The 72,089-nt window shown below is 35.6% G+C and overlaps 5 protein-coding genes and 1 long non-coding RNA gene across 6 annotated transcripts in view; 4 read left to right on the top strand and 2 right to left on the bottom strand.

Moving 5' to 3' along the window:
- The window catches only part of LOC109193328 (putative expansin-B2), a 2,198-nt gene extending 2,098 nt beyond the window's left edge, over positions 1-100 (top strand). The window contains exon 4 of the mRNA XM_019344189.1: positions 1-100. This exon is cut by the window's left edge and continues 465 nt beyond it. The gene's annotated coding sequence lies outside the window, so the exon portion shown is untranslated.
- Positions 101-23,470: 23,370 nt separating this feature from the next.
- Positions 23,471-25,313, top strand: LOC109193325 (expansin-B15-like). The gene is made up of 4 exons (XM_019344185.1): positions 23,471-23,708; positions 23,957-24,069; positions 24,230-24,420; positions 24,935-25,313. Exons 1-4 carry the CDS (start codon positions 23,558-23,560, stop codon positions 25,266-25,268), a joined length of 789 nt encoding a protein of 262 aa, XP_019199730.1. The 5' UTR covers positions 23,471-23,557; the 3' UTR covers positions 25,269-25,313.
- A 6,395-nt stretch (positions 25,314-31,708) lies between these two features.
- LOC109193307 lies at positions 31,709-34,122 on the top strand. Its single transcript, XM_019344170.1, has 2 exons — positions 31,709-31,946; positions 33,852-34,122. The coding sequence occupies exons 1-2, from the start codon at positions 31,843-31,845 to the stop codon at positions 34,120-34,122; spliced, it is 375 nt and encodes a 124-aa protein (XP_019199715.1). The 5' UTR covers positions 31,709-31,842.
- A 90-nt stretch (positions 34,123-34,212) lies between these two features.
- LOC109193341 lies at positions 34,213-36,204 on the bottom strand. Its single transcript, XR_002056266.1, has 3 exons — positions 36,110-36,204; positions 35,754-35,972; positions 34,213-34,345 (listed from the first exon to the last, which is right to left on the bottom strand). It is a non-coding gene; the product is annotated as an uncharacterized LOC109193341 (long non-coding RNA).
- Positions 36,205-36,354: 150 nt separating this feature from the next.
- On the bottom strand, positions 36,355-40,320 carry LOC109193340 (pentatricopeptide repeat-containing protein At5g42310, mitochondrial-like). Its single transcript, XM_019344206.1, has 5 exons — positions 40,022-40,320; positions 37,765-39,287; positions 37,070-37,222; positions 36,922-36,993; positions 36,355-36,632 (listed from the first exon to the last, which is right to left on the bottom strand). The coding sequence occupies exons 2-5, from the start codon at positions 38,983-38,985 to the stop codon at positions 36,525-36,527; spliced, it is 1,554 nt and encodes a 517-aa protein (XP_019199751.1). The 5' UTR covers positions 38,986-39,287; positions 40,022-40,320; the 3' UTR covers positions 36,355-36,524.
- Positions 40,321-54,907: 14,587 nt separating this feature from the next.
- On the top strand, positions 54,908-56,884 carry LOC109193348 (60S ribosomal protein L13-1-like). The gene is made up of 5 exons (XM_019344218.1): positions 54,908-55,015; positions 55,641-55,757; positions 55,838-55,971; positions 56,252-56,410; positions 56,492-56,884. Exons 2-5 carry the CDS (start codon positions 55,652-55,654, stop codon positions 56,711-56,713), a joined length of 621 nt encoding a protein of 206 aa, XP_019199763.1. The 5' UTR covers positions 54,908-55,015; positions 55,641-55,651; the 3' UTR covers positions 56,714-56,884.
- The last annotated feature ends 15,205 nt before the right edge of the window (positions 56,885-72,089 follow it).

The following is a 72,089-nucleotide window of genomic DNA, read 5'->3' as shown; positions in this document are numbered from 1 at the left end:
CACACTACATATGTGGTGTCGATTCTGAGGCTGACTATAGATTAAACGACATCATTTGTAACCAAGTTGTTATAGGATGTAAAATGAATAAATTATATTTGTTATCACCGTGTGAACGTGTTCATGAAAGGTTTTCATTTACTAGCTAAACAAAAAAGTGTGTCGTGATTTTTTCATTCTTTAATTTTCTTCTAACTAATATAGAGAATAGTACGTAAATGCATGTAGCTAAAGTATTAGTTCTAAACATACACTGATCACTTTTCCATGCAAACTAATGGGGCATATTGCATGAATTCATTGCCATATTTAATTTCCAAACAATTAAATTTTAATATTTTATAAATAGATACCATATGTGACAGGGTCAATAGTACTTTAAAAAAAAATTAATGCTTTTATATGACTACTACTACAACGAGGTTTCTGAACTTATGTACAATTTAATATGAAGTTGATAGATTTAAATATTTAATTAACCCGAGGATCCGAATTAATAAACCCGATAGATAAATAGAATAGCAAATAGACAAGGTAACGGGAAAAATATATGTCACAGGGACAATATTGTGTTAATAACGAGTTGGTAAGTGAATTACAACAAGTGTAATATCATTAGAGGCAATAGATTAAGACGAAGATTGTAAATATGGTAAGAGAAAACAAGTGATGTCCTAAAGGGACAAAATGGATGTCTTTTATACCAAGGAGACCCGTAAACCCCCCCCCCCCCCCCCCTAAAGAGGAGGGTACGATTACAACCGTCTTTGACCGCAGGCACCCGGGTGGGTCGGCTGGAGCTCCAGTCGAGAGGTCGGCCAGAGGGGGTCGGCTTATGGGCACGGCTCGACCACGGGGTCGGCCCAGGAGGTCACCCACGGAGTTGACCTAGGAGGTCACCCGCGTCTCATAATCTTCCGACCTGCGCCTAATCGTTTGTTATGCACTTGAACCCGATCAATGTTGAATGAAGAATTTTGTTTTCCTTGCTTTGGTTTATGCTTTGCTAACAACTGCATTAAAATTTTTGTTCGACCGAACGGGGGTGACATGACCAAAGTCGACCCCCCCCCCCCCATCCGCTATATATGCACCTGCTAGAACAATTGCCTTGGACAAGGAGAGTCAGCACGAGGCCGAGGCCGAGGCAGAGAGGTCGACAGGACACCTCGGACGAGGGGTCGGCACAAGGGTTCGTCTCACTACCGAGTCCGAGGTTGGTCTCGGCCGAGATCTTGGCTAGGCCGCTCCTCCGCTTGGTGACTTCGCTCATTGACATCAAGCTCGGGGATTGAGATTTACTTGGGGGTCAGACCCCCGCACCATGGACTAGCTTTGGCTTTTTAACAGTATTAGTGTGTTTTTTTATAGGTGTAGTTATATGGCCAAGGGTACTCTCGGTCCAAAAACTCTTCCGTCGGGTGGCGAAATAGGTTGGACCTCTTGCCCCCTTAGGGTAGTAGCGTAAACCGTTAAGCTCTTCCGTCGAGTGGCAAGCGTGGTCGGACCTTGTGCCCCCTTAGGGCAATTGCCCTCCGACCCGAGTCATTCGACCTCGGGCCGCTAAACTCTTTCGTCGGGTGGCGAGCAAGGTCGGTCCTCGTGCCCCCTTAGGGTAGTAGCCCTTCGACCTGAGTAATTCAACTTCAGGTTGTTAAGCTCTTCCATCGGGTGGCGAGCGAGGTCGAACCCCGTTCCCCCTTAGAGTAGCAGCTTAAGCCATTAAGCTCTTCTGTCGGGTGGCGAGGGAGGTCGGACCTCGTGCCTCCTTGGGGTAGTAGCCCTCTGACGTCAGTCATTCGACCTCAGTCCGTTAAGCTCTTCCGTTGGGTGGAGAGCGAGGTCGAATCCCGTGCCCCCTTAGGGTAGTATCTTAAACCGTTAAACTCTTCTATCAGGTGGCGAGCGAGGTCGGACCTCATGCCCCTTAAGGTACTAGCCATCCAACCCGCGTCCTTTAACAAAGAGTCGTTAGGCTCTTCCGTCGAGGTTGGTACATGGAGGGTCGGGCATGTACCCCCCCCCCCCCCCCACCTTGAAAGAAGTGAAAATGAGTCGTTCATGGCAAAATTTTTTACAAAGATTATTGAAACAAAGGGGACAAACCACCTCCTAACAAGTAAATCACTGAAAACACTTCAACAAGTGCTCGGAATTCCACACTCTAGCTTCCTGGGCGGAAAACGGGTGTCACTACGTAGGGGCCCTCCCACTTCTTGGCGAGCTTATCCCCGGCTTGGGGTTGGCTTGCCTCCCATCTCCGAAGTACATAGTCACCTACATGAAAGTAACGGGGGCGGACCTGTATATTGTGGTATGCTTTAGCTTGCCATTGGTAGTTCTCGGCTCGGATCATAGCGGCTTCTCTTTTCTCGTCTACCAAGTGGAGGTCTACCCGGTGGTGCTCGTCATTAAGGTTCGGGTTGTACTCCAGGGCTCCGCGAAAGGGTATGACTACCTCCGCGTAGGCATGACTACAGTACGGTTCGAACTGTGCAATGTTGAACCAGAACCGGAACTGAACCGTTCGTACAGTTTCGGTTCTGGTTCCTAACCGGAACCATATTGGTTTCGGTTAAAGTTCGAGATGAAAAGGAACCGGAACCGGCAGTTCCAGTTCCAAACTAGAAAAAATTAAAAATTATAGCTTTATTTTTTATTTATTTTTAAAATAAATCCGGTTAGAGCCGGCGGTTCCAACCGGAACTGGAACCTTATAGTAAGGTTCCGGTTTCGGTTTGTCTATTTGCGAAACCAGAACCGGAACCGCGGTCACCCCTACCTCCGCGAGGGCGCGGGCCTCGAAACCATAGGACAATGAGAAGGGGCTCTTGCTCGTAGCTCGTCGGGGGTGGTTGATAGGAATATTTTTCGTAAGTTTTGATGAGCCAAATGTACTTTAGATCCCCTTAGTTTTTAGGTCTTTTAGTACAAGCATCATAAATCAGAATATCGAGTCAAAGGAAATCTACCATATGAAGAACAAAATTAATTTGGGAAATTAATTTTGGTCCTACGAGTATTCATCCGAGAAAGAAGCATAAAGGAATGGCGTTGCAAGAAATGATCGGATGAGCCTAACGGTGAAATGGTAAAAGTCCTTACTTAAAATGATCATACCTGAGATCAATTCCCCCCTAAGGACTTATTTTTTACAAGTCAAGAATTCGGACAAGCACAATGTTCTTAAAGGAGCATGATGCGAACAAGCACAATGTCTCAAAGGAGCACAATGTGTACAAGCAAGATGTGCCAAAGAAGCACAATGTCTCAAAAGAGCATGAACAAGCACGACGTGTCCAAAGGAGCACAATGTGACCAAATCAGAGAAGCACAATGTTTAAGTCAAACAAGCAAGAAGTGCCCAAGTCAAATGAGCACAAAGTGGCAAAAAAAAAAAGCAAGATGATCTGAAAATGGATAAATTCAAAGGAATTTATTTTGAATCAGCCCACATGCCATAAGAATCCAAAATTGCCTACAGATATTGATCAAAACGGAAAAAATATTTATGAAGACATGAATATAAAAACTTATCCTAGAAATAAATTCTATCAGAATGATTTATTTCAAAGATTCGTTGGAAACTCAAATTGACAACAAAAATAATATTTTAAAGAAACAACTTGAAAATCAAGTGGAGATAAAATATTATTTGGTCAGGCAAGTTGACAATCAAATCAAAATTGAAGATCTACTATTGTCAACAATATCAGGCTATGAAGATTCAAATTTCAAATATCAAATTATCCCACTCCAACGGATATATTTGATTGCCTATAAAAAGCCATGAAGACTTGAAGACAAAGAAGATAGAGGTGAATACAAAAGATACGAACAAGTGAATACACACGAGATAAGAAGTGCAAGTGCTCAAATATTCTTTGAAGACTTAATCTGAATAGTCTCAAAACTAGTTGGAGAGAGATACAATTTGTTAGGAATAAAGTGTAATGGTTTTGATATGCCAAATATGTATTTGTAGATCCCCCAATTTTATTTCATAGAGTCTTAGACCATGATCGGGAAATTATTTAAATTGGAAAAGAGAAAAACAGAGGAAGATGCATGAAAATAGAAGAAGAAGATATCAAGCCTAAAATCAAGAATTTGTCTGGAGAAAATGACAAATTGAAGAAGAAGATGAATGATACAATATTCACGTCAATGCTACTCAAAGAAGATATCCTAGAAGAATTTTCGTGAAGAAAATTAAGATTGGAAGATTGCATGAATTTGACTTGAAGATCAAGCATCTATGGAAAGAAAGGAGTACATCAAAGATGATTGGAGATTTAATCAATAGTTGTACGGATGAAGTGGATGAAGCTTGATATGTTATGCGAAATGGCTCAAGTTTGAATCTCACCATTAACAATTTTACAAGGTAAAAGTTGAGAAGCCAAATCTAATTAAATCTGATGGAGTTGGGGGCTAGTTTGGCTTTGGGAGCCAATGACAAGTGGAAATTGAAAATTGAAATTGGGAGCTAGTTTCAAGATGGTTCAATTGAAATTGGGAGCTAGTTTCAAGATGGGAACCAAGAAGTTGTAGTATGGGATGCAAATTCAAATTGGGGACCGATTGAAATTGGGAGGAATCAGCCAATGTAGATTCAAATTGGGGACCGATTCAATAATTCAAATTGGAAATTGGGAGGAGCCAATTTCGAAGTCAAATTCAATAATTCAAATTGGAAATTGGGAGGAATCAATTCAAGATAATTCAAATTGGAAATTGGGAGGAATCAATTCAAGATGGGAGCCAATGTAGAATTGAAATTGGGAGCCAATTGAAGTTGTAGTATGGGATGCAAATTCAAATTGGGGACCGATTCAAAGAATTTGAGTCAAATTCAATAATTCAAATTGAGAAGCAAGTCAAAGTCAATTGGGAGAAATTGGGAGGAATCAATTCAAGATGGGAGCCAATGTAGAATTGAAATTGGGAGCCAATTGAAGTTGTAGTATGGGATGCAAATTCAAATTGGGGACCGATTCAAAGAGGAGCCAATGTAGAATTGAAATTGGGAGCCAATTGAAGTTGTAGTATGGGATGCAAATTCAAATTGGGGACCGATTCAAAGAAGACATGGAGATCAAATTGAATTGAGACGAAATTCAATACCATAGTTGTAGTATGGGATGCAAATTCAAATTGGGGACCGATTCAAAGAAGACATGGAGATCAAATTGAATTGAGACGAAATTCAATACAGGAGAAATCTGGGAGCCAATTTCGAAGTCAAATTCAATAATTCAAATTGGAAATTGGGAGGAATCAATTCAAGATGGGAGCCAATGTAGAATTGAAATTGGGAGCCAATTGAAGTTGTAGTATGGGATGCAAATTCAAATTGGGGACCGATTCAAAGAATTCGAGTCAAAATCAATAATTCAAATTGAGAAGCAAGTCAAAGTCAATTGGGAGAAATTGGGAGGAATCAATTCAAGATGGGAGCCAATGTAGAATTGAAATTGGGAGCCAATTGAAGTTGTAGTATGGGATGCAAATTCAAATTGGGGACCGATTCAAAGAAGACATGGAGATCAAATTGAATTGAGACGAAATTCAATACCAGGAGTTGTAGTATGGGATGCAAATTCAAATTGGGGACCGATTCAAAGAAGACATGGAGATCAAATTGAATTGAGACGAAATGTATGGGATGCAAATTCAAATTGGGGACCGATTCAAAGAAGACATGGAGATCAAATTGAATTGAGACGAAATTCAATACCAGGAGTTGTAGTATGGGATGCAAATTCAAATTGGGGACCGATTCAAAGAAGACATGGAGATCAAATTGAATTGAGACGAAATTCAATACAAGGAGAAGTCTGGGAGCGAAATTCAAAATGGAGAAATTCAAATTGGGTGCCAATTACAAGCCAATTGAAATTGGGTGTCAATTGCAAAGGAGAAATTCAAATTGGGTGGAAGTTCAAAACCAATTTGAAGTCTGAGAACATCCAGACGTGAGAATGAAGAAGAAGAAGAACTTATAGTAAAAATATTCTCACAAGAAAAAATACTAGTCTAACTAGTATGGGATTAAATTAATGAATATTTTTAAATCCCAAAGATACAAGGACCACTTCAGAGCTGATCAGAGAAGTCATTCTACACCAAAACAGAGACCCAGATATTCCCACTCAACGTTAAACCAGAGGAATATCATATGAAGTTTGGGAGTTCATTTACATGGAGATGAAGATCCATCAAACGGCTAGCTTATCCTTTCTGACATCTTTGCAGAAGATAAGATAAGATCTCTGACAAAAAGATACAAGATTTCAAAAATGAGAGCGTCTCTTTCCAACGGACAGATTCTCATTACCAGCTATAAAATGATGAAGATATGAAGACTTGAAGACAACGAACTCACGAACAAGAGAGCAGAAAATACAAACCCATCAAGGGGAACGAATAGAGCAATTAAGCTTAAAAGAGCATAGAGCAAAAATCTCATTTGGTACAGAGCATACCAAAAATCTTCAAGCGAGAAGTGAGAAAAGAAAAAGAACTATGAGAGTTTCAAGAGAAATATTCTGAGAGTTCTTAAACAGAGCAAAACAGAGCAAAAATATCAAGTGCTTTACTTGATACATTCAAAGAGAGAAAACACTCAGAGCTATCAAGAGAAATCATTCCAGAGTGTTTATCTTCATCAAAGAGACCTGCGCATCATTGAAGATCATCTACAGAGTCTCAGAAGTTGGAAGCAAGATAACACTTGTTTTGGAGCAAAACAAGAGAAGGGAGGAAAGTAGCACGGAGCTGTGAAATCCTGGATTGTCACACGGAGCTGTGAGATCCGAAGCAGCAGTGTCGGAGGCACTGGGCGTGATTAATGCGGGCTTTGTGATCAAAGCACTAGATCACGTGATACGTTTCTACCGGAGTGTGGAAGACGGGGGAAAGTAACGCAGAGTCGTGAAATCCTGGGATAGTAGCGCGGCGACGTGAAACCCGAAGCAGCAGTGTGGTGTCACTGGGCGTGATTAGTGTGGGCTTTGTGATCAAAGCACTAGATCACGGAAATTCATTATATCTTGGAACCAAGGAGTGGTAGATATAGTGAATTGCTCTTGGAGATAAGAGCAAGTGGAGTAGGAGGATTACACCACCTCGCGAACCACTATAATTGTCTTGTGTTCTTTACTGCTTTCTTTACTTACTGCTCTTTACATATTCGCTCTACACGAGATATACTGCTCACACAATCTCACACACACTTTATGTTTATTTATTTCCGCTGTGCACCGTACTCTAACAATCTAGTTAAGAGTTTTGGTTTATCTCTGGCTTAGCAATTGTTGTGCTGTGGGAAAAAGTTTGAAAGTCTATTCACCCCCCCCCCCCCCGACTTTCAACTTACCTCTTTTGGGACCAACAATTGGTATCAGAGCCTGTAGCCTATTTGAGTCAGTTTATACCAACCTTTGGTATTAAAACACGTTGCCCAACTGGGTTAACTGTTTTTGACTGCTTGGCTGATCCATTCTACAAAGTGTGTGAATTGGATTAATCTTTCATATCTCTCGTGATGATGATGAAGAAAGATTTAGCTCAAAATCTATTATTCTCACTTGATAAATTTGATGATTGGAAAGTTCGTATGCAGGTACACTTATCGGCTTTACACGGTGAAATGTGGGAAGTTATTTCCACTGGCCCTATAGAAATATTAAAATTCAATACGGCATTTGTTATATCCCCGGATGCTCCACAGTACGTACAAAAGCCAAAACCGGAATGGACATCGAACGATAAAACGCGGAATAATCTTGACAATATTGCCAAGGATATTCTATTCAAAGTCGTAGATGATACAATATTTCCAAAGATCCGAAAGTGTGCCACTGCCAAAGAAATATGGGAAACTCTCATCAAGATTGGCGAAGGAGATGAACAAGAAAAAGACAATAAGCTCACAATCGCCATGAAGAAGTTTGAAGATTTCAAAATGCTCTCAAATGAAAGTGTTGCAGACATGGAAGCTCGAATGATCAAAGTTCTTGGAGAGATTAGTGATCTTGGCAAAAATATTAGCCAAAAAGAAATTAATCTCAAAATCCTTCGAGGCTTACCATCTGCATGGGATATGAAGGTTACGGCTATGCGCAATCACCGAGATCTAAAAATGTTGTCAACAGACAAATTATTTAGTGATTTAAAAGCATATGAGTTCGAGATGAAGGCCAAAGATGATGATGTTCATGAAGCTCGAAATTCTGCTCTAATGGCCGAACAACCGTCAACCTCCAGGTCAGTAGAAAATAATGTTGATTTTATGACTGACGAACAGTTTGCTCTTTTTGTTAAAAAATTTAGAAGGTTTATGCGAAAATGAGACAACAAAAATTCTGCTCGTGGAAAATTCGTCTCTCGCATAACACAAGAAGAAAAAGTCGAAGAAAATAAGGATTTGTGCTACAATTGCCGCAAACCCGGACATTTTAAAATAAATTGTCCGTATCCGATCGTTAGCAAGTATCAAGGCAAAAATGTTGAATCTACGCCGAACAAATCCGAAAGCAAAAGGTTCAAGCCGACAAAAGAAAAACTCTCGTTAGTAACGAACCAAATGAAAATGATGATTCGGAGGATTCATCATCAAGCGATGAAAGTTCATGTTCGGATGATGATACGGCGCTAATATGCAAGTCAATTGAGTTGAGTACAAGTGAAGATTGTCTTATGGCTCTTGAAGCGGAGGAAGAAGAGGTAACATCTAATTCTTTCAATTCTGTTAATTCTTCTTTTTCTCGTGAATCTATTGACAATCTAATGCGAGAATGTCAAGAGATTATGCTCACTCATCCTCAACTCAAGCAGCGCAATAATATTCTAATTCTTGAAAAAAGAAGAAATGAATAAAAAATTGCAAGATGCTTTAGTTGAAATGAGTAAATTGAAGAATGAAAATATTCATCTTCAAGAAGAGTGTAAAGCAAGAGAGGTTAGAGAACATAATCTTAGAGCTACTATTGTTACGTTCACTAATTCGTCTAAAATTATAGATAAAATGGTGAGCATGCAAAAGCCATCAGGAGACAGAACCGGAATCGGTTATGACTCCACATATTCTCAAACCCCTCAAAATCTGACTAATTCTACTACTACTTTAAATAATAAAGTTCAAGTGGTAAAATTTGATAAAAGTCAGAATAGCACGATGAAACAAGGACTTGGCTATCAAACAAAAGAAAAATTGAATGTTGAAAGGCCGAAACAATTCGATTACACGGCAAAGCAACAAAAATTCATCAAGCAAAGATATGCCAAAGAGTCAAGTGCAAAAAGATTTCATAGAAAAGAGGGAAGCTTTTCTAGAAATAAAGTTGGGAGATTTTATCCCACTCAAAAGGATTGGTTGTGTAATAGATGTAATGCTTTTTATAGACCAAAGCAACCATTCTCTTCCCAGGTGCCAAAATATAAAAATAATTTTCAAAACCCGGCGCCAAAAATGTTTTCAAAAGTGAGTTATGATTATCGTGTCTCTAATGGTTAAAAATCGCCTCATCTTAATTCAATAAGATCTAGGTGGGTTTGGTTACCTAAAATCACTAACAGTAAAGGACCCAAGCAAGTATGGGTACCTAAAGTTAATTAATCTTTTTTGCAGGATGTTTGGTACATCGATAGTGGTTGCTCACGCCACATGACTAGAAATAAATCATATCTAGTGAATTTCAAAGAAATCGATGGACCAAAAGTTATATTCGGAGGAAATCATAATTATGGAACTACAAAAGGAGTTGGCACGATCAAGAAAAATGGATTAAAGATTGAAGATGTTTCTTTCGTTGAAGGCTTAAAATTTAATTTGTTGAGCACTAGTCAATTTTGTGATAAAGGCTATCTTGTAGAATTTTCTAAAGATAATTGCCTAATCAAAAATGAGCTCACAAATGAGATTGTTCTCTCTGGAAAAATACGAAAGAATATGTATGTTGTTGATTAGAGCACAAGCAAAGATTCAGTGTGCTTAATGGCCAGAAATTCAAATGAAGCTAATTGGGAATGACACAGAAAGCTCAACCACTTAAACTTCAAGACTATCAATCAGCTTGCAAAGAAGAATTTAGTTGAAGGCTTGCCAGATATTATCTTCAAGAAGGACCAAGTGTGTGATGCATGTCAACGCGGAAAGCAAATCAAATCATCATTCAAATCAAAGACACACGAGTCAACGTCAAGACCGCTAAGCTTGCTACATATGGACTTATTTGGACCGGTTGATCCAATAAGTGTAAGTGGTAAGAAATATACTCTCGTTGTTGTTGATGATTTTTCTAGGTACACTTGGACCGTGTTCCTTAAGAAGAAAAATGAAGTTGAGCAAGTTCTACCAAAGCTGTTGAAGCAACTACAAAATGAGAAAGAATTGCAAATATCAAAAATACGAACGGATCGCGGAACCAAGTTCGTGAATGTAGTTATACAAGCTTTTTGTAATTCACATGAAATTTCTCATCAACTATCTGCCGCAAGAACACCGCAACAAAACGGTGTTGCCGAAAGAAGAAACCGGACGCTCAAAGAAGCCGCACGAGTGATGATTAGTGCTGCCGGTCTCCCGAAACTCTATTGGGCGGAAGCTATCAACACTGCTTGTTACACGCAAAATCGAAGCATGATCTATAAGCAGTACAAGAAGACGCCATACGAGCTATATAAAGGGAGAAAACCAAATATTGGTTATTTTCATATTTTTGGATGCAAATGTTTTATTCATATTAATGATAAATTGCATCTAAAAGCTTTTGATGAGCGTGCAGATGAAGGAATTTTTCTAGGATATTCGACTACTAGCAAGGCATTCAGAGTTTTGAATAAAAGATCAATGGTGGTTGAAGAATCCATACAAGTGGTATTTGATGAAAAATCACAGATCAAAAATGATGCACTGGACGAAGAAATTGCACAAAATGGTAACAAGTGTCATATTGATTTTTGTGATACTAATGATATGTGTGAAGATGATATTTTGCAGGGAATGGATGAGTTGGAAACTAATTCTCTAGAAAATCCCATCCCTCATCTAGAAGAAGTTGGAAATTCTTTAAATAATAATTTTGGGAGTGATGCCGCACGTGATAATGAGGATGCAGTACGGGTTCCAGTTTGTGATCAAGTTGCATGTGAAGTTGGTAATCAATTAAATGAGGAAATTCGAACCAACACTGCCAGTACACAACAAATGGATCCACCCAGTACCATGCACCCATTTCAACCAGATTTAAGATTGCTCAAAAATCACCCCCCAGAATTAATTATTGGGAATATACATGAAGGCGTGAAAACAAGATCATCTACCATGGAAGCATTGTTCACGTGTTATCTATCTCAAATTGAACCAAAAGAAGTTGGCGAAGCTCTAAATGATCCAGACTGGATAAATACTATGCAAGAGGAGCTCGATCAATTCAAAAGAAATGATGTTTGGGAACTTGTTCCAAGACCGGCGAACCACAATGTTGTAGGAACCAAATGGGTCTTCCAAAATAAAGCAAACGAAGAAGGCGTGATTGTTAGGAATAAAGCAAGGCTCGTTGCAAAAGGATACTCTCAAGAAGAAGGAATTGATTTTGATGAAACTTTTGCACCGGTGGCTCGACTTGAAGCAATCAGAATTTTCCTAGCCTACGCCGCACACAAAGATTTCATCGTTTATCAAATGGACGTGAAAAGCGCATTCTTGAATGGTCTACTCGAAGAAGTTTATGTCGAACAACCCCCAGGTTTTGAGGTAAAAGGCGAAGGTGATAAAGTCTACAAACTTAAAAAGGCATTGTATGGGTTGAAACAAGTTCCTAGAGCTTGGTATGATACTTTGTCAATGTTCTTGATAAGCTGTGGATTCACCAAAGGCCTTGTTGACAAAACTCTATTTAGAATTCAAGATGGTGAACATATTTTATTAGTGCAAATATATGTTGATGATATTATTTTTGGAAGCACTAACAATTCTTTGTGTGAGAAATTTTTGAAGCTTATGCAGAACAAATTCGAAATGAGCATGATGGGTGAATTGAATTACTTCTTGGGCTTACAAGTCAAACAACTGAAAGAAGGAGTATTCATCAATCAAGCAAAGTACACCCGCGACTTGATAAAGAAGTTTGGCCTTGATGGAAAATCATCGATCAAAATTCCAATGAGCACATCAATAAGGCTAGACAAAGATGAAGATGGAAAGGATGTCGATCAAACAAAATATAGAGAATGATTAGTTCTCTTCTATATCTTACTGCAAGCAGGCCGGACATTTCTTATGCTGTGGGAGTGTGTGCAAGATTCCAAGCAAATCCAAAAGAAAGCCACCTCACCGCAACAAAGAAGATCATACGATATTTGAAAGGCACAATCAATGTTGGATTGTGGTATCCAAAAGGTACAGATTTTACTCTAACGGGTTTTTCAGATGCGGATTTTGCAGGTTGCAAAATAGACAGAAAAAGCACTTTCGGGACATGCCAGTTCTTAGGGGGAAGGCTTGTTTCTTGGTTCAGCAAAAAGCAAAATTCCATTGCAACCAGTACCGCCGAGGCCGAATACATTGCTGCAGGAAGTTGTTGTGCGCAAATTTTGTGGATGAAGCAACAATTGAAGGATTACGGAGTTAATTGTGATGACGTTAGTATTTATTGTGATAATACTAGTGCAATCGCTATCACTCACAATTCGGTGCTTCACTCAAGAACCAAACATATCGACATTCGACATCACTTCGTAAGGGATCACGTTGAAAAGAAGAATCTGAAGATCGAATATATCCTTACGGAAAACCAAGTTGCTGATATTCTCACGAAGCCTTTATGCGAAACGAGATTTTCTACCTTAAGGCACGAGTTGGGAATGATCGAAATGAGCTAAGTATCACTAAACTTAATCTCTCAATTTAAATTGATACTTGTGCTCAAAATAAATTGTTTTGTATGAATAAATTGTTTTATGTGTTTATATGCATATTTTAATTCGAAATTTTTATGTGATAAAATTGCAGTATGTGTTAGGAAGTTATTTGTGTATTTACATGTGTTATTTAACGTGAGATCATATGTCATGCAAATTAATTTGATAAAATGTGTAATTCGTGTTTTATTGGATAATTAGTTTAAAATTGCATGTTTTAATGTGTTAATTAGTGTATGAGTATGTGTTCATGTTTTTAAAATTAATTAATTTGTTTGCATGAACAATTTGTCTAAAAAATGTGATTTACCGTGTTTATTTAATTATATATGTGCATAATGTGATTTAATGTGTTTATTTTATGTGTTTCGTGTATATGTGTATATGTGTTATAATTTGCAAAAAAAAAAAAAATGTTTAGAAAAACTGAAAGTTAATTTATTTGTTAGTTTCTAAAATATTTTGGAATCTAATTTGTGTAAAATTTATATAAATTAAAGTTGTTTCTAATTATAAATTTGGAATATATGTGTTAATTTTGTTAGTTTCCAAAATTTGTGTTTTTCGATTGGAAATTACCGTGTATGTGTTTAATATAATTGGTATGTGTGATTAATTATTTGTGGAGTAATTTTTGCTACTAACGAGATGTTTGAGTGTGATTATATCTGTGATACACGATTTTGAGAAGGAAATCAGGAGATAAAGGAGGAAAATTAGAGTTTAATTGGTCATCAAACCTCCACCCATAAACTCCTACCCTTTCTAAACCTCCACCCAACCTAAACCTCTCCCCATAATCCTCTCCTAAATCAAATCTTTCCAAATAGATTTACCCCCTCTCTCAATCGACACCCTCATCTCGCCTGTCAGAAAAATCACCCCCTTAATCGATCCCCATAAACAAATCTCAAGGAGATCAGAACCCAAATCCTCTCTAAGTGTCTCTTCAAATCTCCACCCTCTACACCTTACGTGCATTGGGTATTTCTAAAGAGGTGTGAGCATTAAATGCTCTTGTCTGCAAATGATGACATTTTCTCTTTCCTCGTAACACCCTCTATCAGATGACTCATCTACCCTAAACTCACCCAATCGACACACCTCAACTAAAGGGCACAATTGAGAAGTCCCATCTCTCTCTCTCTTAAATTCGAAAAACCCCTTCGAGTCATCCTCCTCATATAAACCCCTCACTTATATTTCAAAAACTCTTTCAAGACCTTCAGAATATCAGAAAACTCTCTCTCAAAAATTATCTCTCCTCTAACAATCGATCTGATCATCATGGCTCAATCTGGAAGAAAGCAAATTGATCCTATTTTCGCCCTCTCGCAACAAGTGACAAATGGGATGGTACTCAACCCTGAGTTTTTCAGACTAGGTTCTACCAACAAGGACACGGCCGAGAAAATTCTTCAAGCTTTAAAAGACTGCGGACTGTTTGATTTCTTCACCTACAACTACTTTGGAACCTTTGAAGAAGATGTAGCCGAATTCTATCTACATGCAGTCGTGGAAAAAGATTCAATTAAATCTAGAGTTGGAGGATCAGAAGTCTCGATCACTGAAGATGACATACACAAGTGCTTCAGCTTTCCTGAATCTCAGATAATGCCAGAATCTCACAGTTATGTTGTTCAAAATTTTTGGAACGAGATTCGTGGTCCTACGGCTCCAATTTTCTCTGATGTATCCGCTCATAAGAATGTATTGAAGTTTGAATATGAGATGTTGGTGGACATGATTTACAAGATTCTTGAACACAAACTGGGAAGTACTGAAGATTTGACTGCATCAACAGTGTGCCTGATGGACGGAATTATGAAAGGAATAAAATTCAAATGGGCAAAATTTATCTACAGGAAGATGGTTATTTTTGTTCATGCTGCCAAACCAATGAAGAAAACTGCTGTAGTGGATCGGTTCTATCAAAATGTTGGATATGGTCTCATCATTGGAGAACTGCTAAGGAAGAAGACAATTCCAATGAGAAAACACAAAAATATTGGAATCTACAGAGCACTCTTCAGAAAATTCAGCCCTAATTTTGGAAAAAGGTCAAGCTAAAGAAGAGGACAAGAAGGTGGGAGTTCTACAAGTTCAAAGACACCACAACGCTCAAGAATGAGAAGCAGCAAAGCAATCTCAGCCTCAAGCAACCAAATTGGATCAAGTAATCGGTCCGAAAGAGATCAAGAAGCCATCAGTACGGCTATGACTGTTGTTCCACTCAAATATGTCGAACCGAACATGTTAGGCGAAGGAGTTGACGATACAACAAGAATGGAATTTGCAGGAGTTCATGTGCAAATTTCGAATGATCTACAAAGAAGACTCTCGAGTCAATCTGCAGCCGAAGGAAGTGCAGGACCTATAGTTTTTGACTCAGCTCTCATTCAAGATGATCCGGAGCTGCTAAGAGAATTAATAATGGTGCAAACTTGGAGAGAATGGAAAGTTGAAAGATATCACTCTTTCATGTCAAAAATCACCCCAGATTTGATGCGGAGTGAAGATTTTTCTTTGGAATGGTGCGGAACGAACGTGATGCTAGATGCACTCAACATGGATTTAAATCAAGTCTATCACATGAAGCTACACGAAAAGGCAGCCAGACAAAAGGGAAAAGCACCAATAAAAGGAGGAAGTACGGCTCAAGACCGTATAGCCGAACAAGAATGACAGAATGAAATTTCACTTCAGTTAGCTCTACAAAGGTCAGTCTATGACACACATCATTATCCAGGTAATACATCTCTTGCGGATAATGAAATTTTTGATGAAAGAACTGAAGGGACGGCACTCATTGATGTACCAATCATGAGCACTGAAAATCATATGGACATACCTGTGAAAGTCCATGATGCGTCTTTATTAATATCTGATCTGACCCCCACAACAATTAATGTGAATCTGGAGTGCAATGAACAACTTGTGGGATCTAATGAAGCTGAAGTGTCAGTACGAGAAGAAGTAAGAGAACAAGTGTCAGAAGAAATAAGAAGAGATATACCAGTTGAAGTTGCAGTAGAAGTTGCTAATGAGAGTAGACAACAAATCACAGAGAATTTATCCATTGTATTGCCAGTACACCATACGAAGTCTACCATGCCTACCATGGACCCTGTTCTAGAAAATGAAGATCTATTTGCAGACAATTACACAAGAACAGAAGTCTTAGAAGAAGAAGTTGAGGATCTCAATCAAGAAGCCGAATCACCTGAAGAAGAAGGGATGCAACTTATTGATACAGTTGTTCTCACAGATCCGAATAGAAGTCCATTCGGATCCCCTCAAAACTTTGTGCAGATGAATGATCAAGATGATGGCATATTTTCATCTCTATTTGCAAAAGTGGTCGAATCCAGTGACATTGTTTGTCAAACAATTGGAGAAAAGTTGGTTGAACAAAATCAAAAGATGGATCAACAACACACGGATACACGAGTTAATCTGAAGGAATTAATGGATCATCAAAATATTTTGAAGACCCAGATTGACAAAGCAGAAAGAATCTTGAAAGGAGAATTAACAAAAGGCTTACTTGAAGTGATTCAACTCATGAAGAAGGAACGAGAAGCAGCTGAAAAGATTCACAATGAACGTCACTTGCGACAAGTCAAGGCGATTCAAGACCAAGAAAGCCGAATCAACAAACTTGAAGTTGAGCTCGCGGTTACAACAAACAAGCTGGACAACGTACAAACCGTTTCCATTGAAACGCACAACAGTGTTGAAACTGTGAAAGCAAACCAAGATCGAGATTTTAAGACCCTTGCATTTTTGGTTGATAACGCCAAAAGGGGGGGAAGAAATTCTCAGTCACTTGGCTTTGCAACAACAAGAATTTATTCTTGAAAGCCAACAACAGCCAGTAATATCCACTCAAGGTAGAGGCCGAAACCACGGACACTCCTCACAAGGACCATCTCAGATTGGTTTTGCTCAGTTCGCGAATCCTAGTCTTGGTACGAGTACATCAAAGGTTGCTGAACAGCGTGGCTGGTTTGAATGCTTTAAGGGTACCGCCACTGAGACAACAATATGGACTAAGGAAAATCTACCAAGCATGATCAAGAAATGGCCTGCAGCCGATCAAGCCCAATGGATCTCGGAGAAGAATAAAGAAGAAGAAGAAGGAAAAAGGAAAAGAACCGAGATGTGGTATGAACTAAGAGATTTCACTGGAAATATGGGCATGAGTCTTGGAGAAGAAAGAAGCTTCAAAGAATGTGTCTTATGGTGGGAAGCCGGAATTCTTCCGGGCAACAATATCAAAGAAGCTTTTGGACATTACATGGCCGGACAGCTTACAAAGAAATTTCAGAAAGCAAAGTTCAAAGATGATTTCTTCAAGCTCAGAGAACATGTCAAGGAAATTTTGAAGAAAGACTCTGGTGTGAAGAAACCCAGAAGGTAATCTGAAAATTCTCTTAAGTTGATATTTTCTATTTTCGAACCTCTGTTGCGTTTTTCTTTATAAATTCGAAATATATCAATAATAATTTCCCATGGTCTATTTTGAGTCTTTAATTTTATTTGTTTAATATAATTAGACTTTCGTGAATTAAAAGACAAGAAATATGTCAAACGCACGACAAAATTAAAAAATTGATGATGATCAAAATAAAAATAATTCAAGATGCGTTTAGGAGCTTGTCTAAAAATTAATTCACAAGTTTCTTTTGATTGTGTCTAGAAAACCATCTGTTAAACTCATCTTGGCTTTGTCAAATAAAATTGAGCAAAAAGATTATTTTTCAAAGACTTAAAGCTAAATGAAGTGTTAGGAATAAAGTGTAATGGTTTTGATATGCCAAATATGTATTTGTAGATCCCCCAATTTTATTTCATAGAGTCTTAGACCATGATTGAGAAATTATTTAAATTGGAAAAGAGAAAAACAGAGGAAGATGCATGAAAATAGAAGAAGAAGATATCAAGCCTAAAATCAAGAATTTGTCTGGAGAAAATGACAAATTGAAGAACAAGATGAATGATACAATATTCACGTCAATGCTACTAAAAGAAGATATCCCAGAAGAATTTTCGTGAAGAAAATTAAGATTGAAAGATTGCATGAATTTGACTTGAAGATCAAGCATCTATGGAAAGAAAGGAGTACATCATAGATGATTGGAGATTTAATCAATTGAAATGGAGAAATTCAAATTGGGTGCCAATTGAAATTGGGTGTCAATTGCAAAGGAGAAATTCAAATTGAGTGGAAGTTCAAAACCAATTTGAAGTCTGAGAACACCCAGACGTGAGAATGAAGAAGAAGAAGAACTTACAGTAAAAATATTCTCACAAGAAAAAATACTAGTCTAACTAGTATGGGATTAAATTAATGAATATTTTTAAATCCCAAAGATACAAGGACCACTTCAGAGCTGATCAGAGAAGCCATTCTACACCAAAACAGAGACCCAGATATTCCCACTCAATGTTAAACCAAAGGAATATCAGATGAAGTTTGGGAGCTCATTTACATGGAGATGAAGATCCATCAAACGGCTAGCTTGTCCTTTCTGACATCTTTGCAGAAGATAAGATAAGATCTCTGACAAAAAGATACAAGATTTAAAAAATGAGAGTGTCTCTTTCCAACAGACAGATTCTCATTACCAGCTATAAAATGATGAAAATATGAAGACTTGAAGACAACGAACTCACGAACAAGAGAGCAGAAAATACGAACCCATCAAGGGGAACGAATAGAGCAATTAAGCTTAAAAGAGCATAGAGCAAAAATCTCATTTGGTACAGAGCATACCAAAAATCTTCAAGCGAGAAGTGAGAAAAGAAAAAGAACTCAGAGAGTTTCAAGAGAAATATTCTGAGTTCTTAAACAGAGCAAAACAGAGCAAAAATATCAAGTGCTTTACTTGATACATTCAAAGAGAGAAAACACTCAGAACTATCAAGAGAAATCATTCCAGAGTGTTTATCTTCATCAAAGAGACCTGCGCATCATTGAAGATCATCTACAGAGTCTCAGAAGTTGGAAGCAAGATAACACTTGTTTTGGAGCAAAACAAGAGAAGGGAGGAAAGTAGCATGGAGCTGTGAAATCCTGGATTGTCACACGGAGCTGTGAGATCCGAAGCAGCAGTGTCGGAGGCACTGGGCGTGATTAGTGCGGGCTTTGTGATCAAAGCACTATATCACGGGATACGTTTCTACCGGAGTGTGGAAGACGGGGGGAAAGTAACGCGGAGTCGTGAAATCCTGGGATAGTAGCGCGGCGAAGTGAAACCCGAAGCAGCAGTGTGGTGTCACTGGGCGTGATTAGTGCGGGCTTTGTGATCAAAGCACTAGATCACGGAAATTCATTTTATCTTGGAACCAAGGAGTGGTAGATATAGTGAATTGCTCTTGGAGATAAGAGCAAGTGGAGTAGGAGGATTACACCACCTCGCGAACCACTATAATTGTCTTGTGTTCTTTACTGCTTTCTTTACTTACTGCTCTTTACATATTCGCTCTACACGAGATATATTGCGCACACAATCTTACACACACTTTATGTTTATTTATTTCCGTTGTGCACCGTACTCTAACAATCTAGTTAAGAGTTTTGGTTTATCTCTGGCTTAGCAATTGTTGTGCTGTGCGAAAAAGTTTGAAAGTCTATTCACCCCCCCCCCCCTCTAGACTTTCACCTTACCTCTTTTGGGACCAACACAATTACCTTTGTATTTGTAATTGTAAAAAGAGTATAGTTGTGTGCAAAATACTCTAGTGAGTGTAGCTGTGTGCAAAACACTCGTAGTTGCTAAGTGTAGCTGTGTGCAAAACACTTAGTTGGCGTTGAGTATAGCTGTGTGCGAAATACTCGGAGTTGAGTGTAGCTGTGTGCGAGACACTCGGAGTTGGGTGTAGCTGTGTGCAAGACATCCGGAAGAAGTGCTTGTGTAGCGCTTATTCACTATTGTAACTGTGTGTGGAAAATAGTGAATTACTCCTAGAAGTGAATGGAGTAAAGTGGACTAGGAAGATTACGCCACTTCCGAACCACTATAAATTGTCTCTCTCATTTACATACCGCACTTACATAATTTGCTCTATCTATCTATCTTATCCGACTAACCCGTTTACTATTCACAGTTAATCTTAATCTTTCGGGTTTAGTGTGTTTTCACGTATGCATGTGACTCAAACTTTCCAAGCTTAAATATTGAATTATTCTAAGCCAGTTTGACGTGTTGCATGTGACATTCGTCACATGGTCGACGTGACACGACATCTTATTTACAATCTTGAATATTATTGTTAAATATTGAGTGAACCATCTCCTTTATATATTCAAGATACCTTTGTCACTTTACATATCATCTGTATCCATCTTACATACGCATGTGATTTAAATTATTGATTGGGCATAACTCTTTACATACTATTATTCCGCTGTGCAGTTCAAACTCACTCTATTTACTTGTTACTTAGAGTTGAAGTTACCAAAGAGTTATTTATTTTGAAAAAGTTTGAAAGTCTATTCACCACCCCCCCCCCTCTAGACTTTCACCACCCTATCGGGACCAACAGTGGTGCAGTACGCCCGTAGGATGGCGTCTAACTCCTCCACCCAGGCCCCGCCTGCTGACCCATAGGTAGGGCTCCCACTATGTCCACCCCCCACCTTGAGAAGGGGATCACCGAGCTGATAGGGATGTAATTCGTGGAGGGCCGACCCGGGCCGGTTTGAAATTGTTGTCATGACTTGCAGCTCCTCAACTCCTGGTGTAACACCCCCGATTTCCATACCAAATTTAACCTTAAACATGCAGATAAACTAACCATAAAACATACACAGTGGAAGACTAGATATGAAATAGATGGAAAACGTAGAGTGTCATGCCACGCTCACACAACGGTGAACGCACAGGCGTAAACATCTGCAACATAATCTATCAATCTCAAAAGCAAAGTCAACGACATAACGTCTAAAGTCTAATCAAAGGCACGCATGCCCAAATCATCATAAAGAAAAGGGGATCTACTCTAATAGCTTCTAGACCGCGCCCTCATCTAATTAGCACCTGAAAGAAACACAGATATATATATATATATATATATATATATATATATATATATATATATATATATATATATATATATATATATATATGGGACGACTCCCAGTCAGCGAATGATGCTGGTAACCCACTAATACGTGTGAAATATCATATGTAGATAGTTTATATGTATACAAAATCATTTGCGAATGAAGGGTATTGAGAATGAAGGGTAGTTGAGCTAGACGGGATATGCGAATTTCTTGTCGCAGGTGATGTTTGGTCTCTTGACAACGGCCTGAATGTGCTCGGCGGCGTAGTCTATGGAGCAGAGGAATCTGATGTATTGGGAAAGGTAGATGGCGTAGATGAGGACCAGAGAGTTGGTATTATCTTGGGCGTAGGCCGTCGTCATGAGGGCTGACTTGATCGCTGGCAGGCTCCACTCGGTAAGAAATACGTTATAAGTATAAATAAGCACCACATCAGCTAATAACCTGTGCCATGTCATCATATTAACCTGAAAACCTGCAAAAAATGCTAGACGAAAAAAAAATGATAGTAAATGGCTCGAAATATATGTTATGAAAGACCATTGTGCGGCATGAACAATCCGATATAGTTCATGGTGCGGAATGACACTTTAGCCAATTAATTATATAATAATTTTAATAAAATGATACTCCGTAATTAAATAATAGAATTATCGATATAAGTGTATGGTAATAATGATGGAGTCACTAATGTAAGAATTAAATAGTAATGGAGTTATAACGGTGTAAGGGTTGTTTTGTCTAATAAGAATGTATTAGGGATAATTTTGTCTAGTAATATTAAAATGTACAACATTTAAATTAAAATGTATACATCTATTAACATACATAAAACATAATATTGAATTGTACAACATTTAAAGTAAAAATGTATACCTTTATTAGCATACAAAAAACAGACATAAATCAAAGATATAAGTTGAAATTGAAACTTATTATAGTTTTAGATTATCACTCCACTCCACCATAATAAGCAACAAGAAGTTGGTATCATTGCCCGCATGGGTAGCTCAACTGGTCATAGAGGTGAAATTTTGAAAGAATGACCAAGGATCGAGTCTCACCAGTCGCAGTGTGGGAGCAACTTCTCAAAGTGATTTATATCCTCCCAAATGCTTATGCTTTGTCGGACCAGGGTTGGGGTTCTTCCTTTTGGAAGAAGAAATTGGTATCACTTAGCAAATTTTAAGAACTGGTCTTTTGTGGCAAATTCACGTTTAGTTTTAGATTATTGTTTTTGTCATTTAACACCCAAACTATTATATTTGTCTCTTCATTTTTTTCTCGATTTTCTTCTTTTATGCTTTTCTGGTGTGCCAACCGGTTTTTCTCCTATAATTTATTTTGAGTTAATTCCACCAGAGGTCCTTTGTTTTTTGTGACAATTTTAAATTTAGTCCGAGACTATCGTTTTTGTCATTTAATATCTCAAACTATTATTTTTTGGACACTTTTAGTCATTCTCATGACTTTTCCTATTTTTAGTAAGAGCATTTTTGCTCCTTCATATTTTTCTTTTTGTTATTTTTCCAGTTTCAACCAGTTTAATTGGTTTAGGACTTTACTAAAACCAGTTGAAAAGTATGATTACTAAAATTCAGAGGTTACCTAAAGATCTAGACCAATTAAACTGATTGAAACAAGAAATTAAAAATAACAAAAGAAAAATATGAAAAGACACAAATTCCCTTACCAAAAAATTGGAAAAATCATGAGAATGAGTAAAAGTGTTCAAAAAATAATAGTCTAAGATGTAAAATGACAAAAACGATAGTTTGAGACTAAATTTAAAATTTCCATTAAAAACAAGGTGCCTTTAAGGGAATTGACTCATTTATTTTCTCACAAAGTTTTGGCGTGTCAAATAAGGGAAACTCTCAGGCTTGCACGTTACGATATTGACTGGTTAAGTTCAGTCCGAACTTATGACATATTGACATGGTTTTAATTTGTCTAGTTTCTTCAAGTGTCTTAACTCTTAACTGAGAGCTTCCATTTATTTGACACGCCAAAACTTCAATATCATAATGCCCCTTTTTTGCGGAAACTTAATTCAAATAAAATCCTTCTTCTGAACATTTGTTACTCTTGAAAGTTGATTGGAGAATAATGCAGTACTATCAAAACACCCTTTTTTTAGGGTTTCTTTAGTACCATTTAGATTTTCACCAACTTAATTATTTTATTGAATTTGATCAATCAAAATAAGATAACATTCATGAGATCAAGTTGATACCCATTTTTTTTAACACTCATGATACCCAATTTCTTTATTTAATTTAATAAGAAATCTCATGCTCAAATCTTGTCATGTAAATCAAATTTCAGAGAGAAAAAAAAAATGCATCAATGCAAGTTGCAGTTAAAATCCAAAAATTCTAAAACCGATATTTTAGAAGGTAGAACTCAAAGAATTGTTTTGCAATGACAAATATAGCCCTCCCATTCCTCTATAAAAAGCACATGCTACATGCAGCATGTTCATCCATCAAGCGCAACTTCATTAAAAAGTATAATAGGCATAGTGATTTAGTTTTGCAAGTATAAGTAATCATTATGCCTCATTTCATTACATATTTCTTACTCTTTTCTACTCTTGCCATTTCTTGCTCTTGCATCAACCATAAGAACTTTACCCAATCGGATCCCGACTGGTCCCCTGCCGGCGCCACAAAGTATGGTGAGCCCAATGGTGTTGGAATTACTGGTACGTAAAAGAAAGCTAGAACTGAACAAGAACACGCGCGCGCGCACACACACATATATATATATATATAGAGGATTATGTGAGAATCATTCCTTAGGTGAGAACGTGACAACTAAAGGTTCTCCAAGTCATCTAGATTGTATGAATATAATTAACATAGTATATTCTATGCACTTAGATTCCCATGTTATGTTTTCAGTTCAGCTAAGAATATTTGTCTGAAAAAGTAAATATCGTTATGTGAATAGGTGGAGCATGTGGATACGCAAGCAGTGTAGTGCAGCCACCATTCTCTTCCTTAGTATCAGCTGGTGGTCCTTCTCTATTCAAATCTGGGAAAGGATGTGGAGCTTGTTATGAGGTCAACCTATATATTAATATAAATATATAATCCCACTGGCAACTTTGTATTCCCCTAATAATTTACTAAGTTTCTTTAAGATTGTAGTAAGTGTTTGCGTGAATTTGAATTATTGGTGGAAAATATTAATCATATATATCATTCTCTTTGGGTTTTGCAGGTAAAGTGTACTGAAAATGCAGCATGCTCGGGAAATCCGGTCACCATAGTTATAACAGATTCGTGTCCGGGCGGGTGTGAATCACAACCAGTTCATTTTGATATGAGTGACACTGCTTTTGTAGCCATGGCAATTCCTGGCAATGCCAATCAGCTCCGAACCGCCGGAGTACTCAACGTCCAGTATAGAAGGTTGTTAATTTGTATTGTCTAGTTTATTTGGATAAAGTGCTTACAACTATATTTCCTTATACCGTCGCACAATCTCCTCTTAGCACAAGCACCTGACCTACCTCTTATACCGTTTGTTAGAATCCAATTACTTACCACGCCAAAAACTATAACCAATAGCGAAGACCCTATTTTATTTTTCTATACTGCCACACATTTTTGAAAGTAATGGTACTAAATTTGATCATTTACCAATTTCCGCCCAACAATCCTTACCTCTAACCACATGATGCTGAACGTCCAATATCGAAGGTTGTTAATTTGTATTGTCTAGCTAGGATAGTTCATTTAGAAGCCCCAACTTTATTTCCTTATACTGTTATACATTTTCGAGAGCAAAAATCCAATTTGACTATTTACCCGTCTCCGTCCAACAATCTTTTAGTCACATGGTGTTTGACTTGACCCTTACGGACTTTATATATATATATATATATATATTAATTATTGTGTGCACACTACACTTGACATACAGAGTTGAATGCAACTATCCGGGAGTAGCACTGAGCTTTGGCGTGCGACCTGGTTCGAGCCCCTACTATTTTGAAACTCTGATTGAATATGTAAATGGCGACGGAACCCTGAGCACTGTAGAACTGAAGCAAGCTTCGGCCTCACCAGATTCATGGCTTTCCATGCAACAGTTTTGGGGTGCAGTGTGGAAGCTTCAAGACACCTCCGGACTAACAGCGCCCTTCTCCCTCAGACTCACCGACGAATCTGGCAATACTCTCGTCGCCGACAACGTCATTCCGGCCGATTGGCAGCCCGGACATACCTATCAGTCTGCCGTCACTTCTTTTGTTTGAAGATAAACTAATTACAAAATTAAATAAAAAAAAATCTATTGTACCGTGCATGTACTCGATTATGTCGATTTCTGAGGCTGACGGTAGATTAATTAAAATATAATATTCGTAACTAAGCTGTTATACGATGTCAAATGAATAAACTGTATTTATTATCACTTTTTATTGTGTTAATTGGCATCCATGACAAGTTTTGATTGACTAAACAATTTGTTTTCTTTTTCATTTCTTCTAACTAATATATAGAACAGGACACGTAGCTAAAGTATTAGTGGAATTTATATATTAGTACGTATTTCTTGTCTAAACACTAGTTATGTAATTAGATGATTATTATGGCAACATTAGATTAAGAATTAGCATAGCTGGTTTTCAAAAAAAAAAAAAAAAAAAAACATAAATGTTGTTTGGTAAATGGCTGTTAGGTGATTGTGTTAATTAGAGGGTATAACTAGTTGATAACATTAGCTGTTTGTAGAAAAATGTTTGATAAATTAGTTGTTAGCTGATAGCTGTTTTGTATAAATTTTTTTTTTTTAAAAAAGCTAATTAAAAAAGTTGCTTGGAATAGCTTTTTGAATTTTAACATTTTGGAGTTGCAAAAAGCTAATTAACCAAACATTTATATTAATATTTTAACTAAATCAAACAATTAATAATGGTCAAATAAGCTAAAATTGATCTATAGGCTAAATTTTTTACCAAACAAGGCCTTAGTTGGTTCGTGACTGATGATCGAAGATCTGCTAGAACATAACATGCGAATATGCGATAATTGTATCCGAAATCTATATCGTGAGTCAATTTTACCACTGCCAAGGAGATAACCGTTTTTTAGGCAATTTACAAGTTTGTTAAAATTAGTTGAGAGATGTCAATGGATAATATCTCAAGCTAGTCTCAAGGGTGTAAGAGTAAATTTAATTAAATGGAAATATCTAGATTTTACTCTAACCAAATTAGAGTAAATATAGAGAGAGAAGTTGGTTTTAAGATATGCGTATATACATTTATTGAAATATTGTCTCGCTCTACTATTTTTACAAGAACAAATACTTTGAATTCTCTCTCAAGACGGGTCATCTATTCATCTTCAACATTATTGATCTAAACTGATTTTGAGATAAATGCATTGGCGATTTTATCACATCTTGGACTATATTTCATGTTAGTTGTGGTGCAGTAGTAGGTGAATCAGAAAGTAGGAATGTTGCTGTGAAGATCTCTGAGCTTCATCAACCCATTTATAGTGTTTATAGAGTGGATACTATACATTATAAGGTGTATCACATACTGGTGATATCGTTTTTCTTATTGTCTATTTGAACACTACTTGATATAGCGCACTGAATTCAACGTTGATAGTCCCCCAAAAGTAGATGTTGGTTGCATCGAATTGGGTCAACAAATTGTGTCCATTTTATTTCACATCGTCATTTGTTTTACGTTTACGGCATATTCAACTATAGACCTGAGGAGGAATGGACTAAACCAGAATAAGTGGTGAATGGCTTTAGCAACAAAGCGTTGAACTCTATTATGCACTCTCTTCGCAAATCTATATTTACTCTTATTGCAGGTATCATTAAGGCATAGGAGATCCTCCAAACTAGATTTGAAGGCAAAGAAGACGTAAAACCATCTAAATTACAAATGGTTCTCTCAGAATTCGAAGCATTGATAATATAATGAGCGAGGATCAAACTAGGGATGTCAATCTTAAGCCGAACCTGATGAGCTGGCCCGATAAACCAAAACCGACGAGTTAATGGCTTGAACGGGCTAGCCTGATAAGTCCGAAACCAATAAGTCTGGTGGCCCGTACGAGCTAGCTCAAAATTTGATGGGCTAGCCCGATAACTCGAACTACTTAAGGTTATTCTTTCTTTATTATAAAAAGTGATATGGAACATAGCATACATGTAGTTTGTAGGTAAGTTCATCTTTAATATTTCTTTATTATATTTTTAAATAAAATTTTAATAAATATATTACAAAAATAAATTATTTTTATAATAACTAGTATTTTCACCCGTGTGATGCACGGAATGGAATTATTGTAATATATTAAGAATATTTAAATCGATAAATAATTATTTAAGAGTTAATTTCACCAGAGGTCGCATATCTTTCCTGACAATTCCAAATTTAATCCTAGACTATAGTTATTAATTATTACGATTTATTCTATGTTATAATTGTTAAGTTAATATTCATACTATTATTATTAACACTTAATTACTTTTAGATATTATTATTACCACTTATATTATTATTATTAGTTTCTTTTCAAGTTCTGTTAGTATATAATGGCCGTGAGGCACACAATAATAATATAATCATAATTAAATATTCTTGTATTGTATTCCGTGAGTCACAATAATAATATAACAATAATTACATATTCTTCAATTCTATATTCTTCTAGGATTTCGATTACCATCAATAATTATTCCCTAATTTACCATAATTAAATAATTTGACCAATTATAAAGAAAGATTATTAAATAATGCACGGGATAATTTTTTAATAAAAAATTTTAAAAATTCATTAATAAAATATAATGTTCTTATAGTTTTTTCTTAGAAACTATTTAATAAAGCATTTTTTTAGAAATTGGTGGGCCAAACCACCTACGGCAGTTTGCGGTGGATAGATCTCGAAAAAATACGCGATTTCAAAAAAACATTTGTCCAAAACGGACAACTGAGTCAAAAGTTATGCCGTGCCGAAGTTTTGAAATATTACAACTTAAAAATAAAAAAAAATTAAAAAAAAAATAAAATTTAATCGCCGGTTCACCCGTAGAGGTGGCCGCGGAAGTGGCCGATTTCGTACTTTGATCATAATAAGAGGTCAACAGCGGTCCGAAATTGCAAGATCAATGTAAATATCTATTTTATTCTTGCTTGAAATGAAAATATATATATATATATATATATATATATATATATATATATATATATATATTCGGTGAGATTTTGACCAAAATTTGGCTGGAAGGACCATTTTTGCAACAAAAACAATAATTATGGACTAAAATTGCAAGATTTAAAAGTCGCGGATCAATCTTGATAGTATCACTATAATCATGGGACCAAAAATGCAAAAAAACTCATTTCAACTCTTATTATAGGATGTCAAACAGGTCATAACGTTCCGCATGACATCAAACTTAGTTGCTTTAAGCCGTCCCAATAATGCGATTTATTCTTTTCATTTTCTTTTTAATTTTTTTATAGGACGAACAGGATAACAACTTTGACCACCAATAATCGTTTATTTATTGGCCTATCCCACACTCCAGTTCGGCAGTTCCCGGTACAATTTGCAGTGTTTAGGTGAGAATTAATTATATTATTGGCACTCCAAAGGTGGAATTTTATATTTTAATCATATTAATTAATAATTATGATTGTTGAGTATTTATTAATTAAATGATATTAGACTTTGTACTTACGTTAATCCAACAAATATTAGTTATAAAATAATTATAAAAGTTAGATATTAAACAATTAAAATAATTTTAAAGGAGTAATATTTTTTTTGTTTTTTTTATTGTAAAAAGTAAACCAATTAAGTACACTTGGCAATTCCGATAGTGCCTAAATTAAGAGTTTTTTCAATATCTTTTACAATCATATTCTTTTTATGAGTTAATATAACTAAAATATTTTTATTTTTTATAAAATAAAAATTGTTGCACATTAGAAGTGCATAAAAATGTTATAAATGAGCAACCTAATTGTGAGTGGCGCACACAGCATACCGCTAATTTTCTAAAGAGGCAAGCTAGAATATACATGGGATCTTACTGGTAGACTATTGAATCACATGCATGTGATGCCCAATTAAGAATAATATAAAATCTCTCTGACTTAACGCCGTTGTGGACCATGACTGGATAATCAGGGCTTTTGAGCTAAGCAATTCAACCTATCTATGTTAATGGAATTTACTTTCAATGTATGTATATAATTAAATTCTTTAACGTCAACGTTTTCAAAAAAAATACTTTAACGTCAACAAATAAATAAATAAATATATATATATATATATATATATATATATATATATATATATAGAGAGAGAGAGAGAGAGAGAGAGGGAGAGAGATGCATTCACATGCAAACACCTTTAAAATACAAACATGTGGATATATGCCATGCACACACCTAAATGCGGGTGTGCACACATCCGTGGACGACAATGCACACATCCAATATAGTATGCATGTGTGAATCCACAACATTTGGGCCGGCGTGCACATATCCATGAACGACAGTGCACACAGGCGGGCAGCACACAAAATCATAAAAACTAATCACAACCTTAGATACCCAACATCCAACGATCTAGAAATGTCCACATATTTGTATTTTAAGTCATGTTTTTACATGAATGTAATTCTCTCTCTCTCTCTCTCTCTCTCTCTCTCTCTCTCTCTATATATATATATATATATATATATATATATATATATATATGATGGGGATGAAATAAAAAAAAAAAAATCACTACAAGTAAAAAAATATGGATGATTTCTAGCCTTAGATGCAATCCAAATCAACAACCTAAATTGAATCTTAATTAAAAACGCGCGGTGACATTCTTGTAATTTTGAGCAAATAAGTCAGCTTTTGTTTTGTTTTCAAGTGCACATTTGTCCTTCTTCGAGTGCACATTTTTCCTTCTTCGAGTACATACTTTTTCTTCTTCGAGTGCATCACTTTTATTTCAGTACTTAGTTTCTATTTTGACTGCACATTTTTGTACCTTTGATTACAAATCTTTTGGCCTTCAAGTGCACGTTTGTAGCCTTCAAGTGCATGGTTTCCTTTCTAAGAGTGCATAATTAATTTCCCCTTTTTTTCCTTCGGTGCAGATTTTTTGTCTTCAAGTGCACAACTTGTGGGCAATATTTATTGTATCTTGTGCATTCTTTTCAAACATATAACTAAATTTCTAATGAAATTTGTGAGATTTACAAACGATTTGTATGGGTAATTGGCTTAATAACACTTAAGTTGAATAATCTCCCTTTTTGGTATCATAAATTGCATCAATTGCACATCTATTTGCCTTCAAGTGCACATTTTTTACCATTTTAAAATTTTAGTTGCGTGGGTTTTGTGCTTAATGTGCTTTGTTCTATGCTTAAGGTGCGTGGTTTATGTACTTAACATGAGTATATATAAGCTTATGATCAAATGAATCCATCTTTTCTAATGAGTTCGTGTGGACAAATCTGGGCAGTTAGAATCTTGAGATTAATGGTATATATAAAAAGGTTTTTTTTTTCTAATTTCATTTTTTGACCGTGGATTTGAATAAATTAATTAAGGTAGTGGTATTTTAGGGATTTGAATAGTAAAAGCCTTCCAGATTTTTGGGGCTTAATTTAGAATTTGATTCCTTAAATAGGGTTTTGCCTCTAGGTTGCACAATTGTTTCTACTCCAACATCCGTGTTTGACACACTACTACACGGACGATCGACGCTCTACGTCCTCCGCCCAACGAACTCCGCCCACGTCCTCCGGCCCTTGTCCTCCGTCGTTGCAATATTCGACAAGCCTACGTTCCAAAGACGTCGCCGGAATACTGGAGGCGACGGCGTGGTTCGAAGTTTGGTTTGCATGCGCCCGTGTGGTGCGTCAGGCGCTTTGTCAACGCGCCTGACGCTTCAGTTTTTTATTATTATTTTTTTTCAATTTTAGTTTTGTTATTTTCTTTTTTCTTTTTTTCTCTCCCCTCCCACATTCTCTTTCTTAATCACTCTTACATTCTCCCCCTAATATCCTCAACAGATAATGTCTGCAAATTTCTCACACTCTTAAAAATGGATTTCACTTCCACATCATCTCATTTGCAAATCATCTATTATTCACACTACATCTCTACAAATTAAAATAACATTATAAATTATATTAAAATATCAAAAAGTAAAAAAACAAAATAAAAATAAAAAATACAAAATACAAAAGGGGTTTGCAAATTTGCACATGCAAACCCAATTCATATTTTAAAAAAATATACAAATGATGTGGCATTTGCCACATCATTTTGCAAAGGGTCATATTGGCTGGAATAATCCAGCCTTATAATCTATGACAAAAATGAAATTAACATTAAAAAAAAAAAAAAAAAAAAAAAAACATCAGAACCTTATAATCTGATTCTCGAACAACTGTCGCATTTATAAAACTAATTTAAGATCAACAAAAAGAATAATAAAATAAATACAGTCAATTTTAAACTATAAGTTTGTCAAACTTGCAGTCAAGCCAACCTCAATTAATCCAGAGACGTTCCGTTAGTTAACGGCAGCCATCGTGACGGCGGCTCAACTTTTTGACGGACAGCTGAGTAAGTGCTGACTCGAGATTGGAGGGTAATTGTATCGTCACCCAAAACAAACTATAAAAAGGAGGGAGTTTCGAGCAAAGGCTCTGAATATCCCAAGACGGAACTTGTTTCGTATCTCTTTTTTAGTTGCTTTGCATTTTCTCTCTCTACAACTACCAACTGCTACTGTCTCTCTCTCTCTATTTCTCAAAGAAAACTGTATTTAATGGCCGCCAATTTGCAGTGCCGTGGAATTGCCAAGCAATTTCTCAGCATCGTCAGCTCCAGCACTCGCAAAGCTGCTCCCTCTCCTTCCCTCATCTCTCATAGGTATATATACATTTCATTGTTCGTAATACATGCTTACATACGTTTATATGCACCTGTTTGAATATATATATATATATATATATATATATATATATATATATATATATATATATATATATATATATATATATTCTAGTAATAGCCGATTTCTCTTATGCGAACAATATTTTTCTGGTTTATGGTTTCGTCTGAAGAATAGTTTGGGCATGACAACAAATTTTCACCGGCAGATGCTTTCCAGATAAAACAAGTACAATGAAATAATTTGATATATCAAATTAATAATTTTGTTATAGTCGATGGACAATTTCAATCATCAAATGCTCTTTTTTCTTCAAAAAGTTAATTACTAAGATAATCCCTTAAATATACCAAATGACCAATTTGATCCCGTCAAAACAAACAGAGGACCAAATTGATTAAGGTTTTTAAAGTTAGGTGACTTAATTGGATAAAAAATAGTCAAAGATCAATAATTTTGTTATAGTTAAGGGACTATTTCAATAATTAACTCTAATTTAATTGTTAGGATTTGGAGTTTGGTGTTGATCTAATGATCTCTTTAGATTTACAAGGGGACTTCTTGTTGTTAAAATTTACTGGTGGCTATTTGATTTTCTTTTGGTAATCAAGAAAACCTTCTAATTAGGGAACTGCTACAAAATGAAGGAGATGTCCAAATAGCCCAATTTTATTTTTTCTACTTATTATTCATTTATTAAACTAACTTTTTTTTTCTTTGTTTGTTTTCATCACTATTTACTTATAAAAATTTTTAAATTTAATTTTTTGTGTTTAATAACATTTTTAATGTAGTTTTTAAATATATAAATTTTACATACTAATTTTAAATTTAATATTATGAATAAAAATAAAGAGCAAATTACACTTTTGGTCCTGTGACTATAGGGGGTGTGTTAATTTGGGTACGTGACTTTTAAAACTAACAATTTAGTCCTTTAACTATCATTTTTTTAGCAGATTTGGTCCTCCGGCCAAATTGCCGGTGGAATTTGGCCGGAAAGACGTTCGACTTTTTAAATCAAATATTGGTGGGGGTAATTCGCTCTTTTTAATTGTTAAAAATAGCTGCAAATTATATTTATTACCCGGTGATATGCGAAGAACACGAAGAACGAACCTAATTTCAAATCCAATTATTTTTTAAACCAATTTCGCGCTATTTTTTAACAATTAAAAAGACCGAATTACACCCACCAATATTTGATTTAAAAAGTCAAACGTCTTTCCGGCCAAATTCCACCGGCAATTTGGCCGGGAGGACCAAATCTGCTAAAAAAATAATAGTTAAAGGACTAAATTGTTAATTTTAAAAGTCACGTACCCAAATTAACACACCCCCTATAGTCACAGGACCAAAAGTGTAATTTGCTCAAAAATAAATTATAAATAATTTCAGTCCAGCTGATGGAGAGAGTATTTACTAATGTCATATTTATGTCACTTTCAACCAACATTAAATATCCCTTACCGGCAAATCAATATGGACATTATGCTTTTTGAAGCAATGATGGTTTTGCCTGCAATCTATTATATTATGGGAATGGCAATGTCTATTGATTGTTGTTTTAGCTATAGACACCATTGAAAGGAACTTCTCGTAGACAAAAGTAGTAGTTGCAATTCTTGCTTATTTGTTCCTCAAACATACTGATTGATACTTTTGTATCTGTTTCACTGATCAACCCAACAAATTATATAACCTGTTCATAATATTTGTTCAACAATTTTGCTATTCTTAAATTGGCATGGGATTTGAACCTGCAAGGCTGCATCCTTCCTTATAGAAAGCAACCCTGATGCCATCATGCCATAAGGTGCTTGGCTATAAATACATAATTAGTGAGTGAAAACTAATGTGTTTACCTGAACTTGTTTGTGCAGGAGGGCTGTGCATATGTCTATGTATGACAAGAACCCAGAAGAACATGTTCATTATCCATCAATTGTCCCGGACGAAGTAATCCAAAACCAATCTGCCAAGTACTGGACTCCTCACCCACAAACTGGGGTGTTTGGGCCACCCACCAATCACACTCTTACTGCTGCTGACTTCCACACCGTGGCTTCAAGCGCTGGTCACTCAGTCTTGGAGATGAAAGCCTTCTTCCGTCCCCTCGAGGATTTGGAGAAACCACCCCATTCTGCCTTCTAGAAAACATATATATTGCTGCACAGACTTAGCTCAAGGTTCTGTAGACAGTATTTGGGAGAAGAAGAAAACATATATATTCTTTCCCAATTATAAATAAATAAAATATATCCAATGAATAGGGAAAAGATTTGCTGTATACATTAGTTCTAAGGACCCTATTCATTATGGTATTGTAATGATCTTAACAGCTGCTATCTATGATGATGAAATTCTTCCAAGACCCCTGCAATATTGTTAATTCCTCTTTATCAGAATATAATAATACAAATTCAGCTTGAAAAAGGTTTAGGAGAAGGTGATAAGAACAAATTTGGATGAGTGCTTATAGAAGATAAGATCTGACAAAATTGTCATTACTAGAACCAACTATACGAGTGGAATGTGTTTTTGCGTCGGAATATCCACTTCAATAACAATCCCACAAGGCAAGGCAATCTTTTGTAGGCCCCCAATATCACTTACATGTATTCTTCTTCAAGCCCAAACACACAAAAAGGGATCATTATTGGATAGTTGTGTGGACCACAAAAAAAAAATACATTATTTATGTACATAAGATATATTATTTGAGCACTGAAAGTAATTATTTTGTATACTATTAAATAATGTACATTCAGTACACAAATAATGTATTTTTAATATATTACAAATGTACCTTATATTCATGGAAAGTACATTATCTTGTATACTATCAAATGATGTACATTCAGTACACATATAATGTACTTTTAATATATTAAAAATGTACCTTGTATTCATGGAAAATACATTATTTGAGTACTGAAAGTACATTATTTTGTTACTATCAAATAATATACATTCAATATACAAATAATGTACTTTTAGTATATTAAAAATGTACCAGATATTCATAGTCTACACAGCTGTTTGGGCCATGGTCCACAGAAAGATGATAGGGATTATGTTTCCCTTGTTAGTGGATTGAGGGGTCCCTTTGTGTAGTATGTTGTTTTACTAAAACCCATTCCATTATTTAGCATTTGATTCCATTTCTTCTTTTTTTTTTTTTTTTTTAATGCTACTGACTCTATTACATTGTAGCATCTGTTCAAACATACTTTCTCAACCTAATGAAGCACAAAGAGTCAACAATGCCTCCACCGAGGCTCTCACATGGGAGAGGTCACTAAATGCCATATGAGCACAAGGTGCTTGGCATTTGATTCCATTTCTAATTATGGCTCCTACTGTAAAACCAAATAGGCAAATACCCCACCCCCCCCCCCCCCCCCACACACACATATTCCCTTGATATCATATAGCTCAAGAAAGTTAGTTAAACTCCATTAGCATTAGCAGAAAATAAAAACCAGTTCTTTAACACGTGACATTGCCAACAGAAATCTATTTGAAAGAGTTTTATGTCAATAGTCCTAGTGATTTTGCACTAAATATAGAATTCTCACAATTGTTACGGCCTTGGGTCAGAACTATATGCGTTATCATCTCCTTTTTGAATAACCAAACCACTCAAACAGTATGTTTAATTCATCTGCTTCATGTCCAAACTGAGTACCTCAAGTGCGAGGAGCAAAGGATTGAAAAATACAGTTTAGAAGAGAGTTAATCACACCTACCCCAATAAGCAATTAATGCCCAGGAAAAGTTACCTTAATTTATTTGCAGAGTCCCTCCAGAGTTCAGGCAGTGATTGAAACCCAGATTAACTCCATCAATGGCAAAGCTGATAAAATTACTGGCAGCTAAGCTAAGGTGCAATTCTTGACTTTGTTTTACCAGAAGAGCAACATATTTTAAGGGCCAATTGTCAAAGCATCTTCATTGACCCTATGCCCCTATGGCATGAAGAAATTGCCAACTTAGAAATACTGCAAGTGCAAGCAAAGAAAAAGTACGAGATCACTCACTAATAAGCATAAAGATCCATTCCATAATTCATGGAAACATGACAATATAAATAGAAGAACAAGGACAAATGTTTGTCTACAGGAATATAGCATTTTACCATAGTATAATGAGCCTATGTGCCTCACGTGACTCTGTAAAGCAGCCGTCTATATTGTTGAAAAACAAAGGGTTATGTCTGTCTATAGGGTTGTGTCTGTTTATGAATATGTGTTTTTTTTTTTTTTTGAAACTGTGAATAGGTGTTTAAATTAATAGTTGTGTTTGTATATATATATATATATATGTACTATGTTTCTTCATTAGAAACACATAATTATAGTAATATATTGTAATATTTCAGTATTATATAAATATTCTCATTCCTTGATTCTTCATCTTTGCTTCCCCCTAATTGACGGATGGTTGTTATTCTCCACCCGCCAGGCCTTTGGATCTTTCAAATTCAACATATATGAACAAGATAATAACAGAAACGCAAGATCCCATCAACAGACAAACTTCTACACTGAAAACTAATGATGTCTTTGTTGAAGGACCATTGCTGCAGCCTTCAACAGTTCTCTAGCTTTTCTGTCAGGTGTACATCCAGCAGATTCCATTTCACCATATATCTTTGGGACCTGGTGCACAACATGCAAGAATTTATAAAACCAGCAAGAAAATCCTGTAGTAACTGTACATGTCAATAGTTATGGTTTGTTTCTAACACTCCTGGATTCAAATACATCTGTTTTCTAGTCTAGATGTAGATCTGTAGCATGAATGTATAATTCTTAAGGTTTTAGAACATTTTCCACCGAGCAAAACTACAAATCTACCTAACGGTTCACTTACCAATATAGAAGTGTAATTGTGCCTTTTACAGTTAGTTAAAAGTTAATTACTTTTAGCATAGTGAGATTTACAAACCTGATCGAATTTCCTTGCCCGCATAAGGGCCTTCATAATGGTACTGTATGTGACCACATCAGGACTTATACCCTTTCAGAAATTATAGCACCAAAATTAGTAAAAAGAAGCTGATCAAATGTCAGGAAACCATAAGATATGGGCTTACTATCTCCTTCATGTGATGGTAAATGGAGAGTGCCTCCATATGCCTGCCAGCAGTGCCAAAAGCATTTATCAAGACATTTAGCATAATAAGGTTTGGTTCCATGCCATCAGATTCCATGATCTGCAAAACCTTTACAGTCTGCTCACATAACCCCTGCACAAATTTAACATTCAAGGTAGAATCATAACAATCATAATAAAACAATTGCTTTATGCAACCTTTCACTGATTGAATGAGGTATTATAATGTTTACTTATCTTAATATCAATATTCAATAGCATTATTATATAATACTTCCTCCGTCCCATTTTGTTTGTCTAGTTAAACCCGACTTGACTGAAGTCATTTTTAATTCAATTTCTCATAATATTAAGTTTAATATTAGTATATAAATTTATATATTTAGAAACTACATTAAAAGTACTATTAAACACACACACAAAAATCAAATTTAAAAATAATTAAAAATTACTAAAGAAAATAAGCAATGAAGAAAGAGTTGGTTTGACCAATGAATAGTAAACAGGACATGTAAATGGGACAGAGGGAGTATTATTATATTATAATAAGGAAAAGATCAATGACTGGACAAGGTTGCCATAAACTTATGTTAAGAACAGAAGTTTGATATATTTGAAAACAGATACTAATGTACTTAACTATCAAGAGTACTATCAAATAAAGTAGAATCTCACCTGCTGAGCATAGGCATTTGCCAGAAGACAGAACAGGCTAGGTGAAAGTTGGAGACCGGCTGATTTTAAAGCATTTATACAATCTTCTGGATCCCGATATTTCCCATACTGTCCATAAATGTTAGCCAAAATAGCATAAATAGCACCACTCTTATGATGTCCTAGGCATTGCAAATTCTCAAAATTTTTCTTTATAACATCCCACCTCCCTTGCTCCCCTAGACGAGTAATAATGACAACAAAGATCTTTGGATCAGGATAGAGCCCTTGTTCAAGCATCCAGTTGAACAAATCAATAGCTTTATCTAGTTTCCCATACTTGCAGTGCCATCCAATTAGCAAATTCCATGTTCTGATATCAGGTTCTATCGCTTCTTGTTGCATCTTCTTAAACACTTCCAAGGCTTCTCCTAACTCACCATACTTTCCGAAAGTATCAATGATGCAATTATAGATCCGCTTGTCCAGTTGCAGCCCCATCTCCTGAATCTCTCCAACTACGGCTAGTGCTTTCTTCCACATCCCGTTGTCCCTGTAAAGCTCAATAACCTTACTGTACACGTAAGAATTCAATTCATAACCCTCACTTCTCATCTTGGCAATAATAGACCAAGTATCATTCAACCGCCCTGCACAAACATAGTAGTCAAGAAGTATCTTATATGTTTCCCTATTTCCCCTAACACCCGACAAATCCAATGCTTCTGTGACTTTATCTGCTAGGTTTAAGAGGCCTTTCTTCAAAAAGCTTCTGAGTAAGACATTATATACCTTTACTCTTGGCCTAATCCCCGAAACTAACATTTCTTTGAAGATTGCATCGGCTTCCAATGTCCTCCCAACACTTCCAAGTGCTGTTATCAAACCAGCATAAGAAAATGCATTTGGGTGAAACCCCAAAGCCTCCATTTCAGCAAGCATTGCCATTGCCTTGTCAATATCCCCTTCTTTACACAGCCAACATATGGACTCATTGTACAACACACAAGATACTTCCTCTCCATTTCTAGAACTACTCAGATTCTCTTCAGCAAAGCTCTCAACTGAATTAAAGTCATGTTGTCCCAGTCTACTAGGCTGCACCACACTAGGCACACATAACATCATCTTGAATTGAATGGGATTCTTCACATGCTTGAAAGAAACAGGAAAAAAGCACGAAATGCGATATACACACAAAATTGAAGCTGATTTCAATGGCAATACTTGTTGCACATTCATGCTCTTAAGCCTAACACAAAATTCCAACCAATCCCATTCACAAAATACAAAATTGCAGCTACAGAAATATAATTGGGTACAAATCTTTCATATTCTTAAGCACTCAAGAAGCCCCCTCTATAACCAGTTTCACACTTTTATTGACAACTCAACTGCTCAAAATATCCAAGAGAATGTGATTTGAACCAAAGTTACTTTTTGGATGCTCTGTTAAGGGCAAAGTTCAATCTTTTTGGTCGCCTTATTTCTTAGTACATGTATTCCGATTTCCAAGCACGCTGGTGCCCTTACCGCTAAAACATCTGGAGGCAGGGAGATTCAAAGAAAAATAAAATGCTTAGATACTACTTCAAAAATAAAAATACCCAAATCTCAAGCAGACAAGAAATATCACCTCGATTATGCACTCCAAAATCAACGAAAACAACAATACAACAAACCGCGAGTAAAACAAACCCACTCAAATGGAAACTATCAAATAACCCATTCCCAAACAGGAGGAAAACTAACCTCAAACCCATTCATATTTCAGTTTTGCATACATCTTTCTACGTAGCTAACGACACGTCATGCAATTTCTATCATTATATATGAAAAACTAGAGGTGTGCATTTGGTTAACCGAATTAACCTACATTTTTAAAGCTTTAACCGTTAATCAAATCGAACTTTTTATTTCCGAATTAAATGAACAGAAGTTTTTTTGGTTAATTGATTAGCCAAAGTTTTTTTAGCTAAATTTTTAAATCCTAAAAATTATAAATAAGAATTAACATTACCAATTTCAAGCCTTCATTCACAATCAAATTTACAATATAGGCAACACACCTCATATGCATATATCTCCCATACTGGCTACTGAAAATAGAACTGAGAAAATCAGAAAATTAAATACTGGAAAGTGGTAACTTTAAAAATAGAATTTTATTATTGGCAACCAAAAAAAACTCATACAACAAAACAAGTTAACAATTTCAAATGATAGTCTTATTGTCTTGATACTCTTGAAATAAATATAAATAAATAATCAAACAAACCTCAGCAGTATGCAGTCACAGTGAGGCAGTCCACCAGGATGGAGGTGGGAGCGGTGTTCCAGTGGAGACGGGGTGGAGTCGGCGACACTGACTCGCCGCCCTCGCTAGAGGGGCTGGTGGAGATAGGAGACTGGAGCAGTGGTCCGGTGGAGGTCGGAGGAGATGCCGTGGAGCAGACGGAGGACCGGAGGAGAAGGGAGTCGGACTTCGGAGAGTGGAGACGGAGAACGCAGCCACGCAGGGCTGAACTTGGGACTTGGCGAACTATGTCTACTGGATTTCAGATTTGGTTTTTGTTTTAAGGACTAGTTTTTTTAAATAATTATTTTTAAATAAGTATTTGAAAGTATATCAATACAATATTATATACTAGATGTTCATGCATAGGTAAATAAATGTTGAATTTGTTTATTTAAATCGGTAATTTAAAGTATATAAATGCAAGATAATATATGAGAGATTGATTATAATTGTCACTAAAATAAATGTTTGTAACTTTGTAATAACGTTAGTCTAAATACTTAGTCTTAAAGCGATAGTCTAAATAAATACAACTTTTGGTTTAAATTTCTTTAATTCTTCTTAATTCTCTTTTGGGTAGCATTGTTATTGTTTTCATCTTCAGTACATGTCCTCTTTTTTTTTTTTTTATTGGTAGTGTGTCATGTGCAATTATGTTACTGGTAGCAGCATAGAGGGATTCATCATGCAATGAGATTATGGTGTAGGAAATTTTAGATTTGCCTTGGTGTGTATATGACTGAGATTTTAGTTGCAATATGAACTCTTTAGCTTACAAACACCTATTGATATTTAGTAGTGGTAGTTTTTTCCTACATGTTTCATGTGTTGTGAGATATGTGTCGTAGGTTATCATGTGAAAGTATTGAACAAAATATTAAATTATTAATATTTATTATATTTGTATAAAATACTTGATAAATAAATAAATAAATAAATAAATAAATAAATAAATAAATAAATATATATATATATATATATATATATATATATATATATATATATATAACTTTGATATTTAATTACAAGATAATGTAAAAAAAAAAAAGAAGACAATGAACAATGTAGTGAATATAAAAAAATAATAGTATAATATTTGTAAAGTAATGTAAAATTGTACCATTATAAAAAAAATACAAAAAATATTAATACTATAATCGCCTAAATCATTCCAATAATGCAAAAGCATAATTGAAATATTAAGTTTTGTTCTAAATCATCAGAAGGAGATTAATTAAACAAACAAACAAAAAAAAACTTAACCTAAATTTATTTTTTTTAAAATAAAAGATTCAAGAAAATCAAATGATTTTAAAGTAGTTCCTGATTTATAATCTTTGATGCTCAACTTTGAATGCTATATATTTAGTCGAGCTAATTATTTGACCAAAGTTTATTTTAAATTTTATAATAAATATTAAATAGTTAACGGAATATTCCGTTACTAAAGTTTAAACTAACGGAATTTAGGGTTATTTGAGGGAAGAAAATAATATAATAGAGGGTAAATAAGGAAAATCATTAAAATATACTAAAATCAAAATAATATGAACCATTCATTTTAAGAAACAATTAAGACCGACATTTTTTTTATTCCAGTTAAGGGCCTAACATTATTCGCTCTTATTAGATTTGTAGATTCTAGAATACATATATATCAGTAGGGTGTGTCCGGTGCAGTTGTACGATTAAATTTGAGCTATTGATTTTGCCTAAATCAACATATACAATTAAGAAAATTTTTTTAAAAAAAATGCAGGGCTAATTTGATAATTTGTATATCTAGATCAAATTTAAGGTGCGTGGTTTCCTTCCTAAGGTTTGTAGTTTTTGTACTTAAAGTGAGTTGTTTTTGTGCTATGTGATTAAGGTGCGTGATTTTCCTTCTTAAGGTATGTGATTTGTGTGCTTAAGGTGCGTCAGTGTTGAAACTTAAGGTGTGTCGACCAGAAATTTAATGTGTTTCGACCTAAAACTTTAGATGCGTAGTTTTCGTTCTTAAGGTGTGTTGCTTTTCAACTTATGTGTGTGATTTGTATGCTTAAGGTGCGTCAATTGTTGAAAACTTAAGGTGCGTCAATTGTATGCTAAGGGCCACTACTTCACTCTCGAGGTGCGTGGCAGTGTTAAAGTGCCTATAAATAAATTCAGTGTAGAAGTGGACTGCATAGATGAATTCTTAAGGCAAACGTCCTTCTCTAGAGCTTTCTCCTTTCCATCATATTTCTTATTTTTTTTTTCAAAGTAAAATTATAATTTAAAAAAAATATTTTTAATACTACAAATGCTCCTCTGACTATTGGGCCGGATAGTACTCCTTGTAGTCCTCAACTTTCAATTCGACCAAAACATATACCTTAATTTTCATTTTTGACTACAAATAGTCCTCCATTATAATTTTTTCATTATGCATGTTTTGGTAAGAAGTTTAATTCATTATGCATTTTTAATTATAAAAATATACATAAATTTATATAATAAATTAATACTAATAATAATATATATATATATAAGTGCGGGTCGGGGCGGGGATACCTCCTCCGCACCCGCTCACATACGCGCGCGGGTATATAAAATTTTCCCCATATCCGCACCCATTACCCAAATTGTGTGGGTATTTTAAAACCCATAGAGGCGGGGATGCGGGGAACCCATTGGGTGCGGGTAGAATTGCCATCCCTATCTATGGCTCTACGCAAATTCAATTAGGACTTTATTTCATGTTATTTCTTATTAGTTTTGGAGTAATTAGGGCATAAATTATTTTTATTGGTGCCAATACCCAAATTGTGCGGGTATTTTAAAACTCATAAGGGCGGGGATGCAGGGAACCCATTGGGTGCGGGTAGAATTGCCATCCCTATCTACGGTTCTACGCAAATTCAATTAGGACTTTATTTCATGTTATTTCTTATTAGTTTTGGAGTAATTAGGGCATAAATTATTTTTATTGGTGCCAATACTTAAATTTGACGATATTACCCTTAGATTTAATACCCATTTGACAAAAATTATAACGGATGACTATTTGTAATAAAAAAAATGAAAGTTAAGGTATGTGTTTTGGTCGAATGAAAAGTCGAGGACTAAAAGGAGTACTATCCCAATAGTCAGAAGATCATTTGTGGTATTAACTCTTTTTAAAATTATAATTGTATGATGATTTGTTTTTTCTTGTGTGATTGTGATGTGTGAATCTCCTTCATCGGGCTGAGAAACGGCATTCTCTAGCTTCATTTTTGATCGATGATTTCAGCACCATTTACATCTGGCTGATGTATTAGCTATAAGCTTGGATGAAATTTTGTGTTACTTTGTTTTATCCATTTCAAGTTTTTGTGTTCTTAGTTATGATTCTTGGCCAGGCTCTTAGGTTTGCGAAAGTTCATCCTGAAAGTCTTAAGAACCTTTTGATCTTCCCAGCGTTTCTATTTTCTGTCTATTATGTTTTTTGCTTCATTTTGTAGTTAATGAAGGCCAATTATGGCTTATCTCTGGTTTCAGTTTGTAGTAGACAAAGTACAGTCATGTAATATATATGTTGCATTAATGAATGCAAATCTTCTATTTGTGTTGTGAACTTGAAATTAATATAGATTGCTACCAGCTGGCCAGAGCACAAATAAAATCAAAATACGTCGCACAATTCACACACAGATTGCACAGTCCAAAATCAAAATACGTCGCACAATTCACACACACAGATTGCACAGTCCACATAACAACAGATTACATAACTCCACACCACTGAGTAATAATAAGAGTGAAAAGACTGCATGACAATTAATTGTTTTAAACTTCCTTTTAAAATTAAATTATTCCTTTTCCGTCAATCCTATATAAAAATTATTTCATATATGCAAACATAATTTGTTTTAGAGTCTTTGAAATGGAAAATGAACCTGAAACCAAATTTTATTTTGGTTCAGATGAATTTATGAAGGCTTAGGATGAAAGATATATGCTCTACCTTTTATATAAAGTGCCTATAAATAAACCCAGTGTAGAAGTGGACTGCATAGATGAATTCTTAAGGCAAACATCCTTCTCTAGAGGTTTCTCCTTTCCTTTCATATTTGTCATTTTAAATTTTTTTCAAAGTCCAATTATGTTTTTTGTTTAAGTTTGCAGTCAATGAAGGCAGTTATGGTGCTGTCTGGTTTCAGTTTGTAGTAGACAAAAGTGCAGTCATGTAATATATATGAATGCAAATCTTCCATTTGTGTTGTGAACTTGAAATTAATACAGAATGCTATTCTGTAATGTTTTGGTTGTGGCATTGTTTTTTATGTCCATTCTTTTCTTTTCCTCTCAACAATTTTGTGATTAGGCAAATCTTAAATGCTTTAGTCAATGAATAATTTGTGATTACAATAAGTATAGCTGTCAGAAATAAATTATTATGACTAGTAAGTGATTGTGAATTTTAAAATTACTTTCTTTAAATATGTGAATTGAATCATTGAGTACGTTTATTAAAAAATAAAGTATTTTGCATTAAATTACATATGTGTACTGATATTCATTTTTATCTTTTGTTTGTGTGAGGACTCAATAAATAAATAAATAAATAAATACACACACATATCATCTATATGTAAAAATCGAACCGATCGTATAAAATTAAAACAAATATATGATGAGATTTCATAATTATCACCTACTTTTAAAAAATCAATAAAAATATATATATTAAACATAAATCGTAAATACTAAATCTTAAGTAATAATTAGTAAACCCCTAAACCAAATAAAAGCCTAATTAATAAACCCCTAAACCAAATAAAAACCTTATTGGTTGGCGGATCCGTTACTTTCGATATTTTGACCAAGTCAAAACGTCAAAAATATCATTTAATAACTTAGTGATTTGGAACAACGATTTACTTCAAATTGGAACAACGATTTACTTCAAATCATTGAAATCTCAAATGTTGCGCTTAGCATTATTTAGGCTTGGCAGATTGGGAATGGATAAACACCCTCCACTAAAAATTAGTTTTTTTAAAAAATTAACTTTGTTTTAGGAGCTTGAGGCAAAGAGCCTCAAGCTCCTTTAGTAAAGGAGCCTGAGGCTCCTCTTCCCTTTTCTATCCGAAGTGGGATAGGCAAGCGGTGAAAGTGAAACAATGAACGAGCACTAATTTTGTTTTGTTTTGTTTATTATTATTATTATTATTATTATTATTATTATTATGGCACGTTTGGTTCGCGAAATAGGCCTGAAATGGAATAACATTCTTAATAATAGACTTACTCCTTTGTTTGGTAAAAACTTATATTCCCAAGAACATTGTTCCTGAGAATGACATATTCCCCTTGCAAGGGGAATATAGATTCCAGCCCCTCTCCTGGTATTAGGCTATTCCTAAGTTCTCAGGAATAGCCTAAAGTTGTTATTTCATATTTTAGAGTTAATACCCAAAATAGTCCATCGACTATGTCGTAATTATCAATTTAGTACTCGACTATCATTCTTACCCAATTAAGTCCTCAACTATACAATTTTTACCCAATTTAGTCTTTTGTCAATTTGACTGTTTGTTAACTGTCAAAATTGGAAATAAAGTATTAATTTTACAAGTTTTCTCCTTCCTCCTCATTTAGCAGCGCCAAACCATGTAGCAATAAGCTCCGGTTGGGTTCTAAACCTGTCAATATCGAAATAGTGGTTATGCATCGGATAGCCCATGAATTTGATTTCCAACGATTTTTTGACGATCGAAATCTGATCGGAGTGTATTGCTGCATGGTTTGGCGCTGCTAAATGGAAAGGAAGGAGAAATCTTGTAAAATTATAATTTTATCCCGACTTTTGACAGTCAACAAACAGTCAAATTGATACAGAGGACTAAATTGGGTAAGAATTGTATAGTTGAGGACTAAATTGGGTAAGAATTATATAGTTGAGGACTTAATTGAGTAAAAGTTACATAGTTGAGGACTTAATTGGGTAAGAATGGTAGTTGAGGACCAAATTGGTAATTATGGCATAGTTGAGGGACCATTTTGGGTATTAACTCCCTATTTTATCCTTTCTCGACTTTCGTCCCTCCCCCTCGACTTTTGTCCCTCCCCGGCAACAGGATTGCCATTGTCAAACCGGTGTCGAGAACTATTACTGCCCATTCTAAGCTGCTGCAACCAAAATCAATGGAACACCACCATCTGCAATTCCCCTATATTCAACAATTAGCCATTGTATTATTATCATCTCCTGAAACTTACTGCAAATCAGACATCAGTAGCATATCTCAAATCATCCTCCTATAAGCCAAATCAGACAAACTGCCCCAAACAGCAGCCCCATACAATCCACCAAGAAACCGAGAAAGACAACGCCGGCGGAGGAATATTCGGTCAAAATTGGTGATCGAATGCCCTCCCTTCATGGCGACTGCCGATTAACAATATGAGCAGTGGGGGGTGTTCGCAATCCAACAACCACGTCGCCGATGACTCCGGCGACTGCTGTAGACCTCAACCCTAACGCCGCCCTGTAGAGCGCCCCAATGCCCAAACCCGCCACCACGCTGTTGATGACGTCATCCGTATCCCTCACCGCGACCATGCCGCTCTCCATCGATTCTGAAGATCTTGGTCGTCATCTCCGTGACTCCGTCGGCGTGATTCGTAGCTGTGATCTGCTTCGCCCCTCTCGTACTAAGTTTAGGGTTCAATTACTCAATTAGTAATGGATTGTTAAATGTTGTTTATTTTGTTATTTATTTATTGAAAGCATTTATTATTATTATTATTATTATTATTATTATTATTATTATTATTATTATTATTATTATTATTATTATTATTACTAGTAATTCACCCGCTCGATGCACGGAAAAAAATTATGCTATTATAAATATAAATAAAAAATAAAAAACTAAAATATTTTAAATTATTTAATATAATAATATTTTTGAGCTTCCATTGGTCAAGTATTTATTATTTTTATAGAATACAAAATTACAATTAAAATTAAAATTATAATTTTGTATGGTTAATATAGTCTCTAATTATGTGCATATTCAAATAAACTTATAGAGAGAATTTACATAATTACATTGATTTATTCTTAATTGTATTTCATCTATATTATAATTGTATTTCATTTTTGGGGACCTATGTGCAGTCGGATGAGAAGAATTTTGATAGGTCTATGAGGAGCTTTTATCGGGTGAGGGTTGCGATAGATGTGGCAAAGCCATTAAAGAAGCAGATGAAGCTGCGGAAGGATAATGACACTTGGGTGTTCATTGATTTCAAGTATGAGCGTCTACCGACCTTTTGTTTTCTATGCGGTGTCATCGGCCATGGGGATAAACACTGTCATAAGTACCTGACGGTGGATAGTGGTGCGCTAAAGCCCTATGGATCTTGGTTACGTGCGGGTATGAGGAGGGGGGTGCCGGGTAATGGGCAGCGTTGGATACCGCCTGAGGCAACCTCTGAGCGGCAGAAGTGGAAGGTTACGGTCTTGGATTCCATGACTGGGGGGGGGGGGACGGGCAGTAAACCCGCTGTTGGTGCAGATGATGTGGATTCCGTGGCTGGAGGGGGGATGGGCAGTAATCCCGCAGTTGATGCAGATGATGTGGGGTTACCGGGAGTAACCATTACAGAGCAGAAGCGGAGGCGTACTGATGAAGGGGATACGGAGGCAATGGAGTGTGAGCTAGTTGGGTCAAAAAACTTGCTGGAGGCGGGACTTGGGGACTTGGGGACTTGCGGAGCAAGCCCGCCGAGGGTTATGACTATCCTAGCGTGGAATTGTCGGGGGCTTGGCAACCCTACGACAGTTCAGGTGCTTGCGGATTTGGTCCGTGATAAGAAGCCGAAAGTTATGTTTTTGATTGAGACTTTATTAACAAAGCAGAGAATGGAGCAGTTACGAATAAGGTTGGGGTATGCTGGAATGTTAGTGGTGGATGCACAAAGACACGGTGGTGGGTTGGCTATGATGTGGAATGATACAGTGGAGGTGGAAATAACGGGGTTTTCAGGGAACCACATAGATGTAACTGTGGTCCTCGATGTTGGTAGTCCCAAGTTCAGGTTGACGGGTTTCTATGGTTACCCGGAGAGAAACCGGCGTCGGGACTCTTGGAACCTGTTGCGTATGTTAGCAGGATTGAGCGTCCTCCCATGGGTGGTAGTGGGTGACTTCAATGATCTGTTGAGTCACAACGAGAAGCGAGGTCGAGTGTCGCACCCACAGTGGTTGTTGAATGGTTTTCGGGAGGCAGTAGCAGATAGTGGTCTGGTGGATTTTGGATTTTCAGGCTATCATTTCACGTGGCACCGGCACAGGGGAACTCCAAACATGTGGATGAAAAGCTTGATCGGGTTTTAGTTTCGGAAACATGGCTGGAATTGTTTGAGGGGGCCACGGCTGCTTCAGTTTACTGTCCTAACAGTGATCATTTGGCCATTGTGTTGTTGCCGCAGGTTATAGTTCACCGGAATGGGCGCCGCAGGTTTTGTTTTGACAATATGTGGTTGAGGGAGGAGGTTTGTAGGGAGGTGGTTGAGCAGAGCTGGGCCAAATCGGTTGGTTTGGATGTTTTTCAGCGCATACAGATGTGTGGACAGGATATTGGGTGATAGGGCCGGGCTTATAATAAGGGGTTTCAACCGCGAATAGATGAGTGTAAGAGGCAGTTAGAGTTGTTACTGCCGCGAAGGGACCCGGTCGGGGTTGCGCAGTATGGAAGGTGCGAGAGGGAATTGTTAACCCTCTTAGAGCAGCAGCATGTATACTGGCGGCAACGGGCAAAGGAACATTGGTGGAAGGATGGAGATTTGAATACCCGGTTTTTTTCATAATGCTGTTAAGACAAGGCGTCGTCGGAACATGATTACGAAGTTAAGGAGGGATGATGGGACGTGGACTGATGGGGAGGATGATGTGAGCGGGTTGATGGTGGAATATTATAATGATCTGTTCACAGCACAGGCAGGGGATGAGGGAGAGGTTATTACATGTGTGGAAACACGAGTGACAACAGCTGATAATGTGAGACTAGAGCGTGGTGTGAGTATGGAGGAGGTTCATCAAGCTGTTTAGCCATGCATCCGGATAAGTCACCAGGACCTGATGGTTTTGGTCCTGGGTTTTATCAGTTCTTTTGGCCGGTAATGTGTGGTGAGGTAACAAAGTTTTACCGCCAATTTATTGAGACAGCCTCGCTGCCCACCAAGGCGAATGACAGGTTGATCGTCTTGATCCGGAAAAAACCAACACCAGAGTCTATGAAGGATTTGAGGCCAATTGCGTTGTGCAATGTCCTCTATAAGATAGCTGCCAAGGTATGTGCTAATCGTTTGAAACCGATCCTGGATAAATTGATCTCAAAAGCACAGAGTGCTTTCATACCGGGCCGTCTCATTATTATTATTATTATTCCATTTATATTCCTTAACCAACCAAACGTTGGAATACAATTCCTAAAGTCTATTCCTTCAGCGAACCAAATAACATAATACAATTTTTATTCTATTCCTTACCTATTCCATTCCTATGGAATAACATTTCTATTCCCTCCAAATTGATTCCGTGAACCAAACGGGTCATTAGGTCATTTAAATGTTAATCGTTAACTTAAACAACTAATTTTATCAAATATCTTTTACAAACCGCTGATACAATTCACTAATCAAACCTGCTAATACAATTCGTTAACTGTTGATTGTCAAATAATTCCAAAATCAAAAAGCTCAGTCATAAATTCTAAAATTCAAATCCTAATCGTGCATTGCACTTTCGCATCTTTTGTAAAGTGCAATTTTCAATACTAAACTTGCACTTTTTAATACTTAACCATGCATTTTGTAAGAGGAAATTTCAATTTTGGTCCTATGACTATAGGAGTCTTGTTAATTTCAGCCCATGACTTTTAAAAGTGTCAATTTAGTACCTTAACTATGTAATTTTTGTCAATTTTGGTCACTCCGGCCAAATTTCGCCGAAAATTTTTAATTGTTAAAATAATAAGGGTATTCTGATCATTTCACGTCTCTTTTCTTCTTCCCAGGCGAGTCCATCCCTTCCTCTCCCGTTTCCGTCGAATGAAATGAACTAAGATGATGGGGAAATGAGGCTTGATGATATTAAAGATAGGGTTTACAGTGAGAAAGAACGCCGGAAACGGGAGATTAATGGATGGACTCGCCGAAGAAGAAGAAAAGAGGCGTGAAACGACCAAAATACCCTTATTATTTTAATTATTAAAATTTTTCGGCTAAATTTGGCCGGCAATTTGACCGGAGTGACCAAAATTGACAAAAATTGCATAGTTAAGGTACTAAATTAACACTTTTGAAAGTCAAGGACTAAAATTAACAAGACCCCTATAGTCATATGACCAAAATTGAAATTTCTTCCACTTTGTAACAACTAAATGTGCATTTTTGGAATATGGTGACATTTTGCAAAGTGCAATTTCAAATACTATACTTGCACTTTCTAATACCTAACCGTGTAGTTTGTAACAAGAAAATGTGCATTCATGGAAAATTTTGAGAAATGCAGAGTATAGTGTTAAAAGTTGCACATAAAGTTAGTGATAATTACGAAAATCTCATTGTATTTTTTTTTCTTCTTAAATTTGATTTGATCTATTCGATTTTTTTAGATGTTAGACTGAGATTGGTTTTGATTTTACTCATTTTAGCAATAATGCAATTAGGTCACTGAACCTAAAAAAGCTACAATTAAATCCCTAAACTAACCATTTTCATGCAATTAGTCTAATTTGTAAGTTTTCTAAGTTGCTAGCAGGTCATCTTTAATTTAAAATATTTATTATTTAAAAAAAAAAAACAGATCGTCTCCGGCCACGGAGACGAATCCATGGCTGGAGACGATCTGTTTTATTTTAATAATTACTTTAAATAATAAATATTTTAAATTAAAGGTGACCAGCTAGCAACCTAGAAAATTTACATGCTCTGTCCACATAATTATTTAAAAAAAAAACAGATCGTCTTCGGCCGGCTAGAGACAAAGACGTCTCTGGCCATGGAGATGAATCCATGGCTAGAGACGATATGTTTTTTTTGTTAATAATTATTTTAAATAATAAATATTTAAATTAAATATGACCAGCTAGCAACCTAGAAAACTTACATGCTCTGTCGGGTCGGAGTTGGGGGGCCTTAGGGTTGGGGATTCAACCTTTTTGGGACAAGAAAACTTACAAATTAGATTAATTGCATGAAAATGGTTAGTTTAGGGATCTAATTGTAGCTTTTTTTAGGTTCAGTGGCCTAGTTGCATTATTGTGTGCAGTTCAATGGCCTATTTGACACTTGCTCCATTTAAAAAATAACCGTTGTTGCAGCATTCATTGATCTTGTATATAAAATACTTATTGTGCATCTGATGGGGATATGGGACCCTAGGGGTCCATTTTACTAGGAAAGTATTGACCCAAGTGGGGGTGGTGAAAGAAGGAGGTTGGGACCAAGTCTTGTTGGGCTAGGAAGACAAGCACGCATGGTGGGCCGGGGTGAAGAACATGGACCGGAAGGCGGGAGGAAGTAGGTGCGGGACGTAGGTACGACGTGAGGGGGGTGGGGTAGGGGGGAGGTAGGTACGATATGAGAGGGGGAGGTAGGTACGGCGTGAGGGGGGAGGTAGGTACGGCGTGAGGGGGGAGGTAGGTACGGCGTGAGGGGGTAGGTAGGTACGGCTGAGGGGGGGAGGTAGGTGCGGCGTGCATGGTGGAAGATGCGGGAGTCGCGGGGATAGTGGCGACGTGACATGCATGGCGACAAACAAGCGGAGTGGGGGAGGAGCAACGTGGGACACGCGGACGCCAGAGGAGGAGGGGGGCTTGCTATAAATAGGGGCCTTGGATCTTTGGCTAAGGGGCAACTCAGACACGACAGGCACACTAGTCCAGTGGTCTTGATCTCATACTCTCAATCCAGTCACCTAGGTTTGATTCCTAGCAGTAACATAGTTAGCAATAGCCCATCTTATGTGCCTCGCTCTTTGTAATTTGGGTCGCTGTTCTTGGGCCGGTATCTCGGGCTTCTACACATATCGCGCTGGGCCTAGCGCCCTACCCCCCATCCTGTACTCCTGTACTCGGTTTATGGTGGACCCAGTCCTAATAAAATCATCATCCTTTAAATATATTAGAACTAATATAAATTTACAATTTGTTTCATTTTCTATACTCAACCTACTTGTATTAAAGGAAAAATCAGCATCAACATTGACAACAAAAACATTTGGTATATAGGACGTACTATGTAGCCACCGTTGAAAAATGATTTATGCACAAAGTGGCAAACTATTTAACTGCATGTTTTTGTGGTGAAAAGGCAGCAATGGGTACTCCAAAGTTAGTATTAATTCAACAATTTTTATTTTTATTATTTTACAAAACACACGCACACTCACACATAAAATCAAGTACTACAATACTACACTCATTCATACTAATTTCAAAAATATGAACTTCAAAATGAACAGATGCAAAATGGATGTGGAAATTGTTGATGAAACTGGACACATTGCGACATCAGTAATCGGACTACCTGCAGAGTCATTGTTGTTACTATCAAGTAAACAAGTTTTGGAACTAGAACAAGAGGTACTACTCATGAACCTTCTACAAATGTATAAATATTAATATTTTGTTCAATATATAGATGAAAATCTACGACACATATCTCAAACACATGAAACATATATGGGGAGAAACTACCATTGCCAAATATCAACATGTGCTTAAGATCAAGAGTTCATAGTACAAGTGTACAACTAAGATTCCAGTCATATATACAAGGCAAATCCATAGGTTCTTATACCATAATCTCATTGCACGACGTTGTCCTCCGTGTTACCACCAGTGACCCAATTACACATGAGACACTACTAATAAAAAAGAAGATGACAAGTACTAAAAATGAGGACAATAACAATGCTACCCAAAAGATAATTAAAAAGACTTAGAGAAATTCAAACAAAAAGTTGTATTTATTTAAACTATTATTTTTAGACTAAGTATTTAGACTGACGTTTTTACAAAGTTGCAAACATTTAGTTTAGTGACAATTATAATCAATCTCTCTTATATTGTATTGCATTCATATACTTTGAATTACCTATTTAAATAAACAAATTCAACATTCAATTATATATAAACATTTTCTATATAATTTTACATTGATATACTTTGAATTACTTATTTAAAAATAAACACTAGGCATTATTCCATTCGCACAATGTGCGTGAAAAAGTAGTCATATTATGTGTATGTAATAACCATGTGATGTACTTTCAATTTGTTTACATGTACCAAAATGATTAATTGTAGAGTTAATTCCTGCAATGGTCCTCCGACTATATTGATTTTCCAAAATTAGTCTCCGACTTTTAATTTTGACACTTTACGTCCCTTGACTTTCAATTTCTTTCCAATTGAGGTCCTTTCGTCAGATTACGGTAAAGTAGACTTTAAATGAAAGCGTAAAGTAGTCATTTCATCTGCCTAATGTATAATTATTCGTATTTCTTCCTTGTATACGCGACTTCGGACATTAGATTCACTTAATTGCTTAATCCCTAATGGAATTTTGTTCTTCGAGTGAATTTAGGGATTAAACAATTAAGTGAATCTGATGTTCAAAGTCGCTCATACAAGGGAAAAATACGAAGAATTATACATTCGGCAGATGAAATGACTACTTTACCATTCCATTTAAAGTCCAATTTACTGTAATTTGACGAAAGAATCTCAATTGGGAAGAAATTGAAAGTTAAGGGATGTAAAGTGTCCAAATTAAAAATCGAGGACTAATTTTAAAAAATCAATATAGTCAGAGGACCATTGCTGGAATTAACTCATTAATTATATGTACAGAATGTGTCAAGAACAAATACACAATATAAAGATTATTTTTGAACTAGATCCACAATGATAAACCCTGGTTCTTAGTATAATTTGCCGACTACGGTCGGGATATTTTCCAATCGTTATGCTATGGACCCGTGTCCAACATGCATGCTGGACACGGGTAACAGTACCGTTAGGCACTGTTATCTTTTTTTTTTTTTTTTTTTTTTTTTTTTTTTTTTTTAATAAATTTCAGACCGCTTTGTTATAGGAGTATATGTTCATAATTTTATTACTATATATTCATAATTGTAAGTTCATAATGTCAGAGCTCTATGTTCATAATTTCATAACTGTACATTCATACTTCCATAACTGTACATTCATAATTCCGTAACTGTACATTCATAATTCAATAATTGTAACTTCATAATTTTCGAAACTCTATGTTCATAATTTTATCACTATATGTTCATATTGTAAGTTCATAATGTCAGAGCTCTGTGTTCATAATTTCATAACTGTACATTCATAATTGCATAACTGTACATTCATAATCCGTAACTGTACATTCATAATTCAATAATTGTAAAATCATAATTTTCAAAGCTCGATGTTCACAATTTTAGAGCTCTATGTTCATAATTTTATCACTATATGTTCATAATTGTAAGTTCATAATGTCAGAGTTCTGTGTTCATAATTCCATAACTGTACATTCATAATTCCATAACTGTACATTCATAATCTCATAATTGTACATTAATAATGGCACAAACGAATAACACCGTTAACGGCGAGACAAAATCAATTTTTTTTTAACTGAAATGACGCGTTTTCCCTAAAAACGACATCGTTACTTGTGTTCACAATGCATTGTGGACACGAGTCCACTGCATAATTTGCGGATATTTTCTCTTTGGGTTTTTATGTCATGTTTGGGCCGAAAGGTAATCACTTGAACCGAGAGTTTCAAAGCCCAAGCTTGAACTCTCGGCCTATACATGAAATAAAACCTAGGGTTTTTTTGAGATTTAGTCATTGTATAAAAACCCAAAGCGACACTTTCTCCACTACAGCAGCTCAGGCAACGAAGCTCTTCTCGGTGGTCCTCGTCGGCGCTGTAAGTCCCAACTTCTTCATTAAGATCTTCTCGCTGCTCATTCCAAACCTCATTTCCTTGTTATATTTTTTTTTTCCTTTTGCTTATTTCGTCGAATTTGTTGACGTCGAAGTGTGATGCTGGCTAGATATGGTTTTATATAAATCGCAATTTGTTTTTTCATATAAAATTGGCTGAAACCTCGTGACATTAGCTACGTAGAAAGATGTGCGCAAAAACTAGAAAAGGAAATTTGACAATCATATGTGAATGATTTTGAGATACGTTTTCCTGTTAGGTAATGTTAATCTGATTGTTTCCATTTGACTAGCTTGTTTTGTTCGTTGTATGTTGTTTGCGTGGATTTTGAAGTGCATAATCGTTGCGATATTCCTTGTCTGGGTGATTGTCCTTGTTTCGGCAATTTTATTTTTGAAGTGTGTTTAAGCATTTTAGTTTTCTTTGAAAGTTTTGAATTTAGATGGTCAATGCGTATCTTAAATTTGCCATTGTTAGCTTGATGATTTATATGTTCAGTCACCAAAAAAATGAATTGATGATTTGTGAACAGGCATTTGTGTTTATTTGTATAATTGTGGAGTCTTTGGCTGTGGTTGATCCTGGCTTATATTTGTTTTGTTAATAGAAAGGTAAGCCATGAAACATAACAATGTTATACCAAGTGGGCACTTCAGGAAGCACTGGCAGAACTATGTGAGGACATGGTTCAACCAACCTGCACGCAAGCAAAGGAGAAGAGTTGGTAACTACATTTTTAAACTTATCAATCTTGTAAAACCAGTATGTAGATAAGTGATCTCTGATTGTTCAATATAATCTCAGCCAGACAAAAGAAGGCTGTGAAAATTTTCCCCAGGCCAACTGCTGGGGCTCTCCGCCCTATTGTCCATGGACAGACCCTCAAGTACAACATGAAGGTTAGAGCTGGAAGGGGATTCTCCCTTGAGGAGCTTAAGGTGAGCTGTCACAGGGTTTGTTTAAATATGTTATTTCATTTGCAGAGTTTTCTTCTGATCTAGAGGCTAGAGCCTAGAGGATAGGAATTAGCCAATGTTTGCTTTAATAGCTTGCCACATAGCTTACTGGAAATTGTTACCTGTTGCCTGGATAACTTTTTCTAAGATAAAAGTAAAAATATTGAAATGTAGAAGGAAACTACTTCTTGCTTGTAAGTTGTACAATTATTCTATAAATGGATAAATGGATTCCTATCAAATTTGTTTATGTTTCTCCCAGGCTGCAGGCATCCCAAAGAAGCTGGCTCCCACAATTGGCATTTCAGTTGATCACCGCCGCAGAAACTCTTCTCTTGAGGGTCTCCAGACTAATGTTCAGAGGCTGAAGACCTACAAAGCCAAATTGGTTGTCTTCCCAAGACGTGCACGCAAATTTAAGGTAACGGAAATGTGTTTTTGATGACTTAGAAAGATCAATTTGGTTGTTGAACAGCTATTCATGATCTTGTTTCCCTCGCAGGCTGGTGATTCTACTGCTGAGGAATTAGCCACTGCAACCCAAGTCCATGGTGCTTACTTGCCCATCGGACGGGACAAACCATCAGTGGAGCTTGTTAAGATCACAGAAGAAATGAAATCATTCAAGGCTTATGACAAGCTGCGTCTGGAACGGACGAACGAGCGTCATATGGGTGCTAGGCTTAAGAGGGCTGCTGAGGCAGAGAAGGAAGACAAGAAATAGAGAGATGCTTGGACCATATGATGCCATGATATCTTTGCAATTTTCCATCTCAAGTGTTTTATTTGAGTGTCACTCTGAATCATTAGTATCATTTATATTTCTAGTTGAATGTATGAATTTTAAGACTGATGTTATGACATGTATTTTATTCTCCTAGGCTTACAGTTTTTACAGACTTGAACCTCCCTCATTGGCTCATCTGCATCTTCGGCTTATGTTAGAATTATGATGGGATTAAAGAAGCTAAATTATACTATAGAATATTTATAAATGTCTGTTTTTAACATATTAAAGGTTTATTTTTATATGCTATAAAATGAACATTTAAAAAGTTAACCTTTGGTAGATGTATAAAACTCATTTTGCTTGTCTGTTAACCTTTGGTAGATGTACAAAATTACAATTAAAATTAAAATTAAAATTTAGTATATGGTTAATATAATCTCTACCTAGGTATATATTCAAATAAACTTATAGAAAGAACTTACATAATTACATTGATTTATTCTTAATTGTATTTCATCTATATTATAATTTTCACAATATGAATGTTAACTAAGATAATCACATTTAGAAAGTAAATTTCAAATTTTGTATGAGTAAATTTAAACTCTAATTGAACACATTTTTTTATATGATTATATAATATATTCTTGGGAAAATGGCACTTTTTCCCCCTATGTTATATACTTATAGCACTTTTTTCCCCTCAATTATTTATGTAAGCACATTAGCCCCCTCAATTATTTTAAAAGTGGTGGTTTTCTCCCCTAATATATTAAATTGACATTTCTACCCTTAAAGTAAACATTTTATTTATTTTACTTCTCCAACAAATTATTGCGTATATGTAGCGATTACCACGGTTCGGTTCGAACTGAACCAGACACTATAGCAATCGAATTAAAAGTTTTCAGTTATGATTCAGATCTAGAACCCAATATTTGGATTTCAATTTATTAAATTTAAGAATTAAAAAAAAAAAAACTGGATCATGAACCGACGGTTCCGGATCCCGTTCGCGATTTTGAACCGTCTTTATTTTAAAATTTTATTTTTTATTTTAAAATAGTTTAAATTCAACAATAAATGTATTTTATTTTTTCAGTTTGGAACATGAACCGCCCATTCCAGTTCGTGATTTTAATAAACTCTAAATATCGCGTTTTGATTATAAATTGTAATTGGAATATTTTGGTTTGGTTACTATAATATCTGGTTTGAACCAAATTATACTAATAATTTATTGGAGAATAAAAATAAATGAAATATTTATTTTAAGGGTAAATATGTCCATTTAACATTTCAGGGGGAAAAAGAGCCACTTAAATAATTGAGGGGGAAAAAGTGCTATAAGTATATAACATAGGGGGAAAAAGTGCCATTTTCCCTATATTCTTTATGCACATGCATGTCATTCCATAAATCCAAATGTCATTCTATAAGCCCAAGACCACTTTTTGTGGAGATAATTCAAATAAAATTTTTTTTTTTTCTAAAAGTCCTAAGTTTAGAAACCTAGAAAAAATATTAAAGACCCATACAATATATACATTTATATATGAGTGAATTCCATTTTTGGTCCTACTGTTATAAGGGCATTTCCAATTTTAGTCCACCTTAATTTTTTTTTTGCCACTTTATAACCACTATTATTGAATGTGTTCCACTTTTAGTCCCACCGTTAGTATTTCCATCAAGAGGCCGTGTAATTTAGGGGTATTTTGACATTTCTTCTCATCCAAAACTATGTTTGACTAAAGAAATAAGAACATTAAACCTAAAACCTAAGAAACCTCGTCGGCCCATGTTGGAACGAACGAAATGATGTAGCTTTGGCTTCCCATTCTCGTTGTTCGAAGAGCCATATTCGAATATCGGATGAGGAGGATGAAGCGCTTGGGTTAAAAGAGAAGAGACAAACATAAAAAGACCAAAATACCCTTGGATTATACGGCCTCTTGACAAAAATATTAACGGTGGACTAAAAGTGAAACACATTCAATAACAGTGGTTGTAAAGTGACAAAAAAAAATTAAGGTGGACTAAAATTGGAAACACCCCTATAACAGTAGGACCAAAAATGGAATTCACTCTTTATATATTTAAATTTTTATTTTTGGCTCAAATGATTTTTTTTTTTTTTTTTTTAAATTCTGAAGTCCAATAATTGACTCACCGCCTGCAACATTTGCTTTCTTCATCGCTTCTTGCTTTTGCCATTTCTTTGAAGCATTTGAGAAGATAGAAAAGTACACTCCACAATCTCTACCTGTAGAAGGTGGTTCCTTAATGTCTGGCTCCATTTTTTCTACCACTTTCCATGATTCTTCTTCTTTTTTTTTTTTTTTTTTTTTTTTAATGGTAGGTGTGATTGTTAGAGCCTCCTCTACATTCTACTGTCTTTTGTCTCCTCCACCGCCATGGCCATGAAAATACACAAATGGTAAGACAAATTGCTGTAGTTTACGCTCACTTGGATTTGATCTGGGGTGTTTTATAGGAGAAAAATTATATGTAGAGGCTTGCATTAATGCACTATTTCAGATATCGAATAGGCTTTTATCAAAAATTTAATTAATATTGTAATCCCAAGAAGCACCATAAATAACAAAAGCATATCAAATAGACTTTCATTGTAAAGTCAGTGTTAGTTTTAGGGTTTTTGGGCCCTCGGATGTCCAACACAACCGTGGTTGGTGGATTCACCGTTCATAATAAAGCTGCTAAAAATATGGGCTCGATGATTTTTTACGTGGAAACCGAAAGGTGAAAACCACGGGCCTTTTTGGGCGGTGCCAAGCCTAAATTCACTATGTATTTTGTAGGTGTCTTTGTACATATTGTAGAACTATTTTGTGAATGTGATATTGTGTAGAGATAGAGCTACTATACTTTGTACATTGAGAGAGAGTCTTTTTCATGCGTGGAAGAGTGGTAGAGTCTTCTCATGTGGTAAAAGGGAGTCCTCTTCATGTGGTCTTCTTGCTTAGATGAGTGGAGAGTGGTTGTGGAAGAGTACTTTCTCTTTGGGGATTGATGGAGTCTTCTCTTGTGTATTGTGGAATGGAGTCTCCTTGGGGGAGTGTAGGAAGAGTGCCCCCATGTGAGGGTAGATGAATGACCCCCCTTCCTTGTGCTCTTCTTCTCCTTTTTATAGATAGCCAACCAAATAGTGTCCGGTGGACCAAATTTAGTATGGTATTGATGGATATTGATTTGGTCATTAGTGGGTTGGTTATAGAAATTAGAAATAAGATAATCAATGGGGTAATCATTTTGGGGGTTAGGATGAGGTAGATAAATAGGGTAGTAAATAAGAGATTAATATGGGTTAACGGCTAGTTTAGGCCAACCTTCTACCCGTGCCGACCTCCGGGTCGAGTCGACCCCTCGGTTTGGTCCATATCTATTTTTGGGCTTGCTCCATTTTCTTCTTGAGCTTCTCTTCTTCTTCTGGGCTTGATCGCTTTTCTTCTTGGGCCCCAAGCCCACGGGGTTCACACCCCATCAGCCAGATATTTAATTAATATTGCATCGTTTCATATTTTCTATTAATCAAGAATCGGAATCTTTAATCATAATATCATAACATTTAATAACTCCATTAATTCAATAAATGTAATCCTTTGTTATGAGCGAGAAAAAAATAGCTATTTTATTTTTCAAATGTTTTTTTTTTTTTTGTTTTTTGTTTTTTTTTTTGTTTTAATTTATTTATAGTAAATGATGTTGTGGCTATTCTATAGTAATAAGGATAGAGATAATAATTGTAACAATAATTACTCACCAAAATAATAATTGCAACACTAATTACTTCCCAAACCATATAACTTTATTATAGTTAAGATTAGTTTCTCCTAAAATATTTGTCAACTTTTTAAAATTGAACATTATTATTATTACTATTATTATTACTATTATTATTATTATTATTATTATTATTATTATTACTATTATTACTATTATCATTATCATTATCATTATCATTATCATTATCATTATCATTATCATTATTATTATTATTATTATTATTATTATTATTATTATTATTATTATTATTATTATTATGTCTTCCTAATTTACCCATCAGTTTCTACTATTAATCAACTTCTACAGTTATCACCCATCTTATCTTATCTTATCTTACTCTATATAATAGCAAAATGTTTTTGCCATGTCATTTTCCAGCCTAAATGAAATGACATCATTCCATGGTATAACCTTAATTCTAGATTTATTGTGGACATAGAATTATTAATCACAATGAGTATTAAATGTCTTTGGTAAAATTATTAATCACAATGAGTATTAATCACAATTATTATTTTTGTATTTTGTTTAATAAAATGAGGGTTATTTATATTTAGAGTTTTTACTCATGTAATTATACTTATACATTGATTTTTTTTAGATGCAACACCTATGGTATTAGATGTTTTTAATAGTCCAATAGACATGATCATTGAGAATATTGTCAAATGGTATTGTAGTTTCATTTAACTAATAATATATCTTATTAACAATTATTGGATAAGCAATTAAAAATTTGATACTAGCAATAAATAGTAAACATAACTGAAAAATTGTAGAGAGGAAGTAAATAATTTGTCTTTTTATTTATACATCCATTATAATAATTAATCTTACAAATCTTATATATAAAATAAAATTAACATGTCTTAAGTTTTTTAACCTAATAATTGTTATTATCATAACATAAACACTTATAATTTTTAGCATGTGCATCACATGGGGCATGAGCATTAATACTTTTCTAATTTTGAAATTTCATGTTTGAAATTTTATAATATCATTTATATTTTTTTTACGAAAAAAATAAAGAATCATTTATTTATTGTATATAGTTTAATTTATTAATTTTAAATTCTGTTAATATATATATATATATATATATATATATATATATATGTATATATATATATATATATATATATATATATATATATATATATATATATATATATATATATATATATATGAATGTAAAATTTTAAAATATCATGTGATATCTAATAACACAATCCTTTATAATATATGCTAATAGTATTTTGTGATGTTTCAATATAACAACCAATTTAGTATTACAAAAAAAAAGTAACATTTCATAATTAATTTTAATGATTGATGTTTGAATTTTATCAACAATAAAAATACTTAAATTTTATACCGTGCATCGCACGGGACAAATACTAGTACACTTAACACTACTTGAAAGCAATAGCCATTTGTCATAAACAATAAAAGTAGCATAAAGATAAGCACACTCGAAATGAGTACTATTACATGTACTGAGTAGAAAATGGGAGTTCATGTGTAGTATTTTCCCTCCAAAATGCAAATGATGTAACTAAGGGTGTGTTTGGAAACCTGGCAATGTGAGTAGAAAATGGGAGTTCATGTGTAGTATTTTTCCTCCAAAATGCAAATGATGTAACTAAGGGTGTTGTTGGAAACCTGGAAAATGATTTCTGGAAATCATTTTTCGGATTATCCGTGTTTGATTTCTGGAAAATCAAGTCAACGGATCAACGAAAATCATTTTTGTTGACTTTGGAAAACATGCTTGTTTTGGAGGAAAATGACTTCCCTCTTTTTTTAGGAAGTCATTTTCCAACTTTTACACCGACACCACACCACTACCAACACCATCAGTCCATCACCATACCACCACCACCATCACCACCGCCGCCACCCCTGCCACTGCCACCACACCACACCACACCACCACCATGACCGCGATACCACCACCAATTATTATTATTATTATTATTATTATTATTATTATTATTATTATTATTATTATTATTATTATTATTATTATTATTATTATTATTATTATTATATAACAAATAACACCACTAGCACTATACCACCACTATACCACTTGTTGTTGTTGTTGTTATATAACAAATAACACTACTACCACTACACCACCACCATCACCACTACTATATATAACACTTATTATTATTATTATTATTATTATTATTATTATTATTATTATTATTATTATTATTATTATTATTATTATTATTATTATTATTATTATGTATACCCTTTAAGTCATTTTACATGTTAACCGCTAACTTAAATAGCTATTTTTACCAAACATTTTTTTACCAACCGCTAATATAATCCGCTAGTCAAACCCGCTAATATAATTCACTATTTGCTAACTACTAATATAATCCGCTAACGCTAACCGCTGATTGCCCAACAATGGCATAGATTATTATTTGGAGAAAAGTATATGTAATGTAATTTTAATGTAAATTATTGATAACCAATTATTTTCCTTTTTTTATGCAAAATCTTTGTTACATTCATTAGATTAATAGTAAAAATAATGCGTAGAAATAATTCTAAAACAAATGGGCTTCTTGAATTACCGATTCTATTCCATCTAATTAATTATTAATAACCGATTCTATTCCATGTTTTTCGTATAATCTTCCTTATATTCATTATTTTTTAGTATAGATAAAAAAAAAGTTACATGTGGTCGGGAAGTTAAAAAGTTATAGTACAGATAGATTTGAAAAAAAAAAATGGTATCATGTGTTCTGATTTATAATGATTGACATGTAAATTTTTTCACCCAAAATATTTTATAACATTTTCAATCTAACATAGTTACATGATACAACATATTTTTATAATTTTTAAATTTAAATATTGTTGTATTGTATTACAAATAGGAATTTTAATGTAGAATTTTAGTATGAATAGGAAAGTAGGAAAATAAAATATTCTATTAGGAATTTTATTACACTTGTAAACACAAAAAAAATCAAAATTGTATATATTCACAAAATCAGGTTACAATGTGTGTGTAATTTAAGATGAAGAAACAAAATCTCTCTGAAGTCCTTTGATTCTTCGCTAACGTTATATACTGAAGTGCCTCTGGGATTCAAATAGCGTAGCCTCCGAGTTTCAAACAGCGCGTGCCGGGATTTAAGTGGCGTGACCTTCAACAGCAAACGTCAAGCTTCAAGACAGTCAACTCTGCAGAGGTTCTCACGTCAAGCTTCAAAACAGTCAACTCTGCTGAGCTTCAAAGAACCTCTGATGCCTTCAAATTGCGTCAAGTTGCCTTCAAGATCTTCAAAACCTTCAAAATGCCTTCAAGACTTTAAAATGCCTTCAAGTTTTCAAATGCCTTCAATGAGCTCTCAACTCTTCAAGTCTTCCAAATTGTGTTTTAGAATGTTAAATGAAAACTCTATTTATAGTAGAAAGCCTACCCAAAATCCCTCAACAAACTTCACTTTTTAATTAATTAATTAATTATTTATTTAAGAAAATGAACCTTGTCCAAAATCAAGTCAAGGTTCATTATTCTATCATCTAAATCAAATCAAATTATAATTATCTAATTCAAATATAATAAAATTAGATTTAAATTCAATTATAATTATAATTATAATTCAAATATGAAATGGTCTAGAACCAATTAATTAATTAATTCGGTAGCCCAAATCAAATTAATTTGGCTAATTAAACTAATTGAATTATTATGGTCCAAATAATTAAATTGGCCCAATCATTAGTCTCAACATCGGCCCAATAATAATTTTATCAGTCCATTTGTCGGATTCAAATTTTCTGTGTCTACAAATTGCCCCTTCGAGACTTGCAGGGACGCGCTGCCTGTAATGCGTTCGGAACGTGAAAGTCTCGAAACTCAAAACTCAGTTAAATAGCGACCTTGTGAAATAGACTCTAATCTCCACAAATCAAGCCCACCTTATCTTTCACAAATTAGGCTCATTCTGAATGCATTTTGTCTGGATATTCCATGAGCCCAACCACCTCAATGATATAACACCAAATTTGGCCTCTAGCTAAGAGCAAATTGACCGTCATTGCAAAGTAATTGAAGCCATGCCATACGAACCCAACCACTGCCAAAATGACTTTAATCACATTTTTGTCTTCCTTAATCAATTAACTCATTTGCAAAATTGCACCCATTAATTTATGTATTTTACTCAACCATAATGTCTGGATCTATAATTAATTTTCTCTTAATTCAACAATAGACGTCATGAACTCATCAAATTAATTTTTGTTTTGTTTTTGTTTTTGTTTTTTTGTTTTTTTTTTTTTTTTTTTTTTTTTTTTTTATGCTTGGAATCAGATTATTAACCGCCCCAAGCAACCTGCAACAGGATCATATTAGAAACCTATCACACCTCACCTTGACTCCCATTCAAACATGAACTCTATGAATCTGTCACTCCCATTCCGAATCAAACGCTTAACATCTGCTATAAATAGAGCCAAAAACCCGTCAACTTTAACATCAACGCCGAAAGCCTGAAGCAGAAGATTGAGAAGAGTGATTCATAGTCTGAATTTCCGATCAGGTACACTCCTTACTCTTACCTTTTCATCTTCTCCGTATGCATTTTTATCTGCAGGGCTGAAAATACAAAACAAGAGGGAATCTGGGGTAACATAAGCATAAGGAGCAATCTGGGAGAGTTGAATTTTTATCAATCACAGCTTCAAGGAACTTTGCCAACCTCATGGAACAACGAGCAAGTGAAAGGTGCCTAGCAAGTAGAACAACCGCTGGAGAGCAGGAACCATCGTGTTACCGCTGGAGTGTGAGTTTCTACTTGCAGTGCTCGAATCACGGTGCTGACGAAGCTCCTCACCGAAGGTCGCCGAAATTTTACCGTCAAGGTCGCTAGAATGTTGCTCGCCGGAATCCACGTTGCTGATTTTGCTAGGAGCCTAGAACTTGTTGCCAATCCCGTGTAACAACCACCAGAGAGCGGAACCATCGCGTTATCACCGGAGGTGGGTTTCCACTTGTAGTGCTCGAAACCTAGTGCTGCTAGAGCTCTTCGTCAGAGATTTTTGCAGAAGTCGCCGGAGTTGTTGAAGGTCGCCGGACTGCTAAACACAAAAAAATTGAAATTGTATATATTCACAAAATCTAGTTAAAGTGTGTGTGTAATTTAAGATGCAGGTACAAAATCTCTGTGTAATCATCTGATTCTTCACTAACGTTATCTACTGAAGTGCTTTCGGGATTCAAATAGCATAGCTTTCGGAATTCAAACGGCGCGTGCCTCCAGGATTCAAACGGCGTAGCTTCAAGACAGCCAACTCTGCAAAGCTTCAAAGTACCTCCGATGCCTTCAAGTTGCTTCAAGTTGCCTTCAAGATTTTCAAAACCTTCAAAATGCCTTCAAGTCTTCAAATGCCTTCAATGAGCTCTCAACTCTTCAAGTCTTCCAAATTGTGTTTTAGAATGTTAAATGAAAGCTCTATTTATAGTAGAAAGCCTAACCAAAATCACTCAACAAACTCCACTTTTTAATTAATTAATTATTTATTTATTTATTTAAGAAAATGAACCTTGCCCAAAATCAAGTCAGGTTCATTATTCTATCATCTAAATCAAATCAAATTATAATTATCTAATTCAAATATAATAGAATTATATTTAAATTCAATTATAATTATAATTATAATTCAAATATGAAATGAGCTTGGAGCAATTAATTAATTAATTCGATAGTCCAAATCAAATTAATTTGGCTAATTAAACTAATTGAATTATTATAGTCCAATTAATTAAATTGGCCCAATCACCAGTCTCAACATCGGCTCAATATGAATTTCTTTAATTTAAAATTATGTGTCTACAATGTCTTTATTCAAAAAAAAAATATTCATTATCAATAAAGTAAATAAAAAAAATAATTTCATTAGTTATATTGTCTTTATTTTTCTCCAATATAAAAATTCTTTACATTGAAATTCATCAATTGATTATATTTGCTACATTATCACTACAATGTCTTTATTAAAAAATTATTCATATCAATAAATTAATTAAGAGAAATAATTTTATTAGTTATATTGTCTTTATATTTCTCCAATGTAAAAATTCTTTACATTCAAATTCATCAATTGATTATATTCGCTACATTGTCTATTATCTTTTCTGTGCACTATTTTTTAATTAAATATCAAAGTTATAATACAAAATAATGCTATATATTTATTTACCAAGTATTTTATTAATACCATGAAAAAAATAAAAAAAATTAATAAAGTCAATCATATTAAATACTTGAGGGATTTGTTGACAAAGGGAGTATTCAAATCACACAACAAATTGAAGTGGGAACTACCTCGCAATGTCCTTGTTTGACAATCAACAGTTAGCGGTAGCGAATTATATTAGCGGATTTGACCAGTGAATTATATCAACGATTGGTAAAAGATATTTGAAAAAAATTAGCAGTTTAAATTAACATGTAAAATGACCTAAAGGTATAATAATAATAATAATAATAATAATAATAATAATAACAATAACAATAACAATAACAATAACAATAACAATAACAATAACAATAACAATAACAACAACAACAATAATAATAATAATAATAATAATAATAATAATAATAATAATAATAATAATAATAATAATAATAATAATAATAATAATAATAAAGAGTACACCACAAAAGGAGGAAACTAAAAGAGACTAAGCTAAAGAACAGAGTAACTACTCCTGAATATCCTCTTAGCCCAATAATAATAATTGTTTTAAAAAAATAAAAAATATATAATTAAGCCAATCATATTAACTACTTGGGGGATTTATTGACAAAAAAGTATTCAAATCACACAACAAATTAAAGTGAGAAACTACCTCGCAATGTCCTTGTTTGGCAATCAGTAGTTAGCTCTTCAATATTAGTATATATTTAATATTTTATGCCCTAATTTTTATTTGTTCTCCCTTATGTCCCGTATTTGGTTTCAACCATACCTATACAATTATTTTATTGACAATTATAATCAATCTTGACTATATTATCTTGAATTTGTAAACTTAGAATTACCTATTTAAATACGCAAATTCAACATTCAATTATCTATGCATGAACAATTCCAATATAATCTTGGATTGATATACTTTAAAGTACTTATTTAAAAAAAAACATTGGACATTATCTCAATCGCGCAATGAGCGTAAAAAACTAGTAACGGTAATAATTTGCCTAAACCGTGATGAGTCCGTGATCCACAAATTAAACAATATAGTTTAATCTATCAGCCTCAGAAATCGACACCATATATATAGTGTACGAAGTGGGCTTATAAGGAGTACATGATACAGTCATACAGACGTAGTACATGGCGATATAGTGAATGTTGTAAAAAATAGCTTAAAATGGCATGTTAAGTGGCTATTTTGTGGTACAATTATCAGTGAGGTCCACTTCCGATTTGGGTCGGGTTAAAGTGGATTCGAATTCTTCGTAGTGAGACGAAGAGATCGATATATTGTACGCTCAAAACGGATAATGGGTGAATGAGATATTGATTCTCAAAGTAGACCCATTTGAGTTGGAAAATGAAGGGAAAAAGTGAGCTTTTGTCCCACATTGCTTTGGAATGAAGATTTTCCCCCCTTATATACAAGAGCTCTTTTGAAGCTTGTAGAATTGTATAGCATAGGCTCTCTCTCTCGCGCGCGCGCGGGGCGGGGGGGGGGGGGGTGCAAATCAAATTCCAACTAGCAGAGCTTGAAAAAGGCTTGATTCAAGCCCGAGCTCGTGTGCGCCGGCACCTGGGGGCACGAATGTCGTCTGGAAATTGGCTGGCCTTGCAGGCTGAGTTATGCCAAACTTCGGTATCATATTCCAACTGGTATAGCCACTTGGTTCGGCCAGAACCGAACCGAGAGCACCTGCTCTCGTGCTACAAGAGAGCACGAGAGGTTGTGGTGCACCGAGAGCACAACTCTCGTGCAACAGCCACCTACTCTCGTGTAGTGGTGCACCGAGAGGACAACAACTCTCGTGCAATAGAGTCCACGAGAGGTGCAAGGGCCGAAACTGGATGAGGGTGGTGCACCGAGAGGACAACAACTCTCGTGCAATAGAGTCCACGAGAGGTGCAAGGGCCGAAACTGGATGAGGTCGAAAGTTGAGACCGAACCCTGTACGCTAACGGACTCTCGTGCAACAGAGTCCACGAGAGGTGCAAGGGCCGAAACTGGATGAGGTCGAAAGTTGAGACCGAACCCTGTACGCTAATGGAATCTCGTGCAACAGAGTCCACGAGAGGTGCAAGGGCCGAAACTGGATGAGGTCGAAAGTTGAGACCGAACCCTGTACGCTAACGGACTCTCGTGCAACAGAGTCCACGAGAGGTGCAAGGGCCGAAACTGGATGAGGTCGAAAGTTGAGACCGAACCCTGTACGCTAATGGAATCTCGTGCAACAGAGTCCACGAGAGGTGCAAGGGCCGAAACTGGATGAGGTTGAAAGTTGAGACCGAACCCTGTACGCTAACGGTCAGGAACCCGAAAGTTCTGACTGTTGAGGGGATTGAATTCATCTGTTACGGAATTAATTGTCTATTAATTCCAATTTTGAATGTTGAATTCAATTCCCAGGTAGTGGCCTGCTGTTACAGCTGTTGGAAGACAGCTTTAATGTCATTTTTTAATTGCCATAATAAAGGTTATTGGCTCCTTCAACCCTATATAAGAGAGGGTAGAGGCAGTAGAGTTTTACACACAGAAACATAGAACACGAAAGTTCGTTTTTTCAGCTTCAAAACCTCTCTGCTTCTACTCTTTCTTGGCCTACTGTGTTCATAGCCATTGTCTTGCTCGTCGGACTCCTTGTTTGAGTGCTCAAACATTGAATCATTAGCAATTTTTATCCTGGGAAGCCTAGGCCACAACGCTCCTAGCATCTTTGGGAGGTGGCAAATAAGGTTTTAAGGAAAGAGTGCTCACTTGACTCTTGCAAAAACCCAACACCAAACACTAGCCACTTTTCTTCATCTTTTCTTCCCTTCTTTCCAGAAAATAATAATCTTATTTTTTGATTATTATTTGTGTTTTCTACCAACGGTACCAACAGTCTTAAAACCTTATTTTTCATTTTCCCGTTGGTTGTTTTCTCCGAATTTCCTTGAAGAAAATGGAGCATCCCGTACTGCCAATCGATGGGGAGGATAATGTTGTTGCGGACAACAATGGAAGAAACGGCAACAATAATGTGGTTGCGGATAACAGTGGAGGGAATGGCAACAATGTTGCTAATTCCCAAGCTACACCAGTGAACGTTGGTTCACAAGATGGTGGGAGCACTGAGGGATATATTCCCATGTCTCGGGTACCTACGGTACCGAGTGGTTCGGCTGAAAAGCCGGAGAAGTTCACCAGTGTTGGTTCGAACTTCAAGAGGTGGCAACAGAAGATGTTGTTCTACCTAGCAACTCTCGGCCTGGCAAGGTTCTTGTCCGAGAATGTTCCCGAGTTGAAGGAACAAGATGCACAATCCGTGATGGCGGTTGGCTATTGGAAGGATTCAGACTTCCTTTGCCGAAACTACATCCTGAATGGATTGTGTGACACGCTATATGATGTATATCGAAAGATAAGCACATCAAAAGTGTTGTGGGAAGCTTTGGATCACAAATACCGAAGTGAGGATGCCGGCTCAAAGAAATTTGTAGTTGGCCGATTCCTCGACTTCAAAATGGTTGATTCAAAGACCGTGCTAAGTCAGGTAGAAGATTTGCAATTAATCTTTGATGAGATCCGTGACGAGGGCATGGTGCTAAGTGAAGCCTTCCAAGTGGGATCTGTGATCCATTTGTTGCCTCCAGGGTGGAAGGACTTCAAGAACTACCTTAAGCATAAGCGAAAGGAGATGAATCTGGAGGACCTGATCCAGCGACTCAGGATTGAGGAAGGGAACAGGACGAATGATTGGAAAGCTCCTATCGTTGTTGGCGCTAAGGCCAATGTTGTGGAGCACGGTAAAAGCTCCAAGAGGAACAAGAAGGACAAGCGAAAGCTAGGTCCAAAAGGTGGCGTTACCAAGAACAAGTTTCCTGGTGAATGCTACAATTGTGGTAAGCATGGCCACAGAGCATCTGAATGCAAGGCTCCAAGGAAGAAGAACAAGAGTTCTGAAGCCAATGTTGTTGGAGATAGCAGTCAGAAGGAGGTCGAGATTAGCCTTTCGGCTATGGTGACCGAGGTGAACCTCGTGGGCTTAAACCCTCGTGAGTGGTTCATTGATACCGGTGCAACCAGGCACTTGTGTTGCAACCGAGAGATGTTCAACACCTTTGAGACCGTTGAGGGTGAAAAGGTGTGGATGGGAAACTCTGCTCAGTCTGCTGTGGAAGGCATGGGCAAGGTGGTTCTGAAGATGACTTCCGGGAAGGAACTAACGTTGAACAACGTGCTGTATGTTCCTGAGCTAAGGAAGAATCTTGTGTCTGGCTCTCTGTTGAACAAGCATGGCTTTCGCATGGTGTTCGAGTCAGACAAAGTAGTTTTGTCCAAGTTAGGAATGTTTGTTGGTAAAGGATATGTAACTAATGGGATCTTTAAGCTCAGTGTAATTCCTGTTATCAATAAAAGCAAAGTTAATTCTGTTTACTTGCTTGAGTCTTCCAATTTATGGCATGGTAGACTAGGTCATGTTAATTTTAATTCTATGCGTAGATTAATTAGCATGGACCATATTCCTAACTTCCAAATTGATACAAATAACAAGTGTGAAATTTGTGTTGAGGCAAAACTAACTAAAGTACCTTTCAAATCGGTTGAAAGGGAAACTGAACCACTAGAATTAATCCATAGTGATTTGTGCGATTTTAGATCGATACAAACGAGAGGTGGTAATAAGTATTTTATCACATTTATCGACGATAGCACACGATACTGCTATGTGTATTTGCTTAAGAGCAAAGATGAAGCCGTTGATAAATTTGTTCTTTATAAGAATGAAGTGGAAAACCAACTTAATCGGAGAATTAAGAAGGTTAGAAGCGATCGAGGTGGTGAGTACGAAGCACCTATTGGTGACTTCTGTGCCAGTGTAGGTATAATACACGAGCGTACTGCACCTTACTCACCTCAATCGAACGGTGTTGCCGAACAAAAAAATCGTACATTGAAAGATATGATGAATGCGATGCTTATAAGTTCGGGCCTACCTCAAGATGCTTGGGGTGAGGCAATTTTGACAAGTAATTACCTTTTGAATAAGGTACCCCGAAAGAAGCTCGATAAGACTCCTTATGAGCTGTGGAACGGTAGGAAACCTTCCTACCAGTACCTAAAAGTGTGGGGATGTCTTGCCAAAGTTTTGGTGCCAACACCTAAGAAAGTAAAGATAAGTCCTAAGACGGTGGACTGTATCTTTATTGGCTATGCACATAATAGTAGTGCTTATCGGTTCTTAGTACACGAGTCCCATAATCCGGACGTACACGAGAACACGATAATAGAATCAAGGAATGCATACTTTTTCGAAAATATATTTCCTTGTAGGTC

The sequence above is a fragment of the Ipomoea nil genome, unplaced genomic scaffold (genome assembly GCF_001879475.1).
Source record: "Ipomoea nil cultivar Tokyo-kokei standard unplaced genomic scaffold, Asagao_1.1 scaffold1868, whole genome shotgun sequence".
Lineage (NCBI taxonomy): Eukaryota > Viridiplantae > Streptophyta > Magnoliopsida > Solanales > Convolvulaceae > Ipomoea > Ipomoea nil.
This window is presented reverse-complemented; position numbering and strand designations above follow the sequence as displayed.

Bases quoted from the DNA above. Each gene is read 5' to 3' on its own strand.
- LOC109193307 (XM_019344170.1), top strand. From the start codon at position 31,843: ATGGCCGCCAATTTGCAGTGCCGTGGAATTGCCAAGCAATTTCTCAGC. The intron at 31,947-33,851 runs GTATATATACAT...TTGTTTGTGCAG, and splicing joins CCTTCCCTCATCTCTCATAG to GAGGGCTGTGCATATGTCTA.
- LOC109193348 (XM_019344218.1), top strand. From the start codon at position 55,652: ATGAAACATAACAATGTTATACCAAGTGGGCACTTCAGGAAGCACTGG. The intron at 55,972-56,251 runs GTGAGCTGTCAC...TGTTTCTCCCAG, and splicing joins TCTCCCTTGAGGAGCTTAAG to GCTGCAGGCATCCCAAAGAA. The intron at 56,411-56,491 runs GTAACGGAAATG...TTTCCCTCGCAG, and splicing joins GACGTGCACGCAAATTTAAG to GCTGGTGATTCTACTGCTGA.
- LOC109193325 (XM_019344185.1), top strand. From the start codon at position 23,558: ATGCCTCATTTCATTACATATTTCTTACTCTTTTCTACTCTTGCCATT. The intron at 23,709-23,956 runs GTACGTAAAAGA...TTATGTGAATAG, and splicing joins CAATGGTGTTGGAATTACTG to GTGGAGCATGTGGATACGCA. The intron at 24,421-24,934 runs GTTGTTAATTTG...CTTGACATACAG, and splicing joins CTCAACGTCCAGTATAGAAG to AGTTGAATGCAACTATCCGG.
- LOC109193340 (XM_019344206.1), bottom strand. From the start codon at position 38,985: ATGAATGTGCAACAAGTATTGCCATTGAAATCAGCTTCAATTTTGTGT. The intron at 37,223-37,764 runs GTGAGATTCTAC...AAATTTGTGCAG, and splicing joins CAAATGCCTATGCTCAGCAG to GGGTTATGTGAGCAGACTGT. The intron at 36,994-37,069 runs GTAAGCCCATAT...AATTTCTGAAAG, and splicing joins ACCATCACATGAAGGAGATA to GGTATAAGTCCTGATGTGGT.